This window comes from Bacidia gigantensis, assembly GCF_019456465.1.
Source record: "Bacidia gigantensis strain McMullin 20006 chromosome Unknown contig_283, whole genome shotgun sequence".
Taxonomy (NCBI): Eukaryota; Fungi; Ascomycota; class Lecanoromycetes; order Lecanorales; family Ramalinaceae; genus Bacidia; species Bacidia gigantensis.
In genome coordinates, this window is record NW_025408607.1 from 485,026 (window position 1) to 554,384 (window position 69,359).

The 69,359-nt window shown below is 50.8% G+C and overlaps 14 protein-coding genes across 14 annotated transcripts in view; 9 read left to right on the plus strand and 5 right to left on the minus strand.

Annotated features, from left to right (window-relative positions):
• Nucleotides 1–1,303: 1,303 nt before the first annotated feature.
• Nucleotides 1,304–5,810, minus strand: KY384_008041 (uncharacterized protein; the record flags this gene model as incomplete). Its single annotated transcript, XM_044816530.1, has 3 exons — nt 1,304–2,974; nt 3,033–4,913; nt 5,034–5,810. 3 exons carry the CDS (start codon nt 5,808–5,810, stop codon nt 1,304–1,306), a joined length of 4,329 nt encoding a protein of 1,442 aa, XP_044666580.1.
• Nucleotides 5,811–6,879: 1,069 nt separating this feature from the next.
• Nucleotides 6,880–10,364, plus strand: KY384_008042 (uncharacterized protein; the record flags this gene model as incomplete). The annotated part of the gene is made up of 3 exons (XM_044816531.1): nt 6,880–7,117; nt 7,214–8,641; nt 8,752–10,364. 3 exons carry the CDS (start codon nt 6,880–6,882, stop codon nt 10,362–10,364), a joined length of 3,279 nt encoding a protein of 1,092 aa, XP_044666581.1.
• A 1,479-nt stretch (nt 10,365–11,843) lies between these two features.
• Nucleotides 11,844–19,612, plus strand: KY384_008043 (uncharacterized protein; the record flags this gene model as incomplete). Its single annotated transcript, XM_044816532.1, has 9 exons — nt 11,844–12,110; nt 12,169–12,179; nt 12,233–12,984; nt 13,037–13,123; nt 13,267–14,163; nt 14,214–17,693; nt 17,745–17,984; nt 18,034–18,843; nt 18,903–19,612. The coding sequence occupies 9 exons, from the start codon at nt 11,844–11,846 to the stop codon at nt 19,610–19,612; spliced, it is 7,254 nt and encodes a 2,417-aa protein (XP_044666582.1).
• An 830-nt stretch (nt 19,613–20,442) lies between these two features.
• On the plus strand, nt 20,443–22,476 carry KY384_008044 (uncharacterized protein; the record flags this gene model as incomplete). The annotated part of the gene is made up of 2 exons (XM_044816533.1): nt 20,443–21,228; nt 21,262–22,476. 2 exons carry the CDS (start codon nt 20,443–20,445, stop codon nt 22,474–22,476), a joined length of 2,001 nt encoding a protein of 666 aa, XP_044666583.1.
• A 6,344-nt stretch (nt 22,477–28,820) lies between these two features.
• On the minus strand, nt 28,821–30,674 carry KY384_008045 (uncharacterized protein; the record flags this gene model as incomplete). Its single annotated transcript, XM_044816534.1, has 3 exons — nt 28,821–29,899; nt 29,953–30,344; nt 30,628–30,674. 3 exons carry the CDS (start codon nt 30,672–30,674, stop codon nt 28,821–28,823), a joined length of 1,518 nt encoding a protein of 505 aa, XP_044666584.1.
• Nucleotides 30,675–31,821: 1,147 nt separating this feature from the next.
• KY384_008046 (uncharacterized protein) lies at nt 31,822–33,059 on the plus strand (the record flags this gene model as incomplete). Its single annotated transcript, XM_044816535.1, has 3 exons — nt 31,822–32,320; nt 32,402–32,699; nt 32,846–33,059. 3 exons carry the CDS (start codon nt 31,822–31,824, stop codon nt 33,057–33,059), a joined length of 1,011 nt encoding a protein of 336 aa, XP_044666585.1.
• A 1,907-nt stretch (nt 33,060–34,966) lies between these two features.
• Nucleotides 34,967–37,081, plus strand: KY384_008047 (uncharacterized protein; the record flags this gene model as incomplete). Its single annotated transcript, XM_044816536.1, has 2 exons — nt 34,967–35,199; nt 35,254–37,081. 2 exons carry the CDS (start codon nt 34,967–34,969, stop codon nt 37,079–37,081), a joined length of 2,061 nt encoding a protein of 686 aa, XP_044666586.1.
• Nucleotides 37,082–38,961: 1,880 nt separating this feature from the next.
• Nucleotides 38,962–39,650, minus strand: KY384_008048 (uncharacterized protein; the record flags this gene model as incomplete). The annotated part of the gene is made up of 2 exons (XM_044816537.1): nt 38,962–39,419; nt 39,473–39,650. The coding sequence occupies 2 exons, from the start codon at nt 39,648–39,650 to the stop codon at nt 38,962–38,964; spliced, it is 636 nt and encodes a 211-aa protein (XP_044666587.1).
• A 5,892-nt stretch (nt 39,651–45,542) lies between these two features.
• KY384_008049 (uncharacterized protein) lies at nt 45,543–48,089 on the plus strand (the record flags this gene model as incomplete). Its single annotated transcript, XM_044816538.1, has 1 exon — nt 45,543–48,089. The coding sequence occupies one exon, from the start codon at nt 45,543–45,545 to the stop codon at nt 48,087–48,089; it is 2,547 nt and encodes an 848-aa protein (XP_044666588.1).
• A 5,002-nt stretch (nt 48,090–53,091) lies between these two features.
• Nucleotides 53,092–54,192, minus strand: KY384_008050 (uncharacterized protein; the record flags this gene model as incomplete). The annotated part of the gene is made up of 1 exon (XM_044816539.1): nt 53,092–54,192. The coding sequence occupies one exon, from the start codon at nt 54,190–54,192 to the stop codon at nt 53,092–53,094; it is 1,101 nt and encodes a 366-aa protein (XP_044666589.1).
• An 813-nt stretch (nt 54,193–55,005) lies between these two features.
• On the plus strand, nt 55,006–55,770 carry KY384_008051 (uncharacterized protein; the record flags this gene model as incomplete). Its single annotated transcript, XM_044816540.1, has 1 exon — nt 55,006–55,770. One exon carries the CDS (start codon nt 55,006–55,008, stop codon nt 55,768–55,770), a length of 765 nt encoding a protein of 254 aa, XP_044666590.1.
• Nucleotides 55,771–61,301: 5,531 nt separating this feature from the next.
• KY384_008052 (uncharacterized protein) lies at nt 61,302–62,928 on the plus strand (the record flags this gene model as incomplete). Its single annotated transcript, XM_044816541.1, has 3 exons — nt 61,302–61,382; nt 61,428–62,605; nt 62,733–62,928. 3 exons carry the CDS (start codon nt 61,302–61,304, stop codon nt 62,926–62,928), a joined length of 1,455 nt encoding a protein of 484 aa, XP_044666591.1.
• Nucleotides 62,929–63,978: 1,050 nt separating this feature from the next.
• On the minus strand, nt 63,979–65,636 carry KY384_008053 (uncharacterized protein; the record flags this gene model as incomplete). Its single annotated transcript, XM_044816542.1, has 3 exons — nt 63,979–64,990; nt 65,194–65,275; nt 65,324–65,636. 3 exons carry the CDS (start codon nt 65,634–65,636, stop codon nt 63,979–63,981), a joined length of 1,407 nt encoding a protein of 468 aa, XP_044666592.1.
• Nucleotides 65,637–68,431: 2,795 nt separating this feature from the next.
• KY384_008054 (uncharacterized protein) overlaps nt 68,432–69,359 on the plus strand; it is a gene marked incomplete at both ends in the record, with an annotated part of 1,554 nt that continues 626 nt past the window's right edge. The window contains one exon of the mRNA XM_044816543.1: nt 68,432–69,359. This exon is cut by the window's right edge and continues 626 nt beyond it. Coding sequence (XP_044666593.1) covers nt 68,432–69,359 — 928 coding nt within the window.

Below are 69,359 nucleotides of genomic sequence, written 5' to 3' on the forward strand. Positions count from 1 at the left end.
GATGCATGAACATGTGCTGAGCCACTGTGCTGCGTGCGAGAAGGGGCATGATGGGAAAATCAAGCTTCCTCGCACCAGATTTCGTATGCAGGACGCAAATAAGACTGCAATCGTCCTTTGCACGCTTTCATTGTGTTTATGTGCCGGTGATTCGCTGAATGAATTTCCCCTACATGATGGTGTTCCAAAGTCTCTGCGAACGACCTATATTTTGTGAGCCATCCATGCCATAAGCTAAGCAGATCGTTGTTGCTGTGCATGTAGCCGGAGAAAGCGTACATCTGAACAGTACCTTGCTAAGTCTTTGCAGTCGGGCCAGAGCTCGCATTATATCGAAGGACCTGGCATGAAACCTGCATTGTGGCAATCCAATAAGTACCTTGTGTCGCCAGGACGAGGGCTGGTGCCTTGCGACTTGGCATCCGGCGTTCTGTCATCCTTAAGACATTCCTGTTTGCTTCGTACGGATTCTGAACGATGATAGACTTGTAGGGCATATGCTGCGTCTTCTTAACGTAGGTCTCTTATTCGGGCTTAGCGTATAGCAGGGACATTTTTGCGAGATCAAGTCTCCTCGTCGTAGTCTTCCTAAGGATAACTATCCATAGCTATTTTCAGCTTTCACTTGCTTCGTGCTTGGTTTCCGGAGAGTTCTGCAAGAAGACAACCCCGAGCTGAACGTCGAAGCTGCACAGCGTGGCTATAGCTGGAGACAGTAGGCTTCGTGAAGCGTTTGCAGCTTTGGTCGTAAATTTTCACCTCTTATTTCTATTGGGAAAATCAATTAAGAAGCGCCGGGTCTTCGACATTTTCTCTCAACAGCATAAGAGCTTTATATTTGGTCTGCTGCCTCGCGTGTTTGAATTTTGGTAATGTATTTGAATAAAAAGCGTAGTACTCAATCGTTTAGATCAAATTTTGTTCTGGGATGATATAAACCTGCCATCATAGATGCCAAGGCAATAGCATCTGGATAAGACCCCTGAATTTCCTTACGTTCGCGATATATACAATCGCAAATGATGCACTCCACTTGCCATCGTCATCCCAACTTGCCTTCAATAACGCATTTTGATTAGCATATCTTTATGTCTGTTGGTCTTCGCACCTCATATACAGCTGCATCCCTCCATCGCGATCCCTCAAAGGCAAAAGAACGAAATCTGGACCATTGACTTCTTCAGGGGGTTTACTGCGTGTCACTTGACCTGCCTGGGAAATGATAAGCAAAGCGATTGGAAGCTGATATCGCTATAGATCAGCGGCTCCCCTCCTCTCCTCCCTCACCAGATCTCACAACAATCTACTTCCCCGCAGCATCAACATCCGGCTTCCCAAACCCCGTCCTCATCTGCAAAAACCCCTCCACAACCGTAGCAGGCGCAGCATCCCACATCGGCCCCGCCGGCGGATTCTCCACCCCCAAAACATTATACCTCGTCTGCCCCTCCAACGCACCATTCGCTGTCGCACCTGCAGCTTCCGTCACTACCCCTTTACTATCTCTCGCCGTCCAATACGGCTGCAACCAATTCCAGTCCGCGAGCGCTACATTCGGGATTTCGAGTATGCCTGTGGATTTCTGCGCCGTGGCAGGGTCGTTGAGGTTGTAGTCGGCGGTGATTTCGTCGGTGGGAGAGAAGGGGGGGACGTCTTCCCGCAGCAATAGGGGCCCGATCTTGAAGAATGACGAGATGCTGTTGAGTTGGCTGTCGAGCACCCACGTCGGCAGGCGCAGTTGCGCTATGGGCAGGAGGGCCGTGTAGGCGTGCACGGCTGTGAAGGGGTCGATTATCGCGGGGTAGACTTGCAGGTTCGCGTTGCGGATGCGTTGCACGCTCGATGGGCCGTCATAGGGGGAGGCGTAAAAGGGCCGGAGGGCTAGTGTTGATGGGATCGGTTTTGAGGGGTCGGAGGTATTGGGGGTGGAGGTGGTTGGGGGGAGATAGGTGTAGAAGGAACTGTAGTCAACGGAGGTGCCGTAAGCGCCGAAGAAGCCGTATAGGCCGTCGAATATGTTGTCCGTGTCCCCGAGCTTGAAGGGGAAGGCGTAGCTCATGATGTCGTCGGACGGGGCGGTTATGCCGGTTGCACAGTTTGTAAGGGGTGGATCTGCGAGCTCGAGAGAGAGGCCGAAGGTTGTTAGGGCGAGGGGGCGGCCGATGATGCTGAGCATGGATTGCGAGTAGGATGATGGCGTTGCTTGGATTGTTGATACGGTTTGAGAGATCGTGCGGAATAGCCCGGATATGTATTTGCCGTCGCTGAAAGCGTCCAGGAGGCCGGAGAGGATCGGGTCAATACCTGTTACGGTGCCGCTGAAGGGTCGCACTGATACGGTGCCTGTGATTACACTGTATTCTTTCACGAAACGTCCGTCCGGCGTGAAGATCTGGAAGCTCTCGTTGGCATAGTTTATGATCAGCCACCCTCGAACTGGGTTTTCCCATTCCGAGACCGGGCGCCAAGCTTGATTACCATCGTCCAGTGTGTCTAGGGTGACAAAGTCGAAGTTAACACGCGCCTCCTGATTGATGCTTGGAGGTAGTTGAACGAAAGGGCACAGGCCGTCTGTCGAATTGATTCGGGGCAACACAATCTTCGGTGAGCCATCAGCGTTCGCTTGGACGGTGTACGAGTCTCCAAGACAGGGGAGGAGGGGAGCAGGGATGGGATGGATGCTGGCTGCTGAATCGATATATGAACCCACGCCACGAACGACTTGCCCGAATTTGTCGACAATGTTGAATTTCGTGAAGCGAAACTGGCCATGCGTGGCGGGCTTGAATGGATTGTACGTCGTGTGGTCTGCTGGAATACCGACGAGGTTTGCAAACGGTGTCGTCTTCATCACGTCCTTCATCCATGCGAATTGATAGTCATCTAGGCCGATCTCGGCACCGATGGCTCGAGCTTCCGGCGTGACTGTGGGATTCCCATTTTCATCAAAGACCAGTGGCGTGACATGTATCCCCTATGAGCAGTGATTAGCACCGAGGATTTTACCATTCCATTGCTCCGTTGCCGCTTACCTGCTTTCTTGTGATCAATTGGTCAGTCAATCCCTCCATTGGCGCACTCACAAAGTCCAAAGCACGAGCACTCTTGAGCAGTGCGGCTTGTTCTGTTGCAGTCAAAGACTGTTGATCTGGCCTGAGCTTCGCAAATACTTGCTTGAGACTCGCTTCTAGGGCATAGCTAGCTTGCGGCAATACTGGAATTCGTCCATGCAGTACCCGATAGTCACTCTGTACGCTTGTCGTAGCTATGTCTTCGTCATTGAGGAGATATCCATATCGCGCTTGCGGGCCCTGCGGTGCGAAGGTCCATTTGCTGAAGGGAATATGGTAGTACTCGGCCTCCCATTCGATGAAAAGGGGAAACCAGCCGTTGTCGCCGGTCCAACGGTCGTCTGTATCAAGATAAGGGGACGTTACGGGAGTAGTCCCCCCTCGAAATTCAGAACGGTCATTGTTGGCCGCTTTCATCAGATTCAGAACAGGGTCGACCAGCGAGGGGGGCAGGTGTTGGGAGAATGTCTTGCTCAGGTTGACGGGGAGATCAGCGAGAGCGACATTTGAGTTCGTAATTGTTCCAACCACCTTATTCTGAGAGTCCAGTCGCACGGCCGTCGTATCGTCTAATGCAATCTTGGGCCATCTGTTGGACAGACCTGCTACCAGTACAGTGGGATCTCTTTGTCTGTAAAATCTCGGCTCAATCCCTGCCTTGACCGATGCGTTGCCTGTCATGCCGTCTTTCGCCCAGCCAATCCTGTCAATGTAGTAAGCCATGTCACTGCCGGGTGAGCCATCACCATTGCTTTGGATTCGGTGATATAGCGCCATAACTCTACCCCGAATGTCATCTCCTGAGGGAAGGCTGCTGTCATTCTTCTCCCTCACACACATGTAGGTCCACCACAGGAAGAAAAGCTCTTGTTTCATGCGTGCTTGATCGCGAATCATTGCATTTAGGTTTACTTGCATCGCGTTGAGTTCCCTCAGAGCCGCAACCTGGTCTGTCGTTGGGAGCTTCTGCTTTTCATTATCCGTGTTGGTATCGGATTCTTCAAAATGCCACATTATGCCTTGATCGCTGGGAATAAAATTGTTGGTCGCCAGCAGATCGTCAGCTTGAAGCTGGGAGTCGATATCATCATTCATGTCCAGCACTAAGGTTTGGATCTTGTTCAAGTTCTTGCGTATATCGTCATTTGCAAATGCATCGGTCGATCTGGTAGAACGAAGCCAGCCAAAGAGGGCATCTATAGGATTGGTCCCGACCGCTACCGGATGTGAGGTCGCGAAGGACTTCTGAATCAAGTCTCCCGGATAGTTGGTGCCGGCCGGCATTGGTCTGTCTGTAGCATACTGGTTCCATTGTATTGAAAAGAATGTGCCAAATGACAAAGCTCGCATATTCTGTTGCGTGTTCGTGTTGAGCTTTGCATCTAGCCAAGTCGTATCATCACCAGTCAACGCTATGTTGCTCATCCCCAAGGTGCATGCATTCAACCGATCACTTGGAGCCTGTGGAGGCGATAATGTTGCGTCTAAATGTAAAGGATCTGATGCCACATCCTGATGAAAGCCCACGACATCGTAGTCGACCCTTGCCTCAGCAAACTTGCATACTTGGCCACTGACTGTCACGGTCAGATCATCGAAGAACGAGAACACGGATGCGTTTTGAGGTTGATAGTCGGCAAAGAAGGGGTTCGCTGCCCGCGAAACGGTGACGGTCGGAGGAGTTGTGGCAGCAGTCGTTTGCTTCCACGTGTTCCAGCTGGAGGTCTGGCCAAGGAAGACTTGTCCCTGCTGGTTCACGGGTGTATTGATGTCTATGAAAGGTGAACTGGTCACATTCGTGTCTTCGCTGGAAGGGACGTCTTTGATGTTTCGGATGCGATCCTACGGAGAGTGACAAGATCAGCATCTTTTCATGCACTGCAGGCTTCACCTCTCGGGTAAATCGACACGATCGACGTCCAGCCCAAATGCGGAGCATGATCATTGAGCTAAGTGACTTACACTTTCGACGACGAAAAGATCCCAGACTTCCGTCAGATTTGCGCCGAGAGCGGCAGCTGATCCATCTGGCTTCACGATGGCGACTACGCATGCTCGCTTTGCATTGTTGAAATCAGTCGTATGTGGACCATCCCTTAAGGCTTGCAATTGTGTATACTGAGTTGAAGACTCTTTACCTTGGGACTTGAGTATATTGAGTCTCAATTCATCTTCGGCTAATTGGGCGGCAGCACTATCAACTGGATCCATTTTGGACTTGCCAGGTCCTATCGTCCGTAAGATGAGCCACCGCGAAGGTATGGGGCGAAAGATGGCTGTGCCGGCTTCCACGTGTTTTGCTTGCGTGTCGCCGGAGGGATAGCCCGCTCTCTTAAGCTGATCTTGTAGCGCGTCGTGCGCACTACTGGACGCGACAAGGCCGCTCCTGTAGAGCTTCGGGATGCTCCAATGCAGATAAATGCCTTGGTTTGATGGTTGTGTCCGGTAACGATCAGCTCGAGCCATGAAAGGAGTATCTCGAAGCTGATCGAAGATATCATGCTGCACGAGATCGGCATCCATCTTGAGGGCATCATAGTTGGGAGTGGTGATAGGAGCGAGATAGGCACGTAGACGTGGGTCTTGGGCAACTGTCTGTCGCTGATCGTAGTTCAAGAAGGCATCCAGTTTCATTGGCACCAGTATTGATCGATCGAGAGTTCCATCCAACGTCTTCTGGGTTTCCTGGTCGACGGAGGTAATGGTCTGCCCATAAACAGGTGACAGTTGATAAGACATAATCGCACGGCCTGCAGAAAGTCTGCCGTCGAGTAGTATTGGAAGCGATGAGACTCAGTGCCAGTGTGCGAGCCGACAAGGATCAGGACTTGGGGCCCCTAGGATTGCTCTCGTTCGGCCAGGCTCGAGGGAACAAGGTTGCACTCAACATAGAGATGCTCAGGGCTCGACAAGCAATCTGTGTGAAGTGCACAAAGTGTCCATATGCATTGTGTACGAAGCTGTAAAGCGTGAGTGGAACGAGGACAGTAGTAGTCTATGCAACAAAGACCCACCGTAGGGATGCGAAAGCTTAGGCAGCACGCATGTCTCCTGCTCCTAGTATATGGATAGAAGCTACATCAAGACCTCCTCTCGGCTCAAATTACAGCATTCTCTATTCACTGCTCTCAGCTCCAATGATTGCCAAGCGTTGGGTCAGGAACGCTCTGCTGCTTAAGCCGAACGCTGAGGAGGTCGCCGCAGTAGCTTTGCCGTCTGAACGAGGCATCGAAGAAGCGAGCCTTGCTAGCTGCCACGGCTAAGCTCAAAATGGCATGAAAGAAGGCACCTAAACCTATGTGGCTGGAGGCGATGTCGAAGGATGAAGGATGAAGCGAATCTCAGAGGTGGGAAATGGGTCTGGAGCAGAATTACCGCCAAGGTATTTTATCGATGCGGCTAAGCTAGCGTAATACGGCGCCCGCTAATCGAATTTTCAAGAGCGAAACTTCTCCTCTTACCTTTTGAAGCTCATCAAGCTACCTGACCCTAGCCTAGCATGAGAGCCCACGATTGACTTTCTCGAGGGGCTCTCCATGGCTGCATTAGTGCCTCTATAGGCTGATTATTGTCTGGGGACTCATCTGGGAGACAGCATTGGCTTACGGGCCGATCATGCCATTCACGAGGCGTCTTTCCATCAAGGAGATGCATGTTGGAAGCGTTTCAAGCTCGGCCGGACTTTCCAATAGCGAGACCCGAGTAGTCAAGTCTGTACTGGTCGCTCCCATGATCAATGGCAAGGACAATGAGACTGACTGCTCTTGACCCTCGCGACGGATGAGCCCAAGTTGACGGGCACTCCCATATGGCTACACCAGCGCTGCAACCTGGCAATGTGCGCTTCCACTCATCATCAAAGCCAGGTTTATTGCAAGGGTCGACCTACAAAGCAACTTTCGTGCAGAACATAGGCACATCAAACAATGTCGCCAGCGATGCCCTAACCTCCACCAAAAGTTTTCATGTCAAGAGTACCCCGTATACCCTCGACAAGTCTGCCATCCACTCGGTATACCCGCCCTCAGGGCATGCAGATTATCTGAGTACGTGTAGCCGACTCCGCGGCATATGCTCATGATGTCGCCTTCTCAGAACAGGGGGCTGCACGAATGGCAATGAGTAATGCTTATCTGGAACAGATGTTCTCCCCCATGTCGTGTTCAATAACCCAGGCACACCGTTTCTGCATCCAACACCATCACCGTGGCTCGCGGTCTTGGTTTTCGTGGAGGAGGAGTTAACGCCTCCAGACGAAAGGCTCTTCACCATAAACGCAGTTTTGCCGACCGATGAAAATCTCCATCGTACCGCCACACTTGCGTATGAGGTGTCCATCAAGAACTTGATAACGAAGATCAATACGACAAACACAGTCCAGCATCCAATCCCCACCACAGATGCTACCTCAACCGATAAGACCGTGGTTCCATTGATCCTCCTTCCTCCGCAGCTCTTCTCGTCATTGTTTGGCACTTACAACACGAATGAGACGACCATCAATGTCGACGAGGAGAGTCCAAGTCTGGCTCGCTTTTCCCTTCTCAGTCATGTGAGGAACTTCAGTACTACGAACCAAGCCAACAGTGCCTCCGATGGGCCCGACCAGTGCGCTGTCACCACCTCGCCTCGGACTGGCGCCCCCTTTGATCTTCAAGCTCCAATCACTGTGTACGCGCATCTCGTGTCACTCTATGGCGTCCACGAACATATGTCAGTTCAGCCGATTGACAGTTCCAAATCGACTGCTCTGGTAAGTCTTTACAGCTGGAGCTATACCTGCCTGCCAAACGACAGACAATCTCTACGTGAGACTTTCGAGGCATTGGGTCAATCTCTGCAGCCGCTACGTCCCCTCGATGCCTCCATCAGCATCCCCAAAAGCCCCACCACGCCTGTGGATGATTGGGTGAGAAGCCGGTTATTGATGGGGTATAGCCTTGTTCGCCGTAGATTGGAGACAGGAGAAGTTGTCCCTGCCGTGCAACGTGGCTTCCTCACTGCCTCTAAAACAAGTCCTATTGACTTTCCTCCCTCCGACATCGGCTCCGACCTTGCCATCGTGGATGAGCATACGGGCATGCTCGACGTAACATTCCAATTAGCCTGGGAATTGGGAAGGACGGCAGCAACGTCTGATCGAGCAGTATCTGCAGCACTTATGAGACTGCGAGCCAGCGCTCACAGTCGGGCCTTGATACAAGCGAAGCAACAGCGCGATCCGGGCTTTCTCACAGCTACAGACACGGTCTCAAATCAATTGAGCGCTGTCAGTACATTGACCACCAAGGTTGCAGGCCTATCAACAGTGACTGAGTTCTTCCTAGATAGATGGCAGAAGACAGGGTTGCAAACGCCTCTCAAGACTCAGCTCTCCTTTCGTGACGTAGACACTCAGGCACAGTATATCAATTTGCTGCAGCCAGGGTTGTTAGATCTTGCGAATGCAGTCCCTCCCACGGTGGCAGCAAATACACACGATGTAAATCTTCGCGGCGTGAATGATGTCGTACCGTACAATGAGGAGAACTCACCGGTGTCATCGGACTACGCGATACTGCTGAGTTGGTGTAAGTAGCTCGCATCTGGCCGCTTGAATCTCCGATTGTTTTTATACCCTTCCCTCATCGGACTGCTTGAATATGTGTGACGACGTTGAACTAACGTGTGTTCTTCACAGGCAAGGAACGATGGTTTTTAAAGGGCATTCCAATCCTCAACATCATTCCCGATCCAAGCTTCATACCAAAGGAGAGCTTGCGAACGTTTTATACTGACCAAAGCTGGTTCAAGGCTTACATTGATGGTGCCATCTCGATTGCCGAGCATTATGATGAAGGAGACACACTGCGTGAGTCAATCAAGACTAGCATTGACACCTACTTGAAGACACCCCTACCGAGTGGTCAGCTACCTGCGATTCCTACTTGGGGCCTAATGATGCGATCACAAATTGTGGCCAAGTTCCCAGATCTACGGGTATCAGCGCCGTGGCCACCAATCAACGGTGTAGTGCCAAATAGACCAGAGATTCTTCGACTAGAGACATTGGACACGGATCTTCTCGTCATGCTGTTCGATCGGGAACCTGGTCATAATACTTTTCAGGGCGGCATATCCTTTCACCCGCCAGAGCACCAACTGACCTCAATGTTTGGAGAGCTTGACGGGGCACCGAACAACATCGTCACTTTGGCCTGGGCTACTATCTATCGAGACTTGCAAGCTGCAGAGAATGACGGACCAAGCGGCTATCAGCATCCTCCGGCAGACACCAAGATCGATCTTATGAGCACCGAGGGCAATCTGATTTTTGACAATCACATACGAAGCCTGATTACGGATAGATACGTCAATTTCGCGCAGCAACAGGTCTCCAAAGGAGTCGGAGACCCCAATAATGTATCTGCTGCCACCTCTGCGCTCGTCGCCTCACAGTTGTTGGCCCGTGTTCCCGAGCTATTGCTTCAAGAACCCTCACGTGCCAGGGGAATCCCTGTTCTACCCGGTCCAGGATCAATCATCTCCACTAAACCCCGCCCGTGGCAGCCGCCAGGCACACTCAGCCCCATTCAGATACCCATGAATCCAATTCCCAGCCATACTGATACCCCTCCCAATCCTCCGACCGCAAAAGCAGCCAGCCAATTCAACCCCATCATCGAAGCCATTGCCCGGACTGACTTGCAACGGGATAACGATGCTGTCATCAGAGCAGCGCTCTTCCCGCCCCAAGGCGTCAACGACATTCCTATTCAGTCTTTGCAGCCCAACGCTATACAATCCGGTGACTTTCCGGTCTCGCTCAATACTCAAATTTTCAACATTCGCTGCCCATACTTCAATACCAAGTCTAATGCTTGGCAATACAAGTATGCACTCGTCGACACAATCCCCAGCTCTCTAGGTCTTGTTACCGACCTCCACGTGCAAAATATCTCAGTCTCAACCAGCCAGTCCTATCTAGCGAAAGCAGAATTTCAATTTCCGATCGGCACGACTCAGCATGGCCTTGTCGAATCCTTTCCCACCATTTCTGCTACGAACCCGGTCTCCAAATCCGGCAGCGAGTACGACAAGCGTCTAAATTTCGCCGGTACTTCCCTGCCCAACGTACGTTATGTGGGCACAGGAAACAGGTGGCTTGTGCGCACTTCCTACACTGCCGAGACAGACTCCACCCCGGGCTCCTTCGGGGTCACGCTGATCGCCAATAACGGCAACCTCGATAATCCAGGCGCAGACGAAGGGTATTGGGACGTCAACGCGAGTGGGGGACGCCAGAAGATCTGAGCTTCGTGATTGCGGATGTGCGAATCAACTGGTGGGATCACACAGGCACGATCGATCAGGTTGTCAGCGTCAGGGAGACATACAAGGGTGCGGTGCATAACGAGCCGCATAATGTCGCGTCCGTCACCACAAGGGTGACCGCGATTGATGTCACATCCAAAGCTCTGACATTCTTGTCCTAAGGATGCTTCTGTAACCTTGCTGGGCACCAGGGGGCGATTAGCATTATTCCGCCGAAAAGAACATACGAGCAAAAGTATCACTATGCCTTTCTGCGACACCAACGACCACGCGGTACATTACCATACCATACTATACAGATGGCATTCACAACGGAGGCGCGTATCTTACGACCGCTTAGCAGGCTCAGACTAGTAAATCTTCTAACCTCAGCGCCACAAGACCATTGTGATTGAGTTTTCAAATGGGCCCAGACCATGGTTGCGACTATCGCATCGCGCTATCGCAGTAGTCTAGCCTCGATACGATGCATTAGTGAGTCTATTGACGCTAATGCGACATACGTGGCAAAAACCCCGAGATTTTTGCTGCAGCGCAACGGACCGGTGTGTCGTTAGCGGTAAGGTATTCCCTGGCTGGGGCATGTTGGCAGCTGAGACCTGAAGCTAGGGGAGTTAGGGGCCAACGGGTTGGTCTTAGCTTGCTGTCGACGGGCCATCAATGAGGGGACATGAAAAGCCTGTTGGTTGCACCACCCCACGTTCCATCCTGCAGCTAAAATTGGCGTGCACTTTCGGCTCCGAGATCTTTCTTCATCTCGGGACAGATCATTCAGATGCGACTTTGCTGTGCCCTTAGCGGTAGGTAACCCCTCATTGTGGCTCACAATTATGCACTGTTAAGCGAGAGGCTTCAGATCGTATCTTCCGACTTGGTCGCGTGGCAAGCGGGATACGAGGTCTAGACCTTCGCCAGAAAATGCCTATATGTGAATCACAACTTCTCATGCCATGTTGGGTCTAGAGCCTAAGCAGACGCACGGCTGGGGAAGCCGTAGCGAAAACCACTGTCATAAGATCTGTATCTTATGATCGATGGATCTAAATGGGGTCTCGATGATGGGCAGACATGGGTGCTCTTGGAATTTGACTCTAGTGGCGCTTTCACGAGCGAGAGCAGCAGAGACAGCCAGCTTCTTAGCGGTGGTATGGAAGATCATGGTCATATCTCGCTCACCAACATGACGTCCTATGCTAAATTGGGGTTGGGTTGAGGCTCTGCCAATACTTTCACCAAGGTAATCTCTAAGTGCGTACGGGCAGTGACAGACTGAGCATCAAACACCACCGCACGCTCAACACAAGACAGTTGATGAAGCTCACTGCCTTTGATGCAATATTCAGAAGGCCCACTGTGGCCATCGTAGCCATACGAATCTGCCCTCAATCGCTGTATCTGACAGTCTAGAAGACATAGGAAGACCTCATCGCTCACCTTTCGTATGCGCCTTGTTGAGCCATGGCTACTACGCAGCCATGGGTCGAGTATTACCAGATGAATGCAGGCTTGGACTTTTTTGGGGACTGTGCAATCGTCTTGCTTGTCAAAAAGAAAGGGACTTTGAATCAGCTACTATCAGCAGTCTTAGTGGATTGCGGAAGCAGTCAAAGAGTCATTGAGCCCATTACACGCCTCATCAAGCGGGTCCAATCGACCTACGTACTCAAGCCTGAAGATAAGAAACAGTTCAAGTTTGACGCTGTGGTGATTACGCACTGGGACAAAGTAAGCTCACCCGGATCGAAACTATGGGGGCTTTTGACTTACAAGCACTCCAACCCAGGATCATTTCGGGTAAGTTGAGTTGTCCACCGTTGCAAGTTGCGATCATGAATACATAGTTGAAGTGGGCTTGAGAAGTTGTTCGACGCATACCCATGGACAAACAACCAATTTCCCCTTTTCAGATACACTATTGTAACCTCGCCGGCAGTGCCAACGCCCTTAACGAAGCTCTTTTGCGGGGACGGTTTTCAGGCATCGGCGAACTCAAACCCTTTCGTGACGTCCATTCCCCCAACGACTGTGAGTAAGCCCATCGCTGCGTTTGATATGCAAGCAAAGAAGGACCCAACAATTCCGTGCTTGCGTGTCGTGCCAGATTTCGGGGATTTCCTAGGAGTCAATCTATTTAATGCGCAAATACCAGGACTAGCTACTGGAACGTGGACGTCAACGACTTCGCTGGAGGCTCTACTTGCTGCAAATAATCCTGGGACGACAGACGCTCCCAATGCGCCAGGCTTCTACATCGTCGCGGGCGAGCAACAAGTACTAGGCTCACCTTTGGCCAAAAGGCAAGGTCGAGTCATCAAGGACTCGGTGAAAGGCCGCAAAAACCAAGATTCCCTGGTCTCCCTCTTAATCTGGAAGGGCGTTGGGACAGGTCCGAACAAGGTCTCACTTTATACCGGTGGGGATGCCGAGTACATAATAGAAGACAGAGTCGCCACCTGGCTTCAAAACCCCAAACCTTACACGGTCAAAGCCGTGAAGGCAGGTCATCATGGTAGTGCGGCAGGCACGTCCATGGATTTTATCTCTCAACTTAAGCCCGACCTTTATCTTTTGTCCACGGGGACAGAGCATCAGCATCCCTGTGGGTCTATGTGCCTGCGCAGATTCTTGCAACGACTCTGACAATGATATAGCCCCGGAGGTTCTATTCTATCTCTACGAGTATGCACGAAGTAGAGGCACCGCAGTTATCAACAAGAACGACACTCAAAACTTTATTGGTAAGTTGAGTAATCGTGCTGTTCAATCGTCGCATGGTGTTCATTTGCACAGCGAATTCCTTAGCTACGCGAGCTCGTGAACATGATAGCTTACAGTTCCTCTTTTGCAGCTGCAACATGCTATCCATATCATATGGGCATAGTTGGTGATACAGCCGGCACAAGACGGTACTTTCACAGTCATGATGCTGATGTCGACAAAAAATACGGGACGAGTGCCAAGAAGCCTTATCAGGACTACTTGACAGCTTTACAAGCTCTGGCCCCTGCTTCGGAGAAGACGACAAAGGCGGACGTCGTCTCGAAAATCCGTGACGGTCTAGCTGCTGTCGATACCACCGCATTGGTCGCCTCCAAGACGGGAGCAAATTTTAAGAAAACCATCCTTTATAAGCAGGAGCAGAAGAAGTACAACGTAGCATCGAATCATGTGGTAGAAGAACTTGCGCGCCTACGTTTTGAACAGATGTGCACCATACCTTCTGATTATATTCCAGCGGGTTTGTTCAAGGACGAATATACAGGCATGGAGCCTGCCAATATCAAAGCCACAGATTATGTCAGGGTGATATTTACGTCCAAAGACGCCCTACCGCAAGAAGCGAGACCGCAGGTGGATGTTATGCCGCCAGTTGTGTTGGTGAAAGCCTCAAAGCCGAAGAAGAAACCGGCAACTAAGAAGAAAGGCAAAACGTCACAAGGCCTTTCCAAAAGGGGCCTCGACGATCCCCTAGATCCGCCTGATGACGACGACGAAGATGATGACGAGGGCACCGCGCAGACACGTCGGCGAAAGCGGGAAGCAAGCGGGCCGGCAACTGCTGCTCTTGATTATTCTCTAACGCTGGATATGGAAAAGAACATTAGGGCGCAAGAAATCCCGATCGACGATGATGAAGGCGATGCCGAAGAGATGGATACTGGGGACCCTGATATGTGGCTGTGGCAGGACATTGACTACTTTGACATTCCACCACCTTTGACCAACAACACACGCAATGTCAGTGGGGTCCAAGCATCTGCTGCCGTTGAAGGACTAGGTCAGTATGACCCCGTCCTTAAAGATGAGCGCTACTAATGCAGGTCAAAGTGTCAAGGGATCTGGCTGTAGCAACGACGACCTTCAATTACATACGTCCATACGATGGCCTGACCGGAGACAACGTCCTTTTCACGCAGTCTGGCTCTCGCGAAGATAGCTTTGTTTGTGCGCTGGCAGACACAGGCATTGCAACTACCTTGACTACAACGAGTAGCATCGACGGGGCATGGACATCGGCCGTCAGTTCAGTTTCCGCCTTCTACCTTTGGATACGCGATCTTCTCCCCGTTGAGATCGTGACATCACTCTCAATGTCCGCTAGTGGCAAATACACACCTTCTACTAACAATACTTCTATTTCAATTTTGTCTGTCATCGCAGAATTGCCCAAAGCTTCTGCAAGCGTTTCAATCACGTTGTCCTCCGCATACCGCCCAACATCCATTCCCTACGAGCCAAGTAATCCTGATACTTACGGTATCGTCAATGATCAAGGCTTCGTCGTTGACAGCCCTGGAGTCCTACTGGGTCTTGTACCAAGCGACAACAATGGCGAAGTAAGCATGACTTTGACACAGGTCTGTGATCTGGTAGGTTTTGACGTGCCCATCTTCCTGGACTCCTCTCAAATATGCACCCTCCATCGGAATGATCAACATACTTTGATCAATGGTCTTTGGTATTTTCCAATGGACAACAACAAAGCGGCCTTGCAACTCAATTTTCAGCTGCTGAAGGACTCAGCCTTGGCTATCACACCACCAGGCTGTATCTTCACGAACACCATATTGATCATCCAAAATGTCGCGACTTTGGAGTCTGATGTGAACGATGATGGCACAGTAACGGACAACATCGTAAACATACCGTCACTATGTCTTCGCACATCCATGAAATTTGAAGGCCAAAGTGAAGCCGATAGCTGGGATGCTGCAGTTGCTTTCAGCGATGACGGTAGTATCCATATCATCATTCTTGATCTACAATGGAATCATTCCACCTCCCCGCTGGGCTCCTTCTGGACATGGCTGACGGCTCAATTGAAGATCGATACAGAGGGCGCAAATCCCCAAGCTCAATTCCAGGCATTCAACGCGTCTCACAGCAGCATGACAAAGCCGGCAGACGGGGAGAGTGCGATGAAGTTTCGGGAGATCAAGGTCGTTCTCAATTACGATAGTGATGCCAAGAACTGGAGCCTTCTCGAGTTCGATATCAATTTCGAGTTGGACGTTGATTGGGGCATCAAGGCTACAACACCAGACGCAAGGGTCCCCCTTGAGCTTTCTTTCAAATACATGCCGCCTGTGAGGCTTGATGATACGCCAACGTATACAGCATGCTATGCGGAGCTCACCGGAGAACTCTGGCTCCCTTTGAGTGACCGAGCCAAGGCAATTGTACAATTCAACCCCCAAGGGGCACTTATCCCCGTTCTGCAGCCGACATACCAAACCCCACAGTACTATGTTTCTCTACCCGTCCTCCTGTCGGCAAACTCTGCACCTGACATCCCAAATTGGCTGCCTACGGCCATCACTCAATTCTCAGCGAAGTTGAGTACAACCGACATTGGATTCTCTGGAACGCTTGCGATAGACCCAACCATCGATCTCGCGTCCCAACCCACACACTGGTTGAAGTTACAGAGAATCCAACTTGCAGCGACGTATACCATCAGTCCGGCTGCCTTTTCCTTCGGTTTTGGGGCCACTTTGACCCTCAATGCGCCTGACCCAGCGAAATACATGGCTCTCATGGACGTGGAAATCGCGTACCAAAGTTCATCGTGGCATATCTCTGGCCAGGTGGGTGATCTCAACGGGGCTTGTCTCTATAGTCTCTTCAATGGAGACAGTGACGCTATCATGACAGTCTTGTCGGACCTCACTCTCGAAATCTTAAGAGTGACCTTTGATCATTCGAGCAGCTCGCAAACCTTCAGCGCGACCGGCAGGATCGATTTCGGTCCCCTCGAGCTCGACCTGGACTTCCAAAATCTTGGTTCAACGTGGTCTTTCAGTGCTAGCTTGAAGGATACGGTCCCGCCAGACACCACGATATCCTTGGCAGACATAGTTGCTGATATATCCTCGGGGTTCGCCGATAATCTCCCAGACTTTCTCACCACACTGATATTTGATCTCGATGACGAGGCCAGCATTACCCTCGACTGCGAAAAGATCGGGACTGGCAAAGACAAGGACAACAATGACAAATTTGCCATCATCTTTAGCGTTCGGGCCAACTTTCTTGGGGTGGAGCTGAGTTTCGTTCAGTTGAAACATCTCGAGGATCCCACTATCCCCGTCAAGCGTCTTTTCAAATTTACACTCGGGAAGCTACCGAGTGTCGACAAGATACCTATTCTTCCTCAACTGGAGCAACCTTTCGATCAACTAGACTTTCTCTGGGCCACTGAGGACTTCACGTCTTCTGAGGTTGACATCTTGAATACGAACGTGTATGAAGACAGCCATGATCGGCTAGTGGTAAAGCAACCGCACATGAAGAGTGGCAATGATGCTACTAACGTTGCGTTGGCCAAAGGCGTGCACTTCATGATCGTGGTAGAAGAGGATGGGCTGCCAGCAGCTATCCTAGACCACACCTTCGCTGCTGCAAAGGCGACCCCTCCATCCAGCACTGACGACTCCGTCACACGTGGAGTCGATGAAGGGCAACCTCTGCCAACAAAGACGCCAAACACTACAGCTCTCTGGTCAAAGACGATAGGACCGCTAACCATAAGCTCCATAGCTCTAAAATTTGAGGATAGAAGGTTGGTATTGACACTTGATGCTAAAGTCAAATTTGGGCCGGTTGAGGCCATCTTCAAAGGACTCGGTATCAGCTTTGAGCCCAACAACTTGACCTCGCTGTCAACTGCAAATTTCGACATCATGCTATCTGGCATCGGCATCGAGATGAATCGACCACCGGTTGTCATAGCGGGCGAATTCTTGAGACTCTCTTCGCACTCGTACGCGGGAGGTATCATTATCGAAGTTGAACCGTACGCCTTTGTCGCTGGTGGATTCTACGACAACGCGTTCCCCAACCCCAAGGCTCCCCCACCGACATTCAAATCCCTGTTCGTATTTGTTGCCATGGAAGGGCCGGTAGCCACCATTGAATTCGCTTCCCTTTCGGGCCTGACGGGTGGCTTTGGGTATAACTCGCAGATCACTCTGCCAGACGTCGATAATGTGACTTCCTTTCCATTCCTCAATGTCGACAGTATCTCATCTAGCGATCCACTGGCAATTCTGAATGGCTTCTTGAGCGCCAAACCGGTCCCTTGGTTTGCGCCCGCGGACGGTCCAATGTGGTTTGCGGCCGGACTGACGGTCCAATTGTTCCAAGTCCTGTGGATCAAGGCTGTGGTAGTCATTGATGTGGGCCCTGATGTCATCTTTGGCATCTTCGCTGAAGCAACGGCAAGTATTCCGGAAGATGTTACTGATCCCACTGAAGCATTTGCACTCATCGATATGGGTATCGTAGCGACGCTTGACTATTCAAAGGGTATTGGTTGCAAGCTCTGAGCAACTACAACCAGCGCTGACAACTCCACAGGGCTTTTCCGCTGCGAGGGTCAGCTTACACCTAGGAGTTTCATCCTCTCACAACAATGCAAATTGAGCGGGGGCTTCGCATTGTGCCACTGGTTTGAAGGCTCGGGGCACGAAGGTGACTGGGTCTTTACAGTTGGCGGCTATCATCCAGCATACGTAAGCAAACGACCTGTGACGCTTGGTCTTGTGCTGATCATGACCCAGAAACCGCCTGCGTGGTATCCGGTGCCAAAGAGGCTCGGTATGTATCTGGCTGGCAGCCCAAAAGTCCCTCTACTGACGTACTGCAGCCATCACATGGCAATATGATGACACTATCTCTATTCTTGGAGAGTCTTATTTCGCAATCACGCCGAAATGCTGCATGGGAGGTGGAGGGCTCCACCTGCGCTTCCACAAGGGCAATGCGGAAGCTTGGCTTGACGCAACCGCAGACTTCCTCATCAACTACCGACCCTTCGCATTCACGGTCGACATCAGCATCACGGTGGGGGCCAAGTACTCCATCAACATTGCTTTTGTCCACAGTAGCTTTGATGGTCACATTGGAGCGCAGCTGCACCTTCAGGGACCACCAGTGTCTGGTTACGTCCATATTGATCTGTCTATCTATGCTTTTGACATTGTGTTTGGCCAGTCAACCACAAGCAATGATCCTCTGGATTGGGCACATTTCTGCGCCCTTCTGAGACAAGAGAAGACTGTCAAAGACTACTCAACCGATAACGTTAGTGGAAAGAAAATGCACAACATTGAAGCAACGGATGGTATGACGAGCGACACAACCAGTACACAACAATTCAATGTCAAGCAGGTTGAGACTGACGTGTGGTCTGCTGATGGAGCCAGCTTCGCTTTCGCCTTCGCTTCCCTGTTTCCAATCACAAGCTACATTTATGACCCGACCGGCGAGATGGCAAATACCCAGTATCAGACGTACATGAAGCCTATGCACACCGAATCAAGTGTTACTACAACATCGAAGCTGACAATATACATCGACGAAAAAAGCCGGGACGATGGCAGCGAGGCCGGAGTCCATCCGATGTTTGGAATTGAGCCTGTCATCAAGCAAGTCCCCAGTGCCTTGTGGACGCCTTGTAAGTTCCCCTAACCTAGCATTTCATCGCTCCGTGTACTGATTATCTCCCACCACTAGACGACCAGGCTCAAGATCCCATGGCGATCCCAGCAATCTCCTTATTTCATCCGAAACCAGCACCCAAAAACCTCTCCTCTCTCCTCGACCCAAGCGATGGGACCGTCGCGCAAATCATGGGCTTCAAGTTCTCCACCCCACCGAAGGACGAATCAGACGACACCATCGAACTCAACATTTCCGCTGCTTCAATTGACATCGTTCCGGGCGGCCCACCTATCCCCGACGCCTCATCGATCCCCTCAACGCTGACCCTGTCATCATCCTCAGCTCAAGTCGCCATCATCACAGGAAAGTGGCCTCCCATCATTGCAAGCAGGAAGTACTCGGCCCGCAACATCGTGGGCCGCGTGGCTCGGCCCAAGTACGATCGCAGTGACGTCCTGAAATCTTGGGCCACGTTCTCTGGCGCTCTGAATATGGAGCAGTGGAACGATGCAACGGGCGATCCTGCGACGGATAAAGTCAGTCGGTATGGAAGCAGACTTAAGGGCTTGGGAGATCAGTGCTCGTATGTGCCGATGCAGTGGATGAGTGAGCAGATGGCTTTGGACGGGGAGGGAGAGGGGCAGGTTCTGCTGCCGGTGTTGAGTGCTGCGGCGACGCTGGATGGGTCGGTGGGAGATGGAGATTGGGCGAATGTGGGGTGGAGAGGTGAGCCGCCGGTGCTGAGTAGGGATTTTGGGAAGGGTTATGTGGATAGGACGTGACGTGGAGGAAATCATCCGGAGCGTTCAAGTGATGATGTGCTCCACCACAAGGAGGCTAGAGTTGAAGATGAGGTCTCGGTGCGACTATGAACTCTAGATTTCTCACGCACACTCGTGGCATTCACATGAAATAAGGTCATGCACCCTAATCCTGAGTATCAAAGAATGAAAAGAAGCTAGTATGTTATTACATTTAATACTTATTGCTTCAACGAGACGGGATCACGCTAACATAGCGGAGTCGAAGGAGCAAAGATTAGTACGGCTACACTTGCTGGCCCTGGCTCAAGCTAATGCAGCTAAACTCGAGGTATAGTAGCACCACTAGGCTTGCTAGTCCATAATCTTTCCCCGGGTATTATGACTCTTAATAACACGCCGTGGCGCCCCATTAGACTGGTCTCGCCATACACCACTGATGGTGGGGATTCATGGCAGCTACCACGAGCTTCCATGGCCGAGAGTCTCCGACCACCTAGCAACGAAGGTAGCCCCCTAGAGAGTTACCACCAACGCTGCTAAGGAATGCCAAAGCTCGAATGTGTTTACAGCTATCACGAACGCTAGTTTTCTTAACACGGCGTCTTCCAGCATGCATCGAGGAAGCCTGTGCGAGAACTCCGCTTTCATTTCATTTTGCCGTACATTAGGGTAATGTCTTTGTGTGCTACTGATGGTACCTTTTGCTGGGGGAGCTACAGCAGACCGTAGAGTGAGTCGAACCTTCAAGCTGGCGACGCAGGAGTTAGGGTTGTCTTTCCAAGCCGACCAGCTTTCGGTGGTCAGGTCTATCAATTCTAGCACATAGATCGTGACCGGATTCAAAGACCATGTCCTTTAATCAGCCCAATCTGGGCCAACTTCAAATCATCAGCGCCACATTCGGCGGCCAGGACATCACCACCGCCGCGCGCAACACTCTCCTCAAAGCATTGACCTTGAACCCGTCGCTGCAAATATGGTCTTTTCAACTCGCTGGCCGTTCGTTCGGGGAGGATCCAGATCCCAACGTCTTGAAGTGTCTGACCCTTGTCTATCGCAACAGCATTCCTGCTTCGACGGACTGGAGCGCACCGAAAAGTATCACCAAACAAGAAGGGGCATCGGTAAACATCCCCTTCGATGGGAAGAATGATGTTGCCTGGTCGCCGCCCTCCACCTTCGACCTGCCAGCGAACGGGCTGCTGATCATCGCTGCTTACTGGTGGACGGGCGACGTTACCGAGCTATTGAAAGCGAAGTTTGCTGCAATGCAAGCGACGGCCAATAAGCCGACGATCTTGCAGATTGGAACGGACCTCTTAGGCACTGCTCCCACCTTGCCAACAGACGTGAGAACAAAGAGAACATTTTCAGTGACCTATGGGCTAGCCACCAGTGTTGGGTTCAAGTTCGGCGTCGCGGTCGGCAATCCACCACAAGATGACACGCCTGATTGGCCTGTTCAGCTTCCGTTTGCTTTTCCGCCGGCACAGACACCGATGTATACTTACCAAGGCGTCTTTATAAACCTCAAAAACGCAAGTACTGACGACAAATACTTGTATCCCAAGGTCGTCGCTCTGGATGGTTCCCCCTATGGGATGGCCTTGATCACGGATATGAGATTGCACCAGGTCAGTTGAGCCCATGCTTAGATCTTTTTGTAGCTGGCTGCTGAAGTCGATCTAGGGCAAGATGTCGACTTAGCCTTGGTAGAGCGTGCAGGTTGCATTGAAGGGGATCGATACTACGTAGGCTTTACAGCCCGTACTGCAGCAGCCCCCAACGGAACGATCGCAGGGGATTCATGGCTCGTTGACACCAGGATCCAAGCGAGTACGGCAGCTACCAAGATGATTATAAGCGTGACTTGGTCAACAGATACCAACGGCGTACCCAGTGTCGAGTGGTCAGGCTTGACGCCACGTTCGATGAACTTCACCAACGCTGATCTCCGCCTCAACATCTACGCCTGCGTCTTCGGGGGTGTCGACTGCACCCAGTGGTTTCGCCAGCAATACGTAACCAGCGTGCTCCAAACCCCTCCCACCAACGCCATCAACCAATACGTCTTCACGCCCACGACCTCGTTCTTCGGGGGAGATCCCCAACCCAACATCCGCAAAGTCTGCATCATCATCTACCGACTCGCCTACGCCGTCAGCTCCACCAACGGCATTATAACCAACCCCTCCGACCCGCCCATCACCGACCCAAAATGGCAGGACGGCTCTTCGCTCCAACCGTTCCACACCGCCACCTACCCGATCCTCAAAAACATCTCCGACTTCCGCACCGCCGCGCAAACCGAAGACGTCCCTCTACCCATTGATCTGCTCAGCATCGACCAAACCCCCATCGTCTTCCCCATGAGCAACTACCCCTTCATCGCCGCCGCCCTCTGGCAAGACACCCCGATCACCGAGCGCGTAAAAGCCCTGATGGAACCCTACCCGCCCCTCCCCACAACCACGGACCTCACCTTCCTTGTCAGCGCCGCCTCCGAGGCTCTCCACATGGACGAACCCTGGCCCGATACGCCGAAACAGACAGTCGTGCTGTACGGCCTCAAGACCCCCGCCACTTCTCCCCCCGGCCTCTACACCTACGCCCTGAAAATCTCCTTCAACAACCCTAACGCGCCGTACACTTTCACAATGCCGATTACGCTGGATGCGCTGCCCCTGAATACTGCGTGGCCCGCCCCAACGATGGGGAGCTCTGCGCGGAGGGAGCCGACGTATCGATACGTCACCTTCTTTAATAACACGGATAATGTGATGGCAGGGGAGGCGGTGCAGGCCGTCGATCTGTGGCCGCAGGTCTGCAAGCAGGATAGTGCCACGTGGGATGCGTGGGAGAGGGGGAAGGGGAAGGGATGAGGGCCGCCTGGCGTATACCTCCTGGTACGTTAAATAGCTCCCCCAAACAAATTTCCTTCCTTTGTACTGTTTTTTCACGCCTTCCCTTATATATCGATCCCCTTATCCCCCTATTCCCCTTATCCCCCTATTCCCCTATATCCCCCATATCCCCTTCCTAAAACCCCCCCGCCGTCTTATCTTCTAACTCCCCCCCCTCCCCTCAGGCACATCCAAAACCCTCGACCTCATCCTCGACGCAACATGCACCCCTGGCGACGCCTACACTCTCGCCCTCCGCAACGCGACCGACACGCTGGCCGCCCCGAGGTCGAACTGGATCACGGTTGTGTATCAGAGCCCGAGTTTTGATGCCAGGCTTACGTGCGTGCCAAACCTTGTGGAGGGACGGGGACGGGTGGGGGCATTTGATTTAGTGGGCGAGGGGTTTGCGAGGCCGTTGTTAGCGTGAAGGGGAGGAAGGAAGAGGGGGGGGGGGTGGTGATAGTTAGGGATAGTTGTCGGGGGTGGGGTGGAGAAGGGGGAGGGAAATGGAGGGGGGGGGGATTCTTAGCTCTAGCATATCTGGAGATCGTGGTTCTTGCTGCCTCTTTTTCGTCCTTCTATCCTTTATAAGCGATCAATAAAGCCGCAACCTCTGAGTTTTGGACACCACCTTCATTACTTAGCCGATGGAATGGTGGAGGGACGATTTAGATGTAAATAATAGCTATAATTGAACAAAGACATCACCTAGCCTCAAACGCTACAAAGTGTTATCAGGTCGCAAATCGCTGTTGAATCATAGGGTACATGTCTTATACATAACTATTAGTAATGTTTTCTTAGAGTAAGACACTTTGGGACCTAAGAGAGCTCGAATCTTTAGCGCTTGTTTACAAGTGAATCTAGTATACGTTAGTTAGGGTTAAGCGGACCTAATGCTGTACCCTTAGGCTAACTTGTTAATAACACTTTGTGTAGTCGCTTTAGTTAATTACTTTACTTATTCCCTAGAGTTTCTTTTAAAGGTTATGTCTTAGATTCTTTAATAATTTTTAATATTAAGTAAATTAGTATTATTAATAGTTATATTTAAATAATATTATTAGTTTTTTTTTATATTTATTTTTAATAATAATTATAATTACAAATAATAATAATTAAAATAATTAAACTTAGGTATTAAATAATAATTTTTATATATAAGCTTTTTAGTAAAAAGAAAATATAATTAAAATGGTAAATTAAAAGCTATTAAATAAGTTATAATTAAATATAATAGCTAAATAATATTGAAGTTAACTCTTAAGAACTATTAAAAGCTATAGTATTTATAAAATATATATCTATAACCACAAAGAGTGTTAGCAGGGCTATATAGAGCTTATAAAACGAAAACACTATAATGATTAAGTGTACTCCCAATCTAAGGGCCCTAGCGGTTCATGGGATAAGTGAGATGCTTTGTCCCGATCGGTCACGGCAGCTTCCTTTACGATGGGTCATGCGATCCTCAGTGTGGTCATACGTAGGTGGAGTATCTGAAAGATAAATGAGCTCTCTTGCTCATTGCGACGCTGCCGTTTGCCCTTCGAACCTGTAAGCGCATCATATGTGAAGTGGCCATCGTAGGGATAGACTCGATATATGAGTGTCACCTTGGATTGAAACGAACGAACCTTGAAGGATTCCCTTGCCTAGAACACCATCTCGACTTCGATTACACAAGTATTGCCTTGACTAAAACCACAGATCGCGAATGCGGGCGACAGACGGGCAATCTCTTCAAGTATATATGCTGTAGACAGCCTCGTTTCGCAAAGCATGAGGGGTTTTTTGGTCGAAAAGTAATTCTGCGGGCTGTCAAGGTGGGCTTGTGTATCGCTCTTCGAGTACTTTTCGACTGACCAAAATGTGTTGATTTGAAATGGTTGTGGTAAAGGCCAAATACTGCTTTCAATGATATGCTGTCGTACAGGCACTCTTCTCTGCTCACATTCAAATCTGATCGCACTGCAGGGAATAAGAACTCTGATGTCAAGAAAGCCAAATGAGCGTTCCAGAGCCTAGGCTATGATCTCTGTTTTAGATCCCTTAAAGGTGTTCTGCCCAACAGCTAAGTACGTCAAGTGTGCAAACGTCGAAGACTTCGTGCCGCTTTGCTGCAGAGATCTTTCGGTATTGGTATACAAAGCTGCGTTGCCACCAAAAGACTTGCTTTTTGGAGCCTAAGAGGTCCTCGTGGAAGACTGATAAGCATAAGCAGAAGCATTCCGCAGAGCCTCACTGCCTCAACTGAGATTCTTCTTTGAACAGCAGTGTAGGGGAACAATAGTGAGACCATCAAGCCATACGTATGCACCATGATAACGACGAATTTGCCAGTGGAATGACATACGGCTTTAAGGGGTGCTGAACGATGATGAACTAGAGTCTCATTCGTTGATTCAGCAATACATATTTTTTATGTGGACTACCCTATTCCCATTGTTGGACCTGTAAAACAAGGATATTTGCTAGTGTCATAAATACTATGCCATTTATGTCACCACGGCTCCGCCTTTCAAAGGTTTTGGACTTGTTGTTTACGTCACCGATTATGGTCTTGCCTTTCACTTGCTTACATCTCCTCTCTTCGTAGGTGAGGCTTATGAATGCTGAGAAAGCGGCCATGGTGCAGAATTGGTCGGTGATAGATCAGGAACGAGTGATTGGGGTAGCTCTCAGGGCAGCTAGGTCTCGATTAATACTACGTCTACAAGGATTGTTCAATCTGCCTACTAAAACGTCCCACGGTCCCAGACAACAGTTGAGGGCGTGGCCGAGTTGATCGTAACGTGCACGAGTGATACGTACGTAGTCTTGCGCGCAGACGTTGGAAGATGGCAAATGAGTAGGTGTTCAAACATAAGGGGGTTGGCGCGGTGCCGATCGAATGGGGCAACCTTGTGAGGCCCCTAAGGACCGTGTTGATAGGTTCGTTGGCCGAAAGCCCGTACGTGGACATGGAGACGGGCTATTACTCGGACACGTTCGATCTCACGATGATATACTTACCCTGAAAACTTTTAGACTCTTGCAGCCCTCCCTAAAATTCCCGCCGCGTCAAGAACCGAATTCAGGCTTAAAATTCGGCGCCAAATGCTCATACAGTCCGTGATCACAACGTTGGTTCAGGAAGATGCGATGATGGCCTCAGTCAAGAAGTATGAAGAAACAAGGGCGCAGATGAATGCGTGGATGCTGGCGAGTTTTGTAGGTGGTTCGAAACTAGTATCTTGTTGTGGACGGCCATGTAGAAGTAAACAACGATATTGTCATCAAAGCAACAGCTCGGCGTGGACAGGACGATTCGGATGGAAATATTAACGCCCACATGGACGAGAAGACTTCACAGTCGATCACATGATGATAGTAGGTATCTTTCATTATAGAGCCGCGGGATTTGGGGTGCACATGGCAGAAAATCCAAACTAGGACCTGCCTGTAAACGAGGAACATCAAGAGGAGATCGTTAATACCAGAAAGTTCCTGGAGTTCAACCACGGCAGTACCTAATCTCCTTTGGTTTCGCAACCACGAGGTAGCTGAGAGCGTACGAATTGCACATATCCAAATGTCTGGTCGTTGGTGGTAAGACGTCTGCCGAGAACTTCAGCAACTTCTGCCTCGGCGATCTAAAAAGCAAGATGGGGAGACGAACGGCCAGTTCAAGTGCGATGAGACCTATCTGTGGGTCTGCTTCCATGCTGTTGGATCCAGATCCAAGAGGCGACGACGGCTGTCTGAATGGTTGGGGAAATAAGTGATGATGGAAATCCTCATGTAGCTGCGGGTATTTGGTCGTGGTGGCTATGGTGGTGGTGGTAATGTCTGGGACTTTAGCCTAGATGTCGTGCTATACGCGATTAGCAAGAATGGCGGTAGAAAAATTACTGTTGTATAAGCAAAAAGGGTAATACTAGAGAATAAGCGAGTCAGTAGAAAAGAATATGAGAAGGCTTTGTGAAGTCGCTCTCTATGCTACCTGCTTGTGTGCTTGGAAGTTGACTCCATGAATGCAGGGGTACCACCGCTAAAATCACAAGTGCTTCAATAGCCATTTCTAGCATCAAATTCTTCTACGCTATGCTCGTCCCTAATCTCAATCTTTTGAACCACCCACTAGCGGCATCTCAGCCCCAAATTCCCACCGTCCTTCGGGATCGTGCCTCCCTTAATCAACGCCGCCTTCGCATTTTTCCCCGGATGCAGCATATCTTTCCGGGACGATTAGCGGAAGTTAGTAGCCGTCCATTCAATGATTATTGCGAGGCGCGTTAGGATGATCCAAATGCTGGGAAGTGTGGCGTTTAGACCTGAGATATAGAGGCCCAGGAGGCCTGTGGAGCGTTCGTTCAATGAGATGAGGCAGAAGCAGTACAGTAGCGGAGAACACTTACCATACTTCCACCAACACGGAAGAAGATGCACCCTTCGTGAGTGGTGAAGCTGTACCATGCTAGTTCATGGCTGAGACGAACAGTACGAACGACGAATCAGTGTAGATCAATAATTTGGCTCTTTCGGCGACCTTCAAACATGTCGTGAGTGCTTTCATTCTCAAGCGCACAAGACTGAAAGTGGAGGAGTTGCGCAGATCGTCAACTTAGGCCGCCATTGACATATGAGACTCATATGAATATGATGCATATGCTTCACTCTCAGCTTCGTGGAACGCCATTCAGAGATCGCGAATGTGCCAGACTCTTCAACAAATTTGGAAATGACGCTTTGCTGGCGAGAGCTAGAGGAAAGATCTGACAGCAACGCAGTACAAAATGTCCTCCAAAGCCACTCCAAATCTGGCATAGCTTGAATCAGCAAGGCATTGTACGTCGAGAAGAATGCATAAGACTCCTCGGTGCTAGAGAGTCTGAAGTGAAGGGCTTCATATGGAAAATATGCGCCGCTCGATTCTACCAATCAGCGGAAATCTTGGCAGCGCTTACTCATCCTTGATGTTGCCGATGTTTATCCGGCTGCATCTCCTCTCATTTCTTAAGCACCGACGTCGAGATCCCGATAGATGTGCCTCGGCCTGTAAGAGCCTCACAGTACGTCCTCGATATCCACTTAGGATCGACTGGAGACGCGTAAAAGAGTCGGCAGAGATCACAGACCGTCGTTGAGGATGCATGGTAGGTCGACTTGCGATCTTTTTCGAAAGCTGCCCCAGCCATCACAGAATTCTCTCAAGCTGGTCCGTCTGCGTTTGGAACCTACGCTGACAATGACGGCTTGTGCGAGCGTAGGGCCCTCCTCATGCCCTCCACCAGGCCAGAAATGCTGAGAAGACGGCCACGGCGTTCGAAGAGGGGGAGATGCAGGTCTTGACAATATGTCCAAGACAGCAGAAATCATCATGGACTCTATACTTCACACTATATGTCGCATGTGCGGTACGCCTATTGAAGTAGACGAGCAATAGCTGTGAATTGTCCTACAGGGAGAGGATCCAGCACCGCGATCTGGAAAGCAAGAGAGGGCCAAGAAATGGATGTACAAGATGGAATAAAGCGCAGTCCCTTCAATCACGTATTCAAGAAGGGTGTCGACGCCTTGCGGTTTCGATAGACGGGACAGTGTTTATTTCTGTAGTGCAAGCCCGGATATAAGTTGTTACCTCCGAAGCTATCAATCTATAGTCTAGCAACCATCCCCTCTCAATGATCGCTCAAATTGCGTGTTTAAAGGGTATCTTTCCAATGTCTGAGAAATCTCCATTGTTGTCCATCTTAACCTCGCTCGCATTTTGTCCTATTATACGTAATCCATTGGACTTTCTTCTTGCAAAGGTACTGATGTGAGGAGAAACATAAAGAATAGCTCTCGTGTCTCAGCTAATTGGAAGCCAATCAATTTATGGTCGAAGAACGAGCTACAATCAACGTACAAACAGTGTCAGGGCAGGTCAAAGTCTCGGGAGATTGAAAGAACGCCACGAAAACGACCACTTCTGAACATGGAGGAGGCAGACACCTTCAGTAGACCACTCGAGAACCCTTCTAGAACCATTGAGCAACAGAGTCGTTTTATGACAATGGTCACAAGGGGAAAGGGGCTGGGAGCCCGAGCCCTGGAACATCGTGATCTAGGCCTCTGGAGCGACAAAAGCAAGCCTGAAGCCTACCCGAGACAGTGTCTAAAACTCGTCCTGGTCCTACTCCTCGGTGCAGCGACAATTCTCGTACAACGAACGCCGACAATGCTTTCGTATTAATGTTTCATCGACCACACCCTCGCTCCTTGTAGTCTTCACCTCACTTCACCTTTCCATCTTTCCCCCCCCCTCCGGCGCTCTTTACTCGTCGTTGGCCCCCCTATTTCCACCCCTCCAGCACCTTCACCGTTCCACCGCTCTCCAAAGTCCTCTTAACATCGTCCGCGGCTTTCAGCACCACCGTCTCCTCCGTCCCGAGCTCCCTCTCAAAAGCCGCCCGTGCCTTACGTTTGGTATCCATCCACGTCGCGCCATTGAAGCCGAGGTTCCCTTTGTCCCCCTGTCCCTGCGCATCAAGCAACATCGATGCAAAACGGCCGACACGGCAGCTCCACTCCTCAAGCCCGGATACAGCCACATGAGTATTGTTTTTGCCGTGCGATTGCCATGTGCAAGGCTTCTCTAGGAAACCCTGGCCGCCCTCGTCTGCTTCGCTCTGTTGGACGTGTGGGCGCGCGCTCCGAGTGGCGAAGGGGATGTGGAGAGCGGCCATGAGGTCCATGAACCTTTTCCCCCAGCTCTGATCAACGAGGTGGTGGAAGTCGTCGAGCTCTTGTTGGAGTCTCTCGATGTAGTCGGTCCATGCGGTCATGGTGTCGTCGAATCGGGTAAGGCGCATGTCAATCGTTGTGTAGGTCCGCTGAATGTATCTGATGTCTTCTATTCTGTCCGCCAAAGCCGGCGGCATCAGACCGGGGATGTATCTTTTATAGCCGACTTCTTTCCATATGAGGTCTTCTAAGCTGGCGATTGCGTTCTTTTTGGCGCTCGTGCCGATTGATGTTCCTTCAAGGATGGGAGATAGCGCACGTGCGAAGGCGGGGTACTCTTTCTTTGTGAATCTTTCAAGTTTTTTCAGGTCCTGGGATGCAGATCGGTAGAGCGGCTCAAAGTCGTGTAGGATTTGCGATTGGATGTGGTAAGCGTAAGGCGTGTAGTGCGGGAGAAGAGAAGAGTTGAGCTGAGAGTTCAACATGCGTAGTGTCTCAAAGGGTGCCAATAGGAAGAAGTTGACAAAGGTGATGTTGCGGTAAGGTTGCCCTCCTGCGTTTGCGTACTGTGTCATATAGGTAAGGAAGCGCTGGTAGTCCCAACTGATGCTGTCCATAGTCCAGCAGACATGATGGGAGAATTCTGCAAGCGGAGAAGACAGATTGGTACTCGCATCTATCAGAATTGCTACGGAAATCGGGTCAGTGTCGCCCAAAGTACTGTTCGTGTTGCTGGCTTACCCAACTCGCTCCGGACCTCTGGCACGCCGTCAAAGGGAGCATGCAACAATCTTCTTCTCTCATGCTTCAGATTGGTGGTAAGCTCTCGGAGCTTCTCGGGAGCGACTAACAGGTCGAAGATGAATTGGTCCACCTTGACGTCGGTGTTATTGTTGCGTGGTAGACTCTCCCAAGGCGAGACGGCAGGCAGTGGGGTGACATGGATGCCGGGAATAAAGCAAATACCAAGGCCTGTGAATAGATTGTGAAACCCTCCGCAGAAGAACCAAGTGCAGGTGCACGATTGGATCAGAAACCAATTCGCGAACAGGCTCAGCCAGCCGAGAACGAACCAAATCTTCAAGAGAAGAGCGAAGATGTACGTCGCTTCTTCTATCACCTGTGCTAACCAGCTGAGCTCGTCAAAGTTTCGGAGGGGACGCAGCAATTACTGGTCAAGCATGCGATTGAGCCAACGTGCGACTGCTCTCACAGGGTTGATAGGGTTGAATACCATGGCAACAGCTGCTCTCAATCGAGAAAAGGTCGGAAGTAATAAGGGGCGATGTGCAAGACGCTGGCATTAATCAGAAAAGAGAACAGACGTGCGGTGATGATAGTCGGGAATAGTAGGTAGTAAAGAGTGTGGAAGATGGTGTTGAAGAAGAAGCAGGAAGTCCGGAATTGATCCCAGACGGTGACAAGCACACAAGCAGCAAAAATAGCACATGTGCATAGTCCATGGCAATGGCAATCTCGACAAACGACAGAAGGTATTACGGGACAAAAACAGGTCGTCATCGTTCATCGTTATTGACATGGGGTTGGCTTGGATGGGTGTGCGCAGAAGTGGAAGTGACAATTACAGGGAAAAGAGAAAACGTCCGCAGGCATCAGGAAGGAGTAGGGGTGGAAATGCAGGCACCCCGCCCTAGACTCATAAGGCATAAGCCCCGGGGGCGGCCAGGATCACCCCCGGTGTTTAGGTCACCCAAGTGACCCAAGAATTTCTCCGGACGGGATCTCGCGGGGGGATTTTCTGAATTGTGACAACCTGCCCTTTTCTCTTTTCTCTTTTCTCTTTTCTCTTTTCTCTTTTCTCTTTTCTCTTTTCTCTTTTCTCTTTTCTCTTTTCTCTTTTCTCTTTTCTCCAACATCCATGGGCTTCATCTGCGGACCCCACGACCTCATCGGCAGGAGCAACTGAGACTGCAAAAAACAGAAAACAGGCTATCTAATGACAAAATTTCTCCAATCCTTCCAGGCAAAGGCGCCCACGGGAGGCAAGAGCTCCGGTACATGGCAAACAAAGCGGCCTGCAAAATGCCAACTGTCCTCCCCACAACTCTGACCCCGCTTTGACTCCGAGAGACTTCTCTGCAGTGCAGGTGAACGCGGCCTGCATGGGTTTGCCTCCTATTGAAAGCCTGTCTTGCTGCTCCTCTGCTGGTGTTGGCCTTCTTCTGAGCAATCACATTCATCGGCGGCCTGCCACCGTACTCGTACTCGACTGCCGAAATGGGGGACTTTCGGGGACAGTTCCACAATCCTGCTCCCCGTTCCGGGGGGGCACTGCCTAAAGTCTTGGGGTTGCCGCATGCGTACAAAGATGAAAAATGGTGAGTGACAAATGCAGACATCGGTTTTTTCTACATGAAAACAATTTTCGCAATTTCGCAATTGTCGGTACCCAATCTACCAATTCTACTTCCCTGCCTGCTGAATGCGTGCAACACTACGGAAGTAGCAATAATCATTCATGCCTTCTCCCGTTCTTCTCAGCCCCCTTTCCCGGGACTTTCACTCTCCCTACTCTTCACCACTACTTACCCCATCAACTTGAACACTCTCATCCCATCCTCATACTCTCGAACCCTACCTCCCGCGAACATGGACGAAATCGCCCGGCTCTGGAACCGTGCCAGGGATGATTGCTCCCATTTCTACCATGGTCTCAGAGGCAACCTCTCACAACGCTACGCCAATCTCCGCGACCGCTTCAACCGCATCCGCACCGCCTACCAAAATCGAACCCATGTCGAGAAATTCATGTTTTGGCTTGATCGCCTGCTCCTTTTCCTTCTCCCTTTCATTCTGCTTTTTGGGCTGTCACAGCTGCCTCCCACCACTCCAATCGGCAATGTCCAGACATTCACGTTGGATTTTACGACAGGATACCATGTCATTGCAACAATGGCGAATGAGAGCTTTGCTGCCCCACTTCATGTCAAGGTGGCATATGGAAACCGAGGTTTTTTCGATCCTAGAATTGGAGATACGCATCATAGCGATCTTTTTGGGAATCAAGGGACGGGCTTGTCAGTGATCCGTCGCGCGCCCGAAAATAAAAATGACAAGCCCGACTCGTCCACCAGCTCAAGTTCACCTGGTACGTCTCCTTGCCCCACTTGCCCTGCCTGTCCTTCTATCTTCCCCTCCAGAACACTGACGAATCCTCACCTTCGCACAGCACTCAACGGCGAGCACGTCACTCACCTTGCCTTAACCCCAATCTTCCCCACCAACACCAACAAATTCCGGCTCATGTGGGCCTGGCCTGGCTACTTATCCTCCTGCCTTTTGATTCCCAACTCTGCCCGTGGAAACCGCCTCTCCGTGCGCCGTCTCCTGAAGGAGGGCTGGGTAATAATCATGAAAGAAGACGACGGCACGATTGATTCGGGGCCGCGCACAGGGGAACATGATGGGAAAGATCAGAGTGGTGGGTATGCGTGGGACGGAGATTATGAGTTTGTGGGGCGCGCAGGGTGGGAAAAAGACACACAAGGGTGGGGCTTGAAGGGGAGACATTGGAAGGTGGGAAAGGGATGGAAGAGGAGCTGGATGCGGTAATTTCTCACCTGCACTTTCATCCTGCCCCCCAAAATAGCAATGCTGACGAGAAGATTGTTAGTTATGGCGCCAAAGTCGACCAGGGACGCGGGTCCGGGAAACAAGGCATGGATGCGGGCATGGTGCTTAGGCATCGTAAGTTGGGTTGGGAAATTAGGCCGAAGTGGGTGGTGGTGAGTGAGGGATATGGGGAGTGGCGGGTTGACCTCATGGTGCCAGATTATAGGCCTTGGGGAAATTGGGCGAGTCGGACGTGGGCGAGAATGAATCATTGAAAGTGCGATGTGCATAAGGGAAAAGGGGGAGAGAAAAAGGATTCGTGTGGGCTGGGTTGCATGTTTGTGTATTGGCTTGTGATTTTTTTTGATGATGTGGATGACATCTTGAGAGCCCAGCTATGGTTCCCCCGATCTTGTGGGTGGAAGTGTTGACTGTGCATTTTTTTCGTTGGGACATGGATAGATTGAGACTAACAAATTGGGTAGTATGTCTTAAATCAATCTCCATATCCTCCTCCACGGGAATCTTCCAATCCAAAGATTGCCAGCAGATTGCCCCCCATCACTATCAATCATACCGGCAAATTTGCAGGCAAATACAGTGTTGCTGTTCGGATGGCCGCATATACGAGCACTCGTGGTTGCCTAATGACTTATAGTGAAAAAGAAAAAAACAAGTCAAGCAAAACAGCGTAAGATATCCGACCTCCATCTTCTCTCAGCACCGCATTCACCCCTATCCCCCTCTCCTCATCCTTCTTCTCTCCCACCAAACCTCAACAACAAGTATCCCTTCACCCCCCATCCCCATCCCCATTCCCAACATTCACTCCCCCCATCTTGCAGCACCACTCACCCACCAGCCTCCCTCCACCAGTCCTGCTTCCCCCAACCCAACCCCACCCCCAACCCCGAACCCTAACCTTCCACGGAACCATGTCCGTCTTCCTCTTCCTCCTTATTACAGTCCCATACTTCATCCTCATCACCGCCCCTCTCGCCCCGCTCTTCCTCCTCTTCCTCCTCTTCCGTATTAAGCGAAACAAGCGCCGGTACAGCCACGGCGCCATCTTCACCGCGCTCTTCATCGACTACCTGCTCCTTTGCACCATATACGCGGGGGTGGGGGGGTCGGGGGAGGTGGGGGCGAGGGCAGTACTGTCGGCACGGCGAAGAGGTGGGCGTATAGGAAAGGTGGGTGGATCGTTCTTGGGCTGATGCAGTGGGGTTGGTGGGGTGTGGGGGTTTTGAGGGCGTATGTTGGGAGGGCGTGCAGTGCGTGTGGAAGAGAATGGGTAAGGGTACTTACTTTCCTTATGTTATCGCAAAAAATCTGATCTTTTTTGGAGCTGGTGGCGCCGCTGAGCAGCTAAGATGCATGAATAATGGAGGGGAAAGCTGATTGTTGTTTCGAGCAGGATCGTGATCATCAGACCTGGCGTGATTTGGGTGCCTGTGCTGTCGAATCCGCATCAGAGGCTACGAAGACCTTCGCGACCTGGCTCGCCTCGTGGCTGCCACCGCTTAAAGAGCTCTCGCACGGCGCTCTCACGGTCTTGCGCTGCGTGTATGATCTCTGCAAGATGCAGCTCTGGGCGCTTTGGGCTGTCTGCAGCAGTCTTCTTGCCTTCGTCGTGGCTGTGGTGTCTATTCCTTGGTGGGGTTTGGTGCGGGGTATCTCTCGGGCTGTGGGGAATTCTGGAAGGTCCTGTTGGGAGATTGTTGGTGTTGTGGCGGCGGTGTTGGGGCTACTGATGGCTGTTATGGTGGCTCTTGCAGTCTACGGAGGCAGGCTTGGGACTGGAATTCGGCGGTCTTTGGAGTCTGTCTGGCGCATGGTTTGTCTTCATTGGGGGAAAGGATTGTTGGGCTTGGTTTTCGGGGTCATCGCGTGGTCTGTGGCTGACGATATGGGCTACACAAAGTCGAAGGAGATATATGGGGATGTGATCTGGTGAAGGGCATTTGGATGGGTGGGTATCGTATTGATGCAATGTGTCGTTCTATCAAATGATGTGGTTTATTTAATATTCAGTATTGTGGCTCTAACAATAGGTGTCAAAATGAAGCAAAGATCGGACTTCGGACATCCGCCTCTCATTGTTCGTCCCCCCAAGTATATCCCCTTCAGCTTTGCTCCTTTACCACGCATCCTCTCTACTTCTCACATACATGCTGACACGATGGGGAATTTTGGTTCACCGAGAAAGCATTTGGCCACTGTGGCTTGGCTGACCTTAGCAACGATATGCTCTCTGCTTGGTGGCCCATTGGTAGCCGGGGTTTGGATGGATAATATTGATGGGTCCTATCGTGACTTGAACGATTTAGAGTTTCACGAGGCGAAATATCCATGGGACATGCTATCGATAGGCTTAAGCCTTCCCAGTAGTTGGGCCTTGGTGATCTTTTCAAGGTAAGCTCACCGTGCCTACGTATTTGATTGATAGAGTGTACCAATGTAGCCTAGATACGGATCCCGTTCTAATGATCAGGGGCGGTTCGCACAGCAGGTAGCACAGGAGGCCAAGCGACGTTGCGCCAATCTCCATCTTGATCTACAGGACATCTCTAGTCAGCTTCTACAGCTCCCCAACCTTGATCGGTTGCCTCATCTGCAAAATAGATTGCGCGGGTATGTTTTCGACGATCAACAACAACACACTTCTCAACAGGAGCCATTACCAGCCCCAATTGGCGAGGAGAGTCTACCTGAAGCTCATTCACCTTCCCAACACCCTCCTCGACAAGGACCAATAGAAGCCTCGGTTGGCCAGAAGACCTTACATGAAGCTCATCCACCTGCTACTCACATTGGGAGCGCGCCAATTCTACCCTCACGGGTGTCATCGACACAGAACGCTCATCTGGCGTGTGATCTGGATCAGGATGCCAGTTGGTTTCCATCAAGCTTCGGTCAAGTACCGAGGCCGGACAAAGCAAAGGGAAAGGAAGTTCTACGAAGGCATCCATATACCGATTCTGAAGACCACCTTGACTCCGATGAAGATGTAAATCGAGCGTCTAGTGCATCTGCGCGGCGTCGCTTTCAAACTCCTTCATTTGACGACCCTGAACCCGTCAGCGAGGATCCTCGTCTTGAATCCCATAGGCCTTGCAGAGATGAAGCTACAGGCCAGACTTTGGGCAGCCCTGATAAGAATCATGACGAAGAAAAGGAACATGATACGATTCTGTCTCATCTTGCGGACCAATCTAGGTCCATTGAAAGCACTCACGTTTCGCAATCTTCACACCGCCAAAAAAAGACTAAAGGTGATCCTACGTCACCGATAAACCAGATTGCCCCTCCGAAACTAGATCATACATCCCTTCAATTGGGTGAAGATAATCCGTGGGCTGCTGAGCCGAGTTCGCCTGTTATCTCAAAGTGGATGCGTTCTCCACCTGAACCCACTGAACACAAGCCTCCTAGTCGAGCATTCACTCCATTGCAGCCGGAACTGCTACAGGGGGGTCCATCACAAGGGCAGGCATGTGCATCTGAGGGGTCTCGACAAAGCCTACCGGAAGCAGCTGGTCACGGTGCAGAGGAGCATCACCAGCCTCAAAACCCTGCTAATCGAGATGAAATATATACGCCAGCGGCCAAACCTATGGAGCGACAAAAAGTCAGCGGAGACGCAGACAGAGCAGAGAATGGACCCTCGACCCTCTCGAATTCTCAGACCGGCGATGAAGATGAGGTAGCTCGTGGTACAACAGCAGAAGCATTTCCAGGCTCAAACGCTAAGTCTAATACAAGTCATGATGCCGAAGCTACTCACCAGACTATACCACCAGAACCGTCTCTCCCTGCAGCAACTCCCCAGTACTTGGCCGCTGAGTCCATCACCGTTAGTAATGCTGAAGCTTCCCACCACACCACACCTACTGAACCCTCTCAATCTCTCAAGTACTCAGCCCTGGCTATCTTGCGCAAAGAGTTCGAGGCCGTGGATCTCAGACACAAAAAAATACATGAAGACCCTCCATCGTACATGAACATCATAGCCGAATGGTTCAAACTAGAAGATTCTTGTGTCAAGAACTCACGCACCCACACATGGATCCAATTCGTGTACGATGACGAGCAATTCCACGAGATGAATCGTCTCAAAGTATGGCTGCGCAATAGGAAACATTATGACTTCGAGGACGACCCTGAGACGAAGCAATCCGAACACAAGTTCCCGCCGAATTATAAGGGGGCGTATGGGAAGAGTATTCACGAGATTCGCGTGAGGGTCAGGAAGGATTTGCAACCTAGGTGGGACAACAATACGAAGATGATTTGATTTACGGTTGTGATTTTGGTCCCTTTGAGGGATGATGTCGCAGCAGTCTGCTAGTTGTCGGTAAGATCTCGTGCGCTAATTCCTATAGCACCAATGCAATGGGTTGCTTATTCAAACAAGATTCCACACGACTTTTGATGGCCACAGGTATATCCAATTCGACATGAGGCGAAAGACATAGAGTCAAGGAGACATTTTGCCAATCCACAAGTCCAGAGCATTGAGGACTACTGAAGCTATGATGCCACCCTTTCATCGTCTCTGATTAGATCAAGACCCTCCCCATAGCATCGTAAGTACTCTTTCTTTCAGATTGCACATCTTTACAAAAGCGACATGCCGAAACCCAAGCACCTACAGCATCCATGCCTCCTGGCACGAGAATTACAAACATTCATTCAAACTGTCATACTTCGGTCTGACCTTTATGCTTGTCGTCACACCACCCCCTTCCCTTATCATCCATATCTGATGTGACAAGTTCTCACCACACACAAACTGCCACGGAGCATCGTCCCCTCCCCACTCTTAGCCTCAGGTTCGAACATTACTCAAGTCTCACTCTTTACAGTCGTCCTTATTCTACGCCCAAAAACACCCAAACAAACTGCCTTACTATTCCCCCCCCCACGCCCCCTCCCCACTACGACGACCACCAGAGGATGCTTTGCTCGGGTTCAAACAGAATTCCACCACCATCATCTTATTCTTCGGTATTGAATGCGCTCGCATGTGGTTTCCACCACCTCCCCTCATCTTTGTGGAGGAACTTTGGTGAGGATAGCGATGCTGTGGGTCGTTGAAGGGCCGATCTGTCTTTCAGATCGCTGCTGGTGATAGGTCGAAGGGGTTTGGGGGAAAGGGGGGATTGATGACAGTACGGGTGGGAAGGGTGTGGATCAATAGAGGTGCGGGAGATCACGAGACGTCAGAGGCGTGGAGATCATTTCGCGGTGGAAAGGGGGGCCACAGTAAAAGGGGAAAGGGCGAGGGAGAGGGAGAGGGAGAAGCACGAGGTGGTAGTGAAGGAAAAAAACAATGGGAATGAGAATTGTGATTGTGATTGTGGATGCTGCTCATTCGCCACGGTCGAAGCGTGGTAAGGCGATTTTGTTATTAGTATCCCCTCCTAAACAGCCAACTCAAGATCGATTCATCTTTCTTTTATATAATAATATATGCCTCTGTTCACTTAGCCTGCCAATTCTCCCCATCGCCTTATATGTGACGCCCATCTCCATCCTCGGACGCGGCTGTGCTGCTCCCAACCCCAACCCAACCCCAACCCCAACCCCAACCCCAACCCCAACCACAGTCCCAGATGAATGAAGGACCTTCCAAAGCTTGCTCACCTTCCACAGATTGTTCATCTTCCCAAAAACCTCTACCTCTCTTAATATCCTCACCATCCCCACCATCCATCCCCCCGCCCCCAGCAAACGCTCGCATAGCTTCCCTCGCCGAAGCATCCCAGACACAACCGAATTGAAGGGCCCCTCCTCGCGCACCACTCCTTTACCCAACCCCACCAGCCCTTCACCAACTTTGTTTCTCATTTCCATCGCGTGGTTCGGTCTAGGGCGTCGGAAGTGCCCTGCCCTGGCGTTGACATTTCTGGAGAAGGCGGCAGCTGCGGTTGGTGGGGGGGGGGGATGGATCAAGCACCGCGGATGGGTATTACACACACAGTAGGAGCAGCGGGTGCACCGTCCCGTCAATCTGATTATCACTACCGTCGTCGTCTTTCTTGCTCGTCGGGAATCAATCCCCTGTGACGACATTGAAGCTGGTTAAGGTGGTGTTGGCTCCTCGCTTCCTAGGCTGGAGGTTGGAGGCTGGAGTCTGCAGCGGGGTAGTCGTTAGGGTATTGGTTTAAGTCCCTAATCGGTAGGGTCGCCGAGAGTGTCTTGGAAAAAGGATGGGTCGAGAGGAGCGTCGGACATGGGGATTGTAATATCCTCTGTTGCGGGAAGCGGTGTAGGTGATGGATGATGTACCATTACTGCTGAGGTTGGGAGGAGAGGCGTGAATGCATCGAATGGCTCGTATTGGGTGATGGCTTGCGCTGTGATTGCCTCTCTAGCAGGATACTCGAGATTTGCGTTGATGTATGGTGCTGCATCTTCTTCCATACCGTGAGGCTCAGATTGCGCTGACAATAATGTTGGGTTGATGTCGTGGTACGGAGTTAGGCCGGTTGGATCAGTGATGAAGGACATATTCAAAGCATCGTCTTGTATGCCTTGAATTTTCGTGTTTTCGTCGCTGTAGAGCCTCACATTCGAGGACAAGACAAGTGGCCGGACGTTTGATTGAAGAGCGGCAGCAACGGGTCGCCCTTAACGCTCCTTCCTCACTTTCCATCTCCCCAAAGGCTGCGTTCTCATCCACCCTCTCCACCTACCGCCGGCGCCCCGACCTGCGCAAATGTCGCCTGTCTTTCACTCATGGGTATTTCCCCAATCCTTCCAAACTCATATTCAGCTTTAGTCTCTCCCTCCGTACTGACACCTTCCCGGAATCCGAAGATTTTGTTGTTGAACCTTCGAAGCCGGAGGCTGTATTGCATGTAGTAAGCCATAAGCCTTCTTGGAGGTATGAGCTTAGTGTAAACGTTTGTTGAATGCGTGAGAGGATTTTCCTGCGCTTATACAACTTGAAGAGGCTATACTCTTCCGTGATTCTTGTTACATGTTGGATACTCCGAAGTCTTACAAGCATGGAAGTTCTAAGCGTCTAGGGAAGCGCTTCGGCAGATATTGCTCTGCTCGTGGTAGGATGTCATCTCAGATCATGTGCTTTGTAAAGATAAATAGAAGTTCCACAACCAACATAATCTTACCTAGTACAAGAAGGAAAGAAGAGTCTCGCTGCCCTTGGCCGAAGGGCGAGAGAGCGGCCACCGACCTGTAGGTGGATCTCAAAGCTTGGGTTGTCCTCCTTAATCTGTACTATGCTCGCAGACAGTTGACATCATCCTAGTAATATTCGAAAGCCACGAGTCTCAGCGGACACTCTAAGTACACTGAAGTAAAAGATGGCAGCCCGCTTCATTATGCCAACGCACATCACGATCAGGTACGATTCCTTGGACGATCTAAAGGCCTCGTGTACGCTATCGTCCGAAAGCGTACCAATCGCTATCATCGCTGTCCTATCGAAGCAAACTCATCTCCTGTTGCCGAGTCAAGAACGATGGCGCACATCATTTTCCTCGCCACGTCGTTGCCGACAACAAAAACATAGCTTAGTAGTGAACGAAAGCAAGGCCAAGGGAGCCTATGATGAGGGTGGCATATGCGTATGCGCATGCGAGACGCATGGCAAGATTGACCGTCCTTGTCGTGAAGGCCTTCAGAGTATTGGACACACTTGAGCTGCAGACATTGCACTTCGTTGAAAGCCGCTTTCTAGTCCTGCACGTGCTTCTGGCCACAGGCGGATCGGGCGAAAAGCGTACAATATTGCATGCAATGAATAACTACGTGGGCGAGATGGCGATTAGGAACAAGATGTCCTGCTTGTGAGGGCACAGAATGACGTACATGATTCTATAGACTCTGTAGCTAGGTGCTAACAACTGTTTGGCGACGTGCTCAAGATTCGCGCCAGACCACAATCGGCTCATAATATTTGTATGCTTGATGTTACCAACACGGTCGTTTCATCACCGACGTGGCCGCCAAAATCCTAGTCGTGCGTGAAATGCCGACTGTTGTTCTACCTCTATCCCGTACCCAGCCCCATGGCAATGTTCCAAGAATACAGGTAGGTGTAAGTCCGGAAACCCCTCGACGATGTCGTCGTACCATAGGCCTGAGGCGAGAGAGGAATTGTGTAGCTCGTACGAAGTTGTAAGTGAATTTGAATGCGCAGAAGCACACGAGAATGTTCACCCTGAGCCTTCTGCGCGTCGCTGCTTGGGAACACTACTGTGGTCATACCTGGTCAGATGGTCCGAGGAGGCCGGAGGATTCAAAAACGTCGACATCGACAACTATGTGCACTTTGATAATTCGGCCGGATGAAGGGCATCTGCAGCCGATCAATCTTCCTCCATCGTAGCCCCACGGGTGAATCGAATGGTGAGCGTGGCAAAGATCATTGGCGAAACCCCGTCAAGAACACTCAAAGCGTTGGTAGAAGTGGTGCTGCTCTTGATCATATCCTTGGCATACGGAACTCTCGTGTGAGATGAGGACAGGCAGAGCAAAAAGTTCATCAAGTGTTACCCTGACGTCGGCGCCATTGATACTGGGTATTTCGTCGGCAGGTGTGCGTGTTTGTATCGATCAAGATGCGCAAAGCAACATTTCGGGTCTACGGGCGCTCGCCTTCGAAATCTTAGACTGCTACACGAAGACGTCGTTGGCCGTTCCTTTGGGCAAGGACGTTTCCAATTTCCACTCCTAGACCAAACATTGGTTTTTCATAGAGACCAGAACTGCGTTCATGATGTAGCGGGCATCACTGTCTGTGTCGTACTTTTCCTCCCTTGCGGCGACGCAGAACTGAAGCGATTACACGAGCAAGATTTAAGCCGCTCTCGTCGGTACTCCGCTACCTTCATTTCCTCTCCTCTTGGTATTTCGGTCCACATCAATGAAGCTAGGCCTAGAGTCCTGTACGGCTACGACTTGAAGTGTGGTACCAATCGCCCTCTCAATGATGGTTATCTGCTCGTCTGTTCAGACAGACCCCTTCTGCTCGACGCCAATGTTCCCACCAATGACGATGAAGTTGTCCGCCTTCGTTCTCCCAGCCCCAGGCCGGTTGGCTCACTTGGTATCCCAATTATGAGCCTTTGTGGAATCCACAGCTTTGTCCTTTTCTCTGCTCCGCTAGATCCTTCTGCATCCATCTTCGAGCCTTGGTGGCATCCTCCCCATATCCCCAATCGTTTCATGTCTTCGAGACATCGGATAGATTGTAAGTGGGGGTATTGCCGTCGTCCTTGCCTCAGTGCTTCGCTTGACCATCTCCTCTTGCTCCAACTCGATCCATCTCAGTCCGTACCTCCACCTTCGATGACGCTCTAGTCGGTATTCGCATCCGCAGGCATGGTCAAGTCCTCGATCTTATACATATGCACGTGGTGATCCCTTCTATAGTGCTGTCCGCACAGCCTGAAGTCTAGCCGTAGACGATGACGGGACAACGGTCACGATCTTGACGATGACTAGAAGGCAGGGTCGGCAGGTCGACGCTGGAAAAATAGAGCGTAGGAATGCAACCTCGGACCGCTCTGCCATGTGTTCCAACCGTCCATGTAGAGCCCTAAATCTCCATATCGATCCTCAAAGTGTTTTCCAAGAGCTGAGGTCGTCCATATCGTCAGATCGACTGTTGGCCCCCTCGTAGTGATCTGCTCAATAGAGTTCGCGACCCTGCTAAATGACGACGTGCTGAGTAGGCAGTAGGCAGTAGGCTCGCGCAACGCTAGTGCAACACTATCTGCAGCAGGTCCGGTAGTGGTAGGCATGCGCGTCGCACTGCGGTGCCGTTGGCTGAGGTTTGGGGGCTTGGGCGGAGGGAAGTAGTGAACGCCTGCCTGCTTCAAGGTCCACACCCTCAATCACAGGAGCGGGAGGCTCCAAAACTGTAGACACCCAGCTCTTGGTCTTCATTGACCTCCTTCATTCGTCCAAAGTGTTGTAGCCAGCGGTCTTCATCCTTCGTCCAGATTTTACCCAAGCCTCACGGACCTCAACGATCTCTTATGTCGTCTGAGGCGCCTTCAATTGTCGAACATCGAAGGGAAGAGTCGGAGGAAAGATGCTGGAGGCCGACATTTACCAATGCGAAGGCGTCGAAGTGTATGCTTAGGCCGGCGAGTAAAGTTTGGGCTTGTAGGCTCGTTAATGTGAAGCCATTACAGCTCGAGAGTTTGGTGTCATTTGAGGGCGACCGACAGAATTTGGTGGGGATATGGAGGAAAGGGAGGATGTCAAGGGAGAAGCGATGGTCATGATGCGAGAAGTGTATTGAATGTGGAGGTGCGCGCACGTCAGCGTTGAAGGAGAGTTAAACACACGCGACTCGACGAGAGGAGAGAATGTCATAGAATTTGACAATTTGAACTTCGGCCAAGGGTCTCGATTGGTACATTCGTCTTGCTTTGACGTGATGACCGCCATCCTTGACTTTGAACGGTTACAAAGCTGGTGAAGCCACTCCCATCTGGCCAAGAGATTGAGAATGTGGCGGTCGAAAGTTTCTCCGACCCGACATGCGAATTTTGACCAGAACTACGCTCAGTACGTTACACCACTCGCTAAATCTTTCCTTCATTACGCCCTCGATATGACCATAAACTCTCTCTTACCAATGTACGAATCTTCTTTGATTCCTCTGACTTTTCCAATGCCAAAAGTCAATCCCTGACGCCTGCGCCCAGCGTAATTACGCCCCTTTCCCAGTCATCCTCACCACACGGGGCCACACCCCCTCCGAGTTCAAACCCTCCTGCATGAAGCGATTGGCCAAGAATTGGGGTCCCAATGGCTTCATTCCCAGAAGATGAGAGCCTAGGAGACGTCCACGAAGATCAAGCAACCTACTGCGGAGGAGGGATTTGCCATGGAGGGGAAGAATTTACATGGAGCGTCCGCGAATACAGAATTGACGTCGAAGTTGAAGGAGGAGGTAGTCAAGATAGTGGTACTAGGTGGTGTGCCGAAACATCGCTGCTGCAATACCATGACGAGGATTGCATTTGACCCTAAGATTCACGTTGGCGCTATATCTTGGAAAGAATGACCTACACTGGGATTGGGCCGAGATTCAGCGTTCGACGAATGATCGAGGACAAATAGCAAGACAGCAATGGAAAGATCAAGCCAAGAGCTATAGAATCATTACGTTCAGCAAAGACTTTGAAGGGCGCATAGTCTCTTGAAACAACGTTGTGCTCGTACAGAGAGGCTTTTACAAGACGTCATCAGCACTGCGGAGCTTGTTTCGACTTCTCCTTCCTGTCGCTGCTTGCTGTATTATCGACCTGGTGAGGGGCTAAACCCACTGGGCGCCTAATGAAGATAAGCTGACGCGCGAAAAGGACACTGAGAAACCAGAAATCCATCAGTCACTACGAGACACCACCACCTCTAAAGCCTACCAACACCGCAAATTTGGGGCGATAAGACCGCACAGACTACACTCAAGTTGACTGTATCCGTGGGTGGCGTCATCAGGTCACCTACACTGCCATCTCTTTGCCTCGACGATTGAGGATCAAGGCTGCACCTGCCCTCATCCACGACCACTCCGCCAACTCTTTCCTCTGTTCACAGCGAGCACAATAAAAGGTAATGTCATCATACACATGCAGACACCGTCCGACTCCTGCTCAGATCGCCAAAAACACTTCACGCTCCCGCTTGCTCCCTCAACGCCCCAGCTGAACCCTTCAGACTGACCGCGACGCAAGCGCGACTTCCACCGCTCTTCCTTCACTCCCGACGCCTCTGCTGAAATCATCGATGAAGCAAAAGCCATCTAACACATTACACTATGAGAGAATCGGCGTTGCTGGTCGAGTAAGATAAACCAAGAGCTGGAGACGTCCGCTCCTTCGCCGCCGAGCAAGCCAGGGATCCGCCCGAGGCACTTCTTTTACATGCGCAATCATCTCTCCGCGAACGCATGGTGACTCATTGAGCTCTTCGACGACCTGATGCGACCCCCTCTTCTCTCGCCTTTTCCTACAGGTACCGGGTCCAGAGGTTCATCTGTAACACGATGCCTTCCCTTAACCTTGGCGGATTGCGAGAGAACAGCATAGCTGCGACGAGCACCTCTAGCCAGCTTCTCACCGTTGCCCGCCTCCACCTTTCGAACCCAGGCCGTCAGCAGTAATGACAAGGCATGCAGTTGAAGGGGGAGCCTTTCCAAATTCAAAAGAGCGGAATCAAGGCGGTGACTAAGACGGGGACAAACACCCAATCAGAAATAAGGCGTGAATAAATGGATAAGGATGGAACATGCGATGGGAGGTGGTCCAGACAGACACCGTGGGTTAAAGAGGAGGGTTGGGCAGTAGCGCTACTCGTCCTTCCTTCGGGAGCTTTACCCTTGATCTTCAAAACTCTGGCCGGCAGCTCCCCGCACCGTAAGGTAACGCGTCATGGCAGCGGCGTCAGGCTCTCGCAAGAGGGACAGTCTGGTTCTAGACTCCGCGGGTAGTTACTACTGATAAGCTTGCATGAGCATCGCAATAGATGCCCATTGGTGGTCCAGGTGCTTGGCCGCTCTAGGTACCTCGGACAACACACAAGGCTGAAGGAGGGAGCCTGAAGCTGACGGCGACCTTCTTTTACCCATCATACAGCGACTCTGAAATGTTCAACTCTCTGGCGAGTGTCTGTGGTCTCTTCAAATCTCGTCGCTGCCTGTGCGCTTCACTTGACTTAGTCTCAAGAGATCTGGCCGGGGCGGGGCATTGCTGAGGTGGGTTTGCAATATGACAGACCCCGCAACTATCGTGAGCCTCGTTGGCACTGCATTGCAGTTGATTGAAGCAGTAAAGGTGATCGTCGACTATGGCATGACACTTAGAGATGCACCTAGCGATGTTATCGCGTTGGCGCATGAGCTGGACGTCTTACATAGCGTCTTTCAGAACCTTGCCAGCCGACTCGAGCAACAAGACTCGGTCCACACCTTTCCAAGGTCCTCAACTTTGTACAGCACTGCTAGCGATTTCATCGACCAACTTGAGGAGTTTAGAAAGGAGCTAGAAAGATTCCAAGTTGCCAGTTCGGGCCCCCGAAGAGCATTACGCTTGCTCACGTGGCCTTTGAAGCAATCACAGACCCAGAGAAGACTTCACCTCCTACAGAGATATACAAGCATTTTTCACTTATCGGTAACCCTTGAGGGTTTCGAGCTCCTTCAACGGGATCTCTCTTCGTTCGCAGAAACACAAAGGAATACAAACCAACTCTTACGTGCATTGCAGAATGGTCTCCAGGCACGACTGACGGCGTCACCACAGCAAAGGGATTCAGGACTTTCAGATGTGGTAGAGAGTCTTCGACGGGCGCTAGATACTTACGGCTTCGACGGACAATACGAGCGGGAAATCTTGCGGAAGCTCTCTACACTTGATTACCGAGCGCGGCAACAGGAGTACTTTTTGAAACGCCATGAAGGCACCTATGCATCTTTCCTCAACGACGCCCGGTTCACAGAATGGCTGCGGGCATCAAAGGGATCGATGCTGTGGTGCCCGGGGAACCCAGGGGCGGGGAAAACAGTTCTTGCTTCAGCAGTGATCGATCATGTACTTGGAAGGAAGCTAGATTTGGACGCAGCTGTTGTTTACATTTACTGTGATTACAGGGAGACAGAAGCTCACGATGTTTCAGCACTCTTGTCCACCATGACGCGACAGCTTCTAGAGCAAGACGGATGTCAAGCACCAATTGAAGAAATGGAAAAGTTGCAGGAAGAGGTAGAGCAAAGACATAGAGCTCTGACGGAGGACGATCTTATGGTCCAGTTCCGGAAATGTGCGCAAGATTTCGGTCGCGTTTACATTATCATAGATGCCCTTGATGAGTTACCGGACCATGTTAGAAATGACTTCATTCAACGACTTGCAGCGCTTGATGGACAGGTATATCTATTTGTGACCTCACGCCACAACATTGACCCTACGATCGACTTTGATAATGCTGCCCGTTTCGACGTCGTTGCCTCGTGGGAAGATGTCGAAACCTACATGAGATCCGAGATCAAGAAGTCCTCGCGCTTGAAGCGATATATCGAGGGGCCCAAGGGTGACCCTTCGCTTGAGACTGAGATCCTGAAGGGGGTCTACGGGATGACAGAGGGCATTTTCTTGCTCGCAACTCTACAGATACAATCTCTTTCCAAGCAGCATAGTGTCGATGGTGTCCGCAACGCGCTGCGAAACCCACCTAAGATCGTCCTTGATCAGTATAATGAGACTATGGACAGAGTGAATGACCAAACCGAAGAGGACACAAAACTAGCTCTGAGATTAATTTCACTTGTACGTTACGCTATGAGGCCGCTGACAGTAGACGAGGTCTGTCATGCTCTGGCCATCCAGCCCGGTGAAAGAAGCCTCGGCGAAGTTCCGGACATCGACACTGCTCTTGAAGTGGCGGTAGGTCTTGTGAGGGTAGTTGGACACAGCACGAATACCGCTTCTTCTGACCCGACAACAACAAGAAAGCAGACTGTGAGACTCGTACACCACACATTGCAAGAGTACATTGACCAACGACAACTCTTTCCAACCTTTCATGTGGACTTGACACAGAAATGTCTCACATACCTGTCGTATGACGACCTGGAAGACTGGCTTACTGCCGAGGTATCTGAGGACGGATGGGCAGGAAGGCTGTCTTTCTTAGAATATGCTGCACTCAACTGGGGTATCCACGCTCAAGCGGTGCAGACCGAAACTGTCAACCACATCCTCACATTTCTTACCCAGGCACCGAGGCCACATGTCACCAAAGTCCTTCATAAGGCGTACAGCAGAGCCGATAACCTACTACGATATAAGCGATACGATATCCCACCAATGGCGGCTCACAGCAGACCGCGAACGCCCTTGATTATTGCAACCATCCTGCAACTAGACTATGTGGCTGAAGTATTGCTTCCATCACCTTCCATCAACAGTAAGGATATGAACGGGCTCACGGCACTTCATTACGCTGCTAGAAGTGGGAACGTCGCTATCATCGACAAATTAGTAGCTGCTGGCGCTGATCTAGATGATAAGGACCCTTCACCGCTTTCCATAGCTCTTTGGCATCTTCAATTACCAGCAGCAGAGCTTCTAATCAAGAACGGCGCAGAAGTTGACCATGATGATCTATCATCATTACTGCCTTCCATGGCCTCTGCAACACGGCGTGAATCGCCTGAAAAGCGCGAGTCTGCGATAATGTTTTTGCGATCACATGGGCCACATTTCGAAGCACGGTTCTTAGAGCTGGAGAGTCTCAATCAATCTTCTGTAGTATGACTATCTTTTAGCTTGAGAGGGTAGCAAATCAATATCAGGACATTTCCGTTGACAATTGGCCCACACGCGTTGCAACCTGGAAAGACCAAAGTACGCAAGCAAGATGAAAAGGAATCAGGAAGGTGTTCCAACCCATCTGTATCCTCGCGTGACTTTTACGAGCAGGGGAGGCCTGCCGTAGCTGCCACTTGCTTTGAATAATATTACATCATTCTATACCCATTGGAAGTTCATCTGGTCATCAATCAAATAGGGAATTGCAGATACATATTCAGGTCCAATGACCGGATGTAAAGCCTCTCTGGTTGCCAGTGTACGGTCTCAGAATCCTCTCTCTCAAACGATGCTTACGAAAGCAACCGCTTCAAGGAAGGCGCATACCTTAAAAGGCATCTTAGATTAATCGCTTAGCTGAATAATATGGTTCTGCCGTGCTGTCGTACTCATCTTGACCGCGGAAGAAGTTGTGCTTTGATTTCGAGTGGGAGCTGGAAGTAAAACTGGCGATGAGAACGAATTACGGAGCTCCAATACTCGCTTCTTGCTCAGAGAGACGGAGCGGACCCTAAACCTGTTGCTGTGCTTCCACTAACTTTGACCGATTCTTGCCTCTACCCCTTGATCAAATGCTTTACACGGGGCTAGTGAGGAAGCTCCTGTCACCTGTCTGGCCTACGCACCCTGCCGATCGGATTCAAATCAATCCATTCCTCAACCTTGATCAAAAATGATTTCGTACGAGAGCAATTCATAAGAGACTCGCCAGACAGTCCATGCCGCTGTGAGGCCGTACCAAACGCTATCCTCATCATCTATTTCAACCCAGACTTCAGCTATCCTGACCCTCTACCATCTGTCTATCCACCAGCTAGAATAGGTCTCCACCAACAACCCCAGTTTCCTCTCCTCTCAAACGTCGATCAAGGACGAGTTTGGGACTCGGAAGTCTAGCAGTCATCTCGACGGAATGATTCTTAATAAGTGCGTCCGCTCTGCGCTGCGAATGAGTCGGTCGGAAAAGCCTCTGGCGATATCCAATGCGGACTATTTCTTAAAGGTCAAGGCATGTAGGCCTGGCGATGCTGCTAAAAAAGAAAAGAATGTATGGGTCTTATAGCAGCACGCCATCTGCAGCACTGGCTGCGCGTAGTAGATGTCATAAGGACTTGAAGCATATGGAGGATAAGCATATCGCAATAAGGGTGCTCAGATCCTTGAAGGAACCTGCCAGGTCATACTCTATATCAACACATCGTTGACAATACACCAAAGGTATACAGCTCTACTATCATTCAGTTTTCAGATAGCTGGTCATGAAAACCCCACATCCCTTAAGCGTTGAGAAGCGTATTGAGGTCAATGACCTACATCCATGGGTAGCCAGTCCCTTCCCCCTCTAAGGAATGAACAAACACTTAATTGGGCACCGTCTCTCGCGCCTCTGACTGCGTGCGTCTATTTGTTCTAATCCAATCCTACATCAGTCCAGATTTTTACATGAAGCACCGCCCGGCCTTTAGACACTCAGAACAAGCTCTATCTATATATATCGCGAAGATGAAGTAACAAAAGCTTTTCTTGCTCGTCGTGGTTGCAGCGCACAGAAGAAACGTCCTGCCATTTTCCGTGGCGCTTGACCTCGTCGATGCCCTCCCTGTTCTGACAGACATCGGATAAGAACAGAAAGAACTGCTATCTCTTCCCTTCCCTGGTCAGAATTGGCAAGGATGGCAAGGATCGCTCCCCGAGGCTTTGCTGCGCGAATGGGGGGCCTGACTTTCATTTCGTCAATTGGGGCGCTGGGTCTTGATGGATTGGATACTAAGGGGAGGGGAAGGGTTTAGATGGCTGTCTCCAGCTAGAGCGACTGCGTCGTGGGGGCTTCCTCTAGCAATACTGCCCATCGTGTGTGACGTTTACGATCGCTCTTCGAATGCATATCGTGTGCAAATTGTAAAGACTGTTTTTTAGATCGTGCGCGATTTTTCTTGCAAAAGGATGGATAGAAGAATGACAAAAATTTTGTGAATTGTTGGATAATTCGCTATTTTTGGATGCACGTGCTTGTCGACGGCTTAGAATTTGCAAGTGTATATATATGGATGTTCGTTGGAACTGTATGCGTCTGCTTTGCGATATACTGCCTCCCGTCGCCGTGTGCGAGAATGTAGGTAGACGCTATAGTCCACTGACCTAGACAGAGGTATAAAATCTCTCGTGGACGAGATGCTCCTTTCGCGGGATGGGGTTTTTTTCGATGTCAACTCCCTAGGTATTTCATCAGTGAAAGAAGGGTTTGTCTGACCATCATGACCCCCTTCCTTAGAAACTGCCCTCTCCTCAGACTTTTCTACTCCTCCTATTGCTCCCTTTAATTCAGTGCCCCCCTTGCCCCCTTCAAGCTCTGTTGGAATTCCGGCCTTCAGTGCTGTGGCGTCCATCTTGGTGGGGTGATTAGGATAGCCTGCTGCCTCAGCGCCATCAAGCTCGCCAAAAGCCTTGCCCGTTTTGTCTATCTCTGGCTTGCTATAGTACTTCTCCATAGCTTCAACCGTTTTTAGCAAAGAAGGGGCTAGCGAGAATTATCGTAATGAAAGCGAGTGACCTGATAACGATTCCTGCGAATAATTATATATTATATAGACTATAAACCATTATTATTAAGATCCCTGAACAAATATAAGAACAAATCCCCAAAGACTACTCCTAAGCGCTTGGCTTAGAATGAACCACTTGCCGGAACCACAACAGCCCCCCCAGAAACGCCTTGTACAACCGAGGATCCTGCTGTGCTCATATTGTCACTCAACGTCGATGCAAGATACAACCGTGAGGTTGAAGCAAATTTTGCCTCCCCGCCCCCAAGCCATTAATTTTAAGTGACGCAATTGAAGGCTGAAGCGACATTCCGAACGAAGGATCACTACTTAGTGAGCTTGCTGCGCGCGGACGATCTGGGTTCAAAAGCAATCTAAGAGATTGCTTGGCAGTACTCCGTCGGTGGAAGATGAGGCAAATAGCAACCGACAGACTCTTATAAGCCCGCCTGAATCGATTGACACTTTGAGCTCTTCCACCCTTCCTGGCCGGAGCAAGAAATCCTCGGCCAGCGTGGCAGGTTCTTACGCTCGCACGCTCGATGTCCTTAGAATCCGCCCAATATCTCTATTACAACGATTTGAGATAAGTCCAAGACAGCCGGGGGATATCGACAAACGGTATTCTTCACAGAATCTTGAGAGAGCATAGAGAGCGCTTTGTTTGACTTGCCGCCGTTGCTCGCTCCTATGGTATCTCCCTCACTCCGCGGCTAAAGCTCTGGAAGGGAATAATTCTGCTGCGTTCGCCCTGAAACACTGTGCTTTCTATGGTCTTCGAGGCTCCAGTCGGCGAGAGTCCAAGCCATATGGTTGCGCCCCCTTTGGGTTGTTGCGGAGGGGCGGTAGGGGCTCAGTGGTGCTAGCCAGCAGCAACTGCTTTCCTTCGGACGTAGGTGAAACCTACCGGGGGTTCTTGGTCTTCGTGGAGTTTGTACACAAGCCATATGACCACCTCGCGCCTGGCTGATGTGTGCCGACGCTCGCAGACAACAGGAGAGAGACTATTCGGAAAAGAGGGGAAGGTTACTAATATTGAAAACTGGAGAGGCAATTAAGTAGTACTAGCTGCAAGGAGAGCGAAAAGCAGTACCTGCAGGTAATACTTTAGAGTTTGGGTTCAAGTATATAAAAGGCCAAGGGCAGAGAGGCAAGCCCAATGGCCGTCTTCGCCCTTGAGCTGCACTGATCTTACTCGCTTGAAGTATGACACGGACACGCCAATTTGCATCGCTATCTAGGCTCTCATGTCTCCAGTACTCCGAGGCTTGTGACGCACTCGTGCCGAATGCATTTTCATATCCACACCTTGCCTCCCAATTCAAGAAGGCACGCATTTGGTCTGCCGCACGACCTGTTGATTCTTTGGTCATTGGCAAGGCTTCAGAGGCCTAGAAATTGTGAAGAGAGCCCTAGGAGGACATTGAAGGCGTCCACATCTACACTTGTACAGTGGTAAAGACCAGGCCGCCGCAGCGTCGTGTGGGGCCGTCATTTGGCCTTCCCAAGGACTGGGGGCACTTGGTGAAGCCCGAGTGTCATTCGCTTTGTGCGGAGAGATTTTGGTCGCTGGTGTAGGTGAGCCTGAAGCACCATCAGGCTCGTATTCTTTCTCATCCTCCTGTATAATATTGACATCTTTTTGCCCCCCACAGGCATCGTGGACATCAGTGGTGGTCATGATTGGCTCTTCGCCCACTTTGGGGGTGTTGTTTCCATGTTGTGCTTCACCACCCGCTGCCCAGATTACAGCCGGTGCGAGTGGTCATTTAACCAACACATTGCCGTGAATGAGTCTCTTCCCCATCCATTTATAGAGCGTGCACGCGTCAGAATCATCAATGTTAGGTGTGTACGGTGTTAGAGATGTACGGTAGGGTCTGCAGGTGCCCAGTCATCGAGCAGCAGTGGTGTCCCAGAAGATGGCGCTACGACCAGGCTGAGGCCTCGTGTAGAGCAGAGGAGGGTTCGCAGTGGTGAAAGTCAAGGCTTGTACGTGTTTCTGTCCGCTTGGGCATGTCAAGCCAGGGCTTCCAACGCTCCATTGATATGTGTACCCCCATTTTCTTCACATGCGTAGACACCATCCTGGCAAATGTCGCGTCAAGATCGTGGCGTCCAGCAAATTGAGAGATCGGTTGAAAGTCGAATAGGCAGATGGGTAGCGAGGTCTTTGCATGACAAGAAGGGAGGCTTGAGACAGTCATCATTCAAAAATGCCCGCATCGATGGAGGTCAGCCTACCCTTTGGCAGCACAGATGCTGTATTCCTTACTTTGTCGCGCGCAAAGGCTACGACCCTTTCGTCAAAGCAATTCAAGGGTTGAACTATGTTATGTAAGGTGCGGTATGGTAATGTATCGTAGCTGCGTATTATATTGATATAAAATACTGGAAACTCTGTATCAAGGCCTCCAATTTCCCGCGTGTAAAGGCCACAGTTCGCCTGGACCATCAAGCAGCCCCTCACAATCCTTCACCACACAGCTCCTCGTCACATTCATTGTCCATGCGACATGGCCAAATCTGTCAGCAAACATTGCGTAAGTAGGGTTCTCCATCTCCTGCAGTTTCTTGAATTTGCGCGAATGATCATGCAGTGCTTTGTGCACATAAGCAGTATTGTTCCACTGACTTGAGCTCTTATTCACCTGCGTCTCAATGATGCTAAGATTGCTGATCATCCACTGAAAATCTTCGATGCGTTCAAGTCCGCGCTGATGCATTTGACGATCTTCTGGCCTTTCGCCTATAGGCCGTCGAGACCCTTGACGTTGAGTCTGTTTGTCGCGCATTTTGGCTTCGTAGTCGCTCACCTTTTCTCGAATAGGTTGCAACTCGGTTGACAACCTATCACGGAGTGACTTTGTTGTTTTCAATGCCTTGCTGTGCCATTCACGTGTGTTGGCGAGCATTTGGATCGACCTGTCTACGAGATGCCTCAGGTGTTCATGTTCGACGCTGGGATCAACAGAGGAGATGAATCTTGGGATATCGCTATCGATGAGCTTCCACGTCGTATTTGCATCGCGATCCGCTCCCTTGATTTGTCGTTGAAAGGTCTCCATCTCGCTTCTCAAGTTCACTTTCTTCGAGCGATTCTGCTTATCGTGTTTACGTTGTTGGTTGTGTCGATTGTTCATTTTGGTGATGTTTGCCACCGAGCCATCCAATGAAGAAATAATCTCGAGGCTACTCTGTAGTAGAAGTCTATGAGGCTGCGGAGTAGAGCTTGAGTTGGCCTCAATGCGACCTAACGCGGGCGCCTCGTCTTTCGTCTTGAACATGGCGAAAATCGCAAGCTCGAAAATAGTCAGAGCTGCTGCAATCGAAAGGCCCCAAAAGAGCACTGTGCACCAACATGCCGCGGACGACTTCTTGGGCTTTCGATTCACATTATGCACGTCATGTGTATCGTGCGTATCATGCCGATCGCGCGGATGGTGCTGATGATGCGCAGAGGTCTTGGGGCCTTCTTTACTCGGCTTGGTTACGCTCTTCTTCATCGATTAAATGACTGAAGTACATTTGTTTATGAGACTCAACTCACAGTGGGAGACTCTGGTATCTCTGGCGAAGACTGACGAAATTAGTTTCAGCGACAGTCGGCTTTGACGAAAAGGCTTCCTTACGGATGATCGAAGTCCGCCGTTCATCAAATACTCATTTGAAGCCTTCCCCTTGCGCTGTCGAGCGGCATTAGACGGTGTTGAATCCGGACCATGTTGCCTTGCACCTAATGGGGTGTTTCGCTGCGGAGCGAATTTGTTGGTGAAGGCTTGGTCTGCCATGGATAATCACAAGGAACAGGACAGATGGGTGGAATAATATGAGTTTGGAAGGTGATGAAGTGCTGGAAGATCAGTGTTCTCAGCTCCGTCCCCGGTGCTGCATATCCGATGTCCGAACGCCGCTCTTAGTCGCTCCGCCATACGCCCTATCGATTATATTTTCGAACATTATTACTTATGTTTGCAAGCATCTCAAGAATCCATAAGCACGCTGGGAATGAGAAGAACGAACTCACTTCGCTACTTGGCCGTGGCGGTCGCGGTCTCATGTGGTGCGGAGCATATTCATGGAAAGGGCGGGCCCTCATGTCATTGTCTTCACTTGCTAACAATGGGGCAGATGCATCTTCAGGCTCTATGTACACGAGTCAAGTCCAAGCGACATCAACAACAGCTGCAATGACCACCTCAGATGCCACAATTAATTCGACCCCGGCGCGCTATACATTGTCCGCTGAGCTGGTGTGCCTACCTGCGTCGATAGATATCTACGAAGAATATACCTTTGTCTCTACCTTCACGAGAAAAATGTCAAATTATACTATCCCACCAGCGAATCCAACGCCGCAACCAGAGCCGCGCTATCGCCCCAACACCGTCCTCGAGGTCCTCGAAGTATTTCCGTCCAATCTTAAGGCAAACTCAAGACCATTGATCGACTTCCTCACGAATCCTCAGCCTTTGATACAGCGACTATTCAACCACACTAACACTTACGCGTCCGAGATTGCGGGCAACATGCTCCCTGACATCCGAAAGTGCCTCGACCCCGCCAAACTGTTGGAAAGCGCCCTACGTTTGGGCTGGAGCGGACTCTGCCACTCCGCCATAGAAATCAATTGGGTTTGCAAAGCATTGTGGGATCATGTGATCTCAGAAATGGTAAAGCGCCTCATATCCAAACTTTCCTGGCCCGAATTCGGCTCCCTCAGCCTGACCTTCTGGCGCCGCCCCCCACCAGAACCAGAATCGAAGCATTACATCGAGCCAGTCCAAAGCACCATCGAGTCCTACGGCTCCGGCCTATTCAACCAGCTCGAAGTCGTCTGGATAATCGGCCCGCTCTTAACATTCGTCCGACAGATATGGAGCTGGAGTAGGTTCGTGTTCAATACCTTCAAATTCTTGATACTTGGGACAGTCGGGGTATTTGCGCTTCTTGCCGTGCTGTACGGCTTGAGGTGGCCGTTGAGGGGAATCGCGTATATTTTGCCTGTTTTGAAAAGGGATGCACAGGAGGTTAAGGCTTCTTTACAGTCGCAAGAAGGGGAAGCGGGAGGGGACGGGAAGTAGGTGTTTGCGGAACCGGACAGACTGAAGGGAATGGAAAGAAGGAGATCGCGGAGAGATAGCTTTGGAGATACGTAGACAAGATACTCGCATCTAATGCCATTTATTGAAGTCGGCCTGCGTAGAGGGCACAGCGAGCAGAGAATCGATATAAAAAGCATTGGAATCTTATCCTTCGTCATATCACAACAATATATCGTCCATAATAAATCCCCCCCAACCCCGCTGCCACTTCTGACCCTCCCTCTCGCAAAATCTCTCTGATCCTGCACCCAACCAAAGCCAACCCAACATCTGCCTCACGTACTCCTCACCCTCGATCCATGCCCTACCACCTTCCCATCGCCTCCACGCTTGAACTCCATCCCTCCGTCCCCTCCGCTTCATCTCCCACTCTTAACCCATCCATCCCCCCTTGTCATCTCTTCCCTCTCCCCTCCCCCCACAACCCCCCCTTTCAACGCCCGACGCCAATTCAACCTCCTCCTATGCCCAATCCAGACTGTAAAAAACTTTCGCGCCCAGAATTTTCCGCGAAGAAATCGTTGCCTTACCCTTCCCCCGTCGTCAGCAGCCCGACCCGACCGCTCTAACTTTTAGAGCTTGCAGGGGGAGGGGTGGTTACGCACAGATGCGCCACTCTGAATTCACTGGAGTGCTTCGTTCGACAGGCTGGAGATCAGCCGTGGACGATACGATCATTTCTTCGAATAAGCGGTGGAGGGTACTTGCATGAGGGAAGGGGGGGGGCTTGGTGGTCAAGAATCAAGTCTGTTGGTGTTGGTGTTGGTGTGAGAATAAGATAGTGGGTGTTCAAGTCGAGGCGTCTACAATGTTTGGTGCTGGGGATGGATGGTTTTTAGGGGGAACTTCTGAGAGGTTGTGGATATTGTGGTTAACAGGGGCTGGTATAGGTCGGTTGAATAGTGGGGGCGTAGGAGATGGATAAGGGGTGGAGAGGTTGAGGGGTTTGGGAAGTTGATGCTTTTGATGTTTATTCGCTTACACCGCGCAAGGCTGCCATCCTCAATGACTGTCTGATTGAGTATGTGAAGCCGTTTCTTCGCTACCTACTTTGACTCTTTATAATCGTAGCCTTCATCTGCTCTCCGCCTCACTGCATCGCAGAAGGTTCATTGCCAACCACAACCTCTTGGTCCTCGGCCCTATTCCCTCAATCCTCACCACACGCCGTGCATATTCAGATGCATCCGCCCAGCCCGTCCCAACCCTAGTGGCATTCTTGTCGCCCACCTTCCTGCGGCTTTCCCTTTACCAATATTCCTGTGGTTGCTATTGTTGCTGTTGCCAATGTTCTGGCTTCGAATAAGGGCAGAGGTTAAAGCCGGCGAGAGATTGGATGAGAGCCTGCGCGATCTTGCGTACCCCGGCTGCACGTACAGGAGAGTGGAGAGGGTTTTGGGGCGAAGATACGAAGGGAATGGGAGGCGTGGAGAGAGGGGAGTTTCGGGCGTAAATCTAGAGGGGTCGTGGCCTTCTTGGCGTCTGTTGAAGAACATAGAGGCCTGTGTGGGAGCAATACTTGGGGTTGGCGAGGTGGTGAAAGCGATGTTCGCAATTCAAACCGTCGTAGCTTATGTCATGATTCGCAAGCGAGAGGAGAGTGCCAAAATCGAGCATGTATGCAGGACCCTCCAAGCTTTTCTATCATTTGGTTCTGATCTTTTCAAGTATATGCCACTATTGAGGGATCCCGATCCACAAGGAGCACCTGTCATTACGTCTGATGTATTTATGTCGAGGGCAATTGGTGGAATTGGAAGGATTCTAACGTAGTCGTGTGTGACGTCTGTCTTAACGTGGTGTAAGGTCCCTCATGTCCCCATTCTAAGGCATGTTGAGAAATTCAGATATTGTGGTAGCTAAAATCTCACGACACACTGTGTGAGAGGTATCGGTTGTAAGCAGTCAGCTGAGAGGATGGGCTGTAGGAGTGAAGTATCGTAGCACTATCTATTGCTAATCGTTAGCATTGTTGCTACACCTCCAAGCCCAACAGACTTACTGAGGACTATCTTCCTTCTAGGCTACCGGTCGTCTTACTGACCTGCATGGCCCCGAGTACAGCGACCGCAGCTGCTGATCCTCCTGTCTTTACTCCTGCATTCTCTGCTTTCTGTAGCCTGGTGTAGGTATCAAGACCGATCTTCGCCTTGCAGCTTTAATGCCGGAAGTTGCTTGGCTAACGCAGTAGGAGCGGGCGAGAATGCTCGTCAGAAGATCGTATTTGCAGAAATGGGATTCTAGCATAAGGGTTGCTTTCCCTTCCGCGGGGTTCATTCCTTCTTTCACCCACCAGGGCATATGTCATCGTTCTTGCAATTCTCCCTCCATCTCTGTCTCCACCTTCAACCGTCTTCAGCCTGCCGTCGCAGGTGTAATTGATTCTTTGATGAGTTTGTGGAAACCGTCACTTTTTTCTCTCGCCATTCCACGCACCCCAACGATTCACGTTCTTCAAATTGCTATCTCTTCAACAACACTTGCAATTGTACGCAATGAGTCTTTTGCCAGTCGACTCTCTAGGGGTTCACGCGAGCCAGGTGCTTGAGATTTGGATAGTGAGGTTTTTGTTGTAGCAGGAGGGATTCGGCAAGGGACGAATTAGAACAGACAGGGACAAACTGTCCGGTCTATTAGTGGACAAATCCTTGAACTCAATATTGCGCGTACACGTCAAGCTTGGACCTCTCTATCTCACCTCGAATTGAAGGAAGTGTACACCTTTGACCGGCGAAAGCTTGAGCTCGCGATTTGAGATGATGAATCTTTTCGTCCACCGTACGAAGATGGCGCTAGGAGATTCGAACTTATCCTAGAGTCTCAGGGCACGACCAGCGACCCTCAATTTCCAAAAAAATACATGCAGGGCTTTTCAAAGTAAGATTTTCCACGTTGCGAAAGAGAAGAACATCGCCTAGACACAAGACAATGCTCAACAACGCGGCGTGCGAACTCTCGTTCAAGGTCATGAACATCATGAAAGCGAAGCAGGTTATAAAGGAAGAATAAGGCGCCTCCCGCAAGTTTACACCCAAAGTCCCGACGCAGAAGCTGTCGATTGGTTCTCCCTCAAGCTCCATGAATTCGACGCGAAGAAAATGGAGCACCTACCGCGCCCAACCACCCTCGCTCACCCCTCCGACTCCCTTAGCAACCTCACCTACCCACGCTACGTCAGCCGTGCGACCGTCTAGCATTGAAGCTGCAAGAGGGCGAAGAGCACCCGCCAACTCCCGCTACCAAACCAAAAGGTCAAGATGAGGAGAAAGGCAAAAGTGACGGTGATGCGCAAGCCTAACCAGCGTATGAACAGTTGGCTACTACAACGGGGCGCAATGAAGATGAAGCGGACGGATCAGCCTACTGCGCTAGGTCCGGCGTTGGAAAAGAGGGACAATCTTCGTCTCAGTTAGTAGGACAGGGTGCATTAGAAGGAGAAGAGCAAGGGCGCTCCTTTTTACTCTTCAAGATCTTGGATGGGCAAAGGGAGAGAACTTAGGTGGAAGATTGGAGAATATAAGGAGAGGACAGGGAGAAATATTTGAAGAGGGAGATTTGGGGGTGCGAAGGAGGGAGGAAGGGGTTGTAAGCTGGATAGAAAATGGAGTCTTGGGGGACTCTGGGGACGGCCAGACCGAAATCTCTTGTGTGGTGGGCTTCAACTTGCGCTCCCGCGTCGGCTTTGGAGGATAAGGGATTACATGGATTTGGTGGGCTCTGCACGATCGAAAGAGGTGCGTAGGGCAGTATAGACGTAAAGAGGGAGCATGGGAAGGCTGATTGAGGTATTGGGTTGGGAGAAGATGGGGTTAACATTGAGAACGCAAGAGCATATGTGTTGTAGCTTCAGAAACTATGCGGCATATTAGATGCACAGACTCGTATACACCGAGAGTAGAATTCAATATGTTCAGCTAAACAGTCTACATTTCCTAGCACAGCTCAAGCACCGCAGAGTCTTTACACGATATGACATCGCTTTAGTCGCGATACAATGACCGTTAAGATCCGCATTGTCGTCGAACACTAAGTTGTACTCTTCCCTTCCTCTTGCGTGCATGCCAGCTTTGGTGGAAAAGCTCCATAGCTATCCCTCTCCTCCCCCGTCAATCTCAACTTCACCCAACTTCGCCCAACTTCTTCCAATTTCGTTTCTCTTCTCTTCGTCTTAGCGCTTGAAAGGGAGCCTTAACGAATACAGCGACGTTCGCGTCCGTTCTAGTGCATCGATATGCCCGGTCTGCTGTCTGACCATTCTTCACCTTAGTTCCTGGATGTAATTGATGTTCTTGTGACCTCCATGACTTTCGCAGCAGGCCGAGGTTTTTGACGAAGGAAATACAGGGAGCTTGATGAGGGAGAGATGGCTAGAAGGGTAAAGTATGGAGTGAAGTTCGAGAGGAAGGTGCGTGAGAGTGGAGGAGTAATTGAGGATTCAGGGATTGTGGGCATGGTGATCATTTGGCTGGTGTCTATTGTCAGTAATAATTCTGTCTGAGAAACGATGCATTAAGGGTACTTGATCCGAATACCTCGTCAAATTCATTTGCGTTCATCAATAGAACCCTTCAATGTCCCTCTTCCTCTCTCTCGCCCACACACTTTTTCCTAGGCTCCTGTTCTGCACTCCCTCCCCCATTCCCAAGATTTGATCGCCAATTGCCCAACTTGCCCCTGATGCTTCGGCATCGTCCTCCTACCTTTGCTTGAGATCCAGCCGTAATACGCATTTCGTACATTTGACCCGCGTTGATGAAATTGGCAATACAGTCAAGTTTTGCACCCTAGGCCTCGTCCTACGGCTCTTGTGGCGGCACCCCTCAAGCTCTAGCTCCGCCACCTACTTCTTTGCATCCATCATAGCTCTATATCATAACCCCTTAACATCATCATCCTTCAAACGAGCAACTTGCTTCACCATGTTTTTCTCTTCGCTTGCAGGTGGAGCATTTGTGTTTTCAAGAGTGAGTGGGAATATAGGGCAGTTGAGGAGGTTGGAAAGAAGGGAGTATGGTGGGTCGACACTCGAAGCCATATTTGGAATGCGGCTGTCAACGCAGATAGCGATGTTGCGATGGTTTTCATGATGTTATGCAGGATTTGGCAGTCTCGCAGGATTCTCCGCGAAGACCCTGCACGCCAAGAACTTTTTCGATGGAGCACAAAGAGTTTAGCTCCAGGGCTTCTATGCTATGATTTGCCCAGCCGTGTCACCATCGCAACACTCATTTATTCATTCACCTAAAGCAAATACTCACAGCTGTACGTCATCAGCGTTGCCACTTCACTCATCTTCGTCGATAATTCAGCTTTTGGAAGATGGCGTGTACGATTTCCAATCGGCCATGGGTAGCGAATGGCAACAAACAAATCTGGGGCCAACGCAAGCCCCCGTCCAAAGTCCGCTTGACCTCCAGCCTCAAAACATGGGTTCATCCTCTCTTCACTGGCTTGACCAGCTCTGTTGGCTTTGCTGGCGACCATTGGAAACTATCCCCAAGTCACCTATAATGGATGGCTGTCTAGACTCCAGGCGAGACTTTGCTCCATCGGAGGTTTTGAAATGTCTCCAATTCATACTGCAGCCTGCTGTAAGTCGTCTCAAATGAAGTATGTACAGATTCTGACATATATAGGCTATACTAGCTCTTCATCAAATTACTATAAAGTCGGAAAATCCTCTGAACGAGGAGCAGAAGGACGCCCTGAAGGCTCTACACATGGTCTCTCTCATGATCCCCGTTGGCCAGGAAAAGAGCCACACAACGGCTGCCGATGATCAGGAAGCACTCGGTGAATATTTAAGGATTGCAAAAATACAAATCGAGCAAGAGACGGAACTAGTGCTCCAAGAAATGATCGCGAAGCAGCAGCAGACCAAAGAAAAACAGCGGGCGGCAAAGGAACGCAATCGAGTAAAGAGAAAAGCAGACGCTGAAGGATCAAGAGAAGATTCTGAGACTGAAGAAGAACAGGACGAGACTGAAAGTCATGCTGGTTCTCGTAAAAGGCCTAAAACAACCACTGCCGGCGATGAACCAAGTTCACAGCCACCGAACCCTAGAGCGCCAAACCCTGTCAACAAAAACACGGACACCACCACCAGAAAGACTCGTAAATCTACGCGACCTGTAGGGGAAGGTGGCGGGAGTACAAACAAAACCCTGGACCATCCGCCGACACCACCGAATACCCCCCAAACAAAACCTCGTGGCCGTCCTCCCGCCCGTCCAAAGAACACCACAACCAAGCCGCCGCCTATCAACGAGCAAAGTCCTATATGGCGCACAGTCCGTCAGCTCGACGACCTTAAACTTCATCACTCGCTCAAATCAATGCTCAATGCAGACGACTTATCCCCCTCCCTCCTTTTAGAGGGGCAGAACGAACCCGAGCTTACCATCTTGCCCCGTGGAGATCAAGAGGCTACAGGCCCGAACTCGCTTGAGGAGGGGATTATGCGTTGCTTCATGTACGCCCTTACATCTCAGTCGAAGGGCATATATGGACGCATGAGGGAATTGTTCGTGACGCTGTTTTTGGGAGATTACGCGGACCAGGAGTTCGGTAAAACCGGACATATCAATCAAGCCAAGGCCAAAAGGATGGTGAAGAAGCTGATTCAAGCTCACGATAAGGCAGGCGCTGATGACCAAGGGCCCTTACCAGACGGCATGAAGGTGTCGGAGCTTGAAGAGAAGCTGGTGGACCAGATGCCAAAGATGCGCGTCAGAGGAAGAGTTTTGGTTCACCTGTGCTACATATTTGGGACTGGATGCTTGTTTTGGCTGCAGGACGTTCTGACTGAGAATTTGTGAGCTCCCTCCGTTTCCTCCCTTCTTACCCTCACCACGATCTCCGTTCTCCCAATCCCAATTTTCCTCACCGCTGTCATGCTTTGTTGCCTTTGCCATAGCCTTACTGACGCTGATTGTCCGCAGTCTGAACCGCAACGCCCCACTTTCTGGCCAGTACTATGATGCCGCGATGATTCATCTTCTGGATTTGAAACTTGCCACAACGGCGGAGGACAGTAAGGGCAACGAAATTGGGGATGCTGTGCGAGCGAAGTTGGCACAGGTGTTTGGCGTGAAGAAAGTCAGCCATGACAAAGGAACCAGATCACAGCCGAACTGAAGCACGTGGAGAGAGAGATGATGATGACGGCCGCATGTTAGTGGAAATGACGATGTAGCTACTGTCTGTCCCTTCCCATCCCCACTCTCTTCACTTGACATAGTCTGCCTTTCTTAGATACCAAAGTATTCCGTCCATGTTTCCACTCAATATCCATTGCCTCAACAAGTCTCATAGCCTACCGCTTTGCAAATCCCATCCAATCCCATCCAACCCAATCCAACCCAACCGTACCGGCCAAATCATATATGTCCCAGCCCACGCACAGCCTACTACCAACGCCTACGCCCTCCAAACCTCCTCCCGCTCTTGCGCCCCTTCCTTTCCCTCCCCTCCTGACCAAAGCATCTATCTTTATTACCCTCCTCTCTCTCCCGCTGCTCATTCACCTCAACGATTACTTGCCTACAAGGGCAGTCTCGGAATTTTTCCCACCTCCCCACCTCCCCCTCTACCAACCCTTCTCCATCCCCCATCCATCTTCCCCCAAAGAAACACCCAGTCCATACACGTTCTGAAATTTCCAAAAGCTTGAGATAAAATAAGGGAAGGCGGGTGCCATCTCTCGGGGCCTATGGAGGCTTTGTAAAGGCCTCTGGGGGAAGGCGCAGGATGGATGAGTAGCTGGAAGGGAAAACGCCCTGAGATGGTGGGACGGTGGGACGGGATGGGATGGGATGAAGCAGAATGAGTGATTTCACTCAGACGAAGCCGAATCAATCGATGAGGATGTATAGAGGTAGAGGTGTAGAGAATGAGGGCGTTATATAGACGGGATGGGATAGGGCGGGGCGGACGACGGTAACAGTGGAATCATGAATGGGTGGAAGGTAAAATAAGTATGTCATTATTGCATCAGTCTGTTCCCTGTCTATGAAGGGAAAACACATTAAGCCGTTTCTCATTTGACATTATTGCATGCCATCCTTTCTCACGATTACTTACCTCAGGTCCTCCACAACGACAAACCTCGCCCCACTCCCTAATCCCCTTCCCTCTCTTAATACAAACCTCCTGACATCTTCTCCCCTCTCGTCCTTCTTTCTCTCCTCACTCACCAGCTCCAACCATTACGCCCTCTCCCCCCACACAAACACAATCCAGCTCCCTCCAAGCCTTCTCAGCCGCAGCCTCATGCATACCCGACCTCGGAACGACATGATCATGATACCACCCCTTCAGAAAGTCCCTCACCCCTTCCCCGCCGTCCTCCTTCCCACCCATCATCCCTTCTCGATGCTCTGGGTTCCCAAAAATCCCCTCCATCTTCATCCACACTCTCGAGACCAGGTCATCACGCGTTCCCCTTCCCCCTCCCTCATCCCCCTTCAACTTCTTACAGCCACGACGGCTGGAATCATTCAAACACCCATCAAGCTCAGCTATATCCAGCGCCGCCGGCATCCTCGCCACAACCTCCAGCTCCACCAGCTCTGTATACCAGAATCCCAACTCTTCCGCCATCCTCTCCACCGCCCGCTCCTCCGCCACGCAATTCTCCACCGCTCGCTGCGTACGATCGGCCCAGTCCAATGACTCCTCGTGTTTCGCGACTGCCTCGCCCCATAGTTTCTGGTATGCCCACGGCGTAGGAACTTTACGCCGCACGTATTTGTTGAAGCCTTCAGAAGTCCATTGAAGCCATGTAGGATCCCTGGGGGCGATGTTCTGGGCCGCCATGTCCGCGAGGGAAGTGTAGGCGGCAGTCAGGGTCGCGTAGTGGGATGAGAGGCGCGCGAGGGCGTTTTGGGCGTTTGATGTGCGGGTGAGGGCGGTGGTGATGGTCGTCGTAAGGTGGGCGTTTATTATGGAGGTTTGGATTTGCGATGGGGCTGGGGCTGGGGCTGGGCGGGCGTAGTTCTTGAATGCGCAGGGGAGGGTGTATGTGAGGTGCGTGTTCAAGTCGTCGAAGGCGCTGAGGACTTTCCGACGGCGGGTTTTGAGCGTTTTGAGGGTCATGGGTCTCGATGCGGCTGGTGAGGAGAGGTTTAGGGCCTCAAGAACGGGGATGTGAAGCTGTTCGTCAATGTTGAGGCGTATGTTGAAGGTAGGATAGAGCCTGCTGGAACGCCCGAGAGTAGTGGTTGGACAGATGGGCACGGGGGCCACAGGGCTGTAAAGGGAGTGATAGAGGCTCCAGACGAATATAAAGACAATCAAAGGCACTGCCACGCAGAGAGTGGGCAAGAGGACGATGGTTAGGAATTTCCTGAGAGGAGGTCAGTCAGCCAAGAGTGTCAAATGTGAGAGGTGGGAGGTACTGACGCCCCTAGGCTGCGCGATTCAAGACGGGCTTTTGGTGCTCGAAATTGCTCGCCTTGACGTGCGTGGTGAAGTTGAGCAGCGGCTGGACGTTGGTCAGCCTCAATGCAACGGCGAGGACCTTGGAGCATACCTTGCATTTGCCGCTCTCGTTCAATGGCAGCGTTTCGTGCAAGTCTTTTCCCAATCTCTCCATTACCAAAGTCGACTCTCAGCCCTTCTGGAGAATTGTATGTTCCAGGCATCTTGCCAGATGTTTCGAGGGTCTTACGATTCCTGATATGCTGCGTTTCTTTCGTAGGGCCAGAGTGACGAGGTCGACCTTGGATGCTGTCAACGCTTTCATCACTGGAGCTGGTGGACGGAGAGCTGGAGCGAGCGTCCGTTTCATCCTCTTCGGAATCTGAGACCGTCGACACGCGGCTTCGCAGCCGTTTGTGCACCATATGGCTCATGGCTTTTCTGACGATGAGAAAGCGAGTGTGAGAAGTTGTGAGGTTGTAGTGAATATTTCTACCACGGTGGGAAAAACGAAGAACGAAGCCCGGGAATGAATTTCGGACGTCCCGTTGACGGACGTCTGCTCTCGGACGGGACGCCGCATGACTCTGGTGATGGAGCAACGAAGTCCGACAGAGACGGCTCCGTACTGGCTGAAGCAAGAAGGCTCAATGCAGTCAGGCGCGGCGATCCAAGGCCTGACATATCAATCAATGAAATTGCCAACGGCCATCCTGCTGAGTGCAGTTTAGAAAAAAGCGGTGTTTGGAGGGGCGCATGAGAGAGGACTGGGAACGGTGCGCAAGATTTTGGGAGAGAAGGTATCTCTTGTGCCTCCCATCGTCCATTCTGCAACAATGACTGTCTTGTGACTCGTTGTGTATGTTTCATTAGCCCATGGGATGAAGGTTCGGAGACGCAACGAAGTTGGGGCTTGCCGCATAGCTGTATTTCTTGAAATAGGTGGATGCTGCATAAAAGAGGCGGCCAAGGCAACTCATTGCGTAAGTACAAATCACCTGCAGTGGTCTTGATTATCACCTTCACCCCGTTCTTTGTTGTTACACGCCTTGACTATCACCAGCATTGAGCCCGCATCGACTCCCCACGGTCGTTGTGTTCCAGCATGCCCGGCTTGAGACTGTTGGCCCCTCCAAACTTGATCGTTAGCCAGCCAATCGCTTACCTATCCGTAGAGATGTAGAGGTTGACTGCTTGCGAACCTTTTCTCAAGATCCGGGCGGTCAGCGACGATAAATCCGTTACTAAGCGTATGAAGGTCTGGTCTCTGATACATAGTTGAGGCGTCTGTAGAGGATGATAGAGTTGAGGAGAGTGAGGGGTGCCTCATCGAGTGAGGATCTGAATTGCAGGGGACTGTCGGGAAGGTGGATGAAGGCGTGAGAAGAGTTTGCGGTTGGCAGGATTGATATGGCGCGGAGGGGAATTGGACCCCTAATGTGAGACTGAACGTCGGTGAGCCCCCAGTCAAGGAAGTTGGGCTCTCGCAAGGTGTCGGTAGCAAAGGCGTCCTTGGAGCTAACATTGTTTTTGTACCATCTGTGGGTCTTGCATTGAAGTTGTGCGCTGGTGGAGAGTTAATCGTGGGTGAATACATACAATCAATCTTTTTTCGGCGACAATTGGTACATGGGATAAGCCCAGCACTAACTCGGTCGCATTTAATATGGTTTCTGTGGCACTGATCACACTGCTAGCATGTCAATCTACAGAGCATATAGAAGAAGAATGGTGTAAGGATCTATACTGTTCTTTTCGCAGTTCCCATTGGCCTCAATTTCTCCAAAGCCGGTTGATGGTTGGATTATGTAAGAGAAAAGATCTTGCAGTGTTGGTTGAATAAATGTTGCAATAGAACCTTGTAAGATTTCAGACTTGTGGTCAAGGAGAATGCCAAAGCAATGGGGAAATGGCAGATTCTTATGACCGCCAGGGCCATCTGAATCAAGACCATCATTCTGACGGAGGGAACGCCCCTTCCCCTGCACGTTCTGGCCGAGCCTGCTGGAAGCAGTCGTCATGACTTGGATTTAGAGATGTGCATTGCCTGAGTGGGTGAAATGGGCACCTTTCTGGACATGAGGACAGGGGTTGGGACAATGAAGCAGAGATGAGTGTCTCAAAGCCTCCGCGCTTGGCTGCCCACCACGGACAGCGTCAGACGATAGTCGGAAAGCAGAGCAGAGAACAAGATACAATCAATCGCAATAGCATTGCTGAGGGCATGATGGCAATGACGCTGTCAAATAGAGCATGATGGGAAGAAATCAAGAGGTAGAGACAGAAGATGGCGGAGGCGGGCTGCCCAGCCACTAACCTGAAGCGGGAAGGACACGCGGAGATATATCTCAAGCCACCCTTATCTCCGGTGTCTACCACGTTCTCGACCAGGCTTACTAAGTCTTCTGCAACGCCAGACCTGATCGAGCTTTTCTCGACATCTAAGATCGAAAGCTAGGGAATAAAATGTGACAGGTTCATTTCCTCATTCAGCTTTTGACAGAGTCTGCCGTCGAAGTCCGTCATTGAGCTTCTGGATTGCGGGGTAATTGTGGCGGGATCCAGCGGAAGGTCCCTTACCAGACGCGCCTTGCCCTATCTACTCTAGTGCTTCTCTTGACGTCTTGGCGGAGCAGGGGCCTTGTGGCTTGTGGCTTGTGGCTTGGCATCTGAGAACCTGCTGTTGACCACGGCAAGATTGCTAGGTCCGCCAATTTGGAGCACACAGCGCTACAGCATAACCAAGAGATAAGCTCGTTCAGATCTCAGTGAGAAACTCCTATACCAATGTGAGGCATAAGGTTGACCTCAATGCTGCTGTCCGCCTTGAGCGGACTTACGCTTACACCGTTGCAGGAGCAGGATCGACCGCACCAGAACCCAAGGACCTGCAATCAGAGTGTTAAGGCTCATGTTCAAGTCCCTAATCCATCTCATCATGACCAATAGTTTCCGACACGATCCGTATCGAGATGGATGCAGAGCTATCGCCACTGCCATCTTCGCCGCGATGCCCGACCGTTCATTGAGGGAACCTACATGATGCCTTCGACTATCTGCTGCTGACCGCCAAACACCGCGACCCCGATCGGACGCCCGACGTGCAGCAATCGCAATTCATCGCCGCTCTCAGGTCCGTCCCCTCTGATATAACATATAACATGTCGGCTTACACCAAAACTCTCATTCGCTCTCCATCACTCCCCCACACCACAGACACATGGAGAGCGAGACTTGCCAAGCTGCGGCAGCAGAGATGGCAGACCAGACTCAAGACATCACTGAAGAGTCCAGCGAAGTGCCTGTGACGCCGCCTAACCAAGCTGATGACACGAAGCCCCATTCCAGCCAGATTCTCACACCCCCGTCAACTCAGAAGCGCAAACGTAGCAACAGCACGGCGCTCACTGATGGATTGCTGGATGAACATCCTCCAAAGCGCGATACCCACTCCAATCGATTACAAGTCTCGACAGCGCGGCGAGTATCATTTTCAAAGCTAGTTGCTAACACCATGACCACTCTCAGTCATGGTGCCTTCTTACCATTGGTCCCAGATTATACGCCCGGGATGATTGTCCAAGACTCTGCCTCGCCAACTTCGAAGGTGGATCCCTGGGGACTTGCCGGCGCCGATCTCCAAGCATTCTTGAGCAATGAAAGCGACCCGTATTCTGCCATGGCATATGGCGCAATCTCTCAGTATATCGAGCTTCCTCCGATGTCGTGGCTCAACAACTTCTTGAGCATCAACAATCTCAACGGGCAAGAACTCCTCACTCGCGTCCCCGTCGCACTGTTCTCCCTCATCAACGCGCCCTCCCCAATTGCGGCCAACATGGACTTGCTGCCAAATTTCTACTATCTTGAGGGTCTGCTCTACTCAATCAACCACTTCAGGCAAAATAGCCGCGGCTACAAGGCCTGGTCCGCAGACATGGTCAACAAGCTGAACTTTTTCTTGTCGGATGCTGATCGTGGGCATCCTTATGATGGTTCTACAATGACTAATATCGATGGCCCAGTGAGCCGCAACGCTGTACTCCGTGCAATTAGTGCCAATCAGGTCCTCAAGCCAGGAATGACAAAGGACGTATACGTGCCGGGAGGCAAGTATACGATCATTGCACTACCAGGAGGAAAGATGG